Here is a 70,619-nt window from a genome sequence, read left to right on the forward strand (position 1 = left end):
CAAGGTGGACGATAGCAGGCGCATCAAGTCAGAGGTTGGGCTGGTTTTATCCACCAGCCCGACCGCGTAGCTGAAGCAAAGCGATGAGCAAATGTGGCAAGGCTGATCCTTGCGATCGGCCCCAAAATTTATGAAGGAGCATTACAGAACCTTCAGTCAGCGCTTCAATGGATATGGAGGCCGATTCCAGCAATCGGCCAAAAAACTATCTTCACCATATGTTCCGCTTGTGTTCAGCATCGATCTACTGGGCAGCGGCCACATCGGCAGATGAAAGTCAGCACGAATCCTTGCGGAGCCGACGTGCAAGTGCAGTGCCCTGGTTAACTATAAAAGCCGATATCTGCAGTCACCTGGCAGATTCGGCTCGGGGGGCATATAGTCAGATGAACATGTGCAGCAAACATGTGTACAATGAAACATTGGGGGCCGATGGGAAAAATCGGCCAGTAAAAAAAAAATTCATAACAGACAGCCGATGCAAGGGCATCAACTTTAGAATTGAGAAGCAGCCGATGCGCAGCCATCGACTCTAGTACAGTTACACAAGACCAAGACCCACTGGCTATATGCTCAAAGTTCACATCAACATTGACGGTCAGTGGAATAAAACTGATCAACGATCTGTGCATCCTCGCCGGCATTCTCGCCTTGATTAAGGCTCGGGGGGCAGCTAACTTGGTAGATGTTCTGTTTCGGGAGCCGATTGGAGTCGCATCGATTGACCCTGCATCGTGATCTTCTCTGAAAGCAGTTCAGGTGTTGCAAAAGAAAACTGCTAAAGCTACGGAGAGGAACCGGAAAAGGAGGCCGTCGGCTTTACAGGTTTTGGACCGTCCTGTCGCTGCAAGAAAAGGAAAGGGACTGGATTCTCAAAATAGCCGATGAGTAGTCATCGGCTAAGGGATTGCGAAAAATTATGGTCGGATATCAAATCGCAGCCTGAATTTGAGAAGTGCTTGACTGATGGGCTGATCGACATGTGAGTCCGGCTTCACGGGCGTCCAAACGAAAAGGAATCCGATACGTTGCTATCGGTCTTGGCATGACAGGCGGAAGGAATGGAATTGGATTAATTGAAAGATGAATTGAAAGAACAATTTTCATTAATTCAAAGGAGCGGCTTTATAGGAAAGAGCCGATGGCTCTCAAAAGAGGGATCTGGTGCCTAGTGCACTGCTACTACTAGTCCTATTCTAACTAGTCGTCGCTCTCCTCGTCATCACCGCCGTCGATGTCGTCGGCGCTGCTCCCAGGAAGCTCCTCGTCGCTGCTGCCCCAGCCCTTGGCCGGAGCCTCGTCTTCCTCGTCATCATCATCATCCTCGCTGTCCGCCCAGGAGCGGAAGCGCTTGGTCGGCAGATACCCGATGGAGGAGGAGGATTCATCCTCCTCATCTTCCTCCTCGTCATCATCATCGTCTTCGCTGTCCGCCCAAGCGCGGAATCGCTTGGCCGGCAGAAGCTTAGTGGGGGAAGAGGGGCCGCCCTCCTCTTTTTCTTCTTCTTCCTCTACTTCTTTCCCCTTCCCGTCGGGGGAGGTGGGGTTCGCCCAGGGATGGAGGTCGTCTTCACTTTCGCTTATCAGCTCCCTATCGATGAGGAACTTGAGGTCCTCTTCCCCATCGGTCAGAGGCATGTTGCCCTCTGGCGCGTGATCAGAGTTCCACTCCGGCTCGCTCGAAGAGAAGGATTGGAGGGAGAGGCCGGAGGAGACAGAGGAAGAGGAAGACATCGCTACAGGGGAAGAAGGGTTTTGGGGTGCCGATAGCTGGAACAGAGGAAGGGGATGAAGGGGGCTAATCAATCGGCACGGCTAAATAATGAGAAGCCTGGTGGAAATTTAATGCCATTGCAGTTTCCGAGGAAGTGATGCCAAAGCTATCGAATTTTGCAGAGAAGCTGAAAAGACAAGGCATCATGGTGAAGAATACTGCGACAGGTCTGCTCTGCCACGACATGACCCTCCGAAGGAAAAATAGAGTGGTTTTGAAATTATCATTGCCAAAACCAGGGGGGCATGTGTTATCACCAGATTTTGGCCAAATCAGGAAGTGGGCCGTAAGAGAGATGGGCTTGGAAGATCACACGTGGAAGATCTCTGAAGCGGCCTTGCGCGAAGAGTTTGGGCTAGACTGCCCATGTATCTTTAATTATAGTAGATTGTGGTCTTAGATTAGAAAATAGAGTTTTACCCGTGCACGGTTAGGTGCACGCCTGAATTAGAAAGTCCCCTGGACTATAAATATGTATCTAGGGTTTATGGAATAAACAACCAACGTTCAACCAACCAAATCAATCTCGGCGCATCGCCAACTCCTTCATCTCGAGGGTTTCTATCGGTAAGCAACATGCTGCCTAGATCGCATCTCGCGATCTAGGCAGCACAAGCTCCACGTTGTTCATGCGTTGCTCGTACTGAAGCCTTTTTGATGGCGAGCAACGTAGTTATCATAGATGTGTTAGGGTTAGCATAGTTCTTCGCGTAGACATGCTATCGTAGTGCAACCCTTGCATATCTAGCCGCCCTCACACCTATCTCAGGTGTGGGGGCGGCACCCCGCTTGATCGTTATTTAGTAGATCTGATCCGTTACGATTGCTCCTTGTTCATCAAGGATTAGTTTAATATCTGCAATAGTTAGGCCTTACAAGGGGCTGGAGGATCCAGCGGCACGTAGGGTGTCATTCGTTAGTCCTAGACAGGATGTTCCGGGGATCAACCTCGTGTTGGTTTTTAGGCCTTGTCTAGGATCGACTTATGATCACCGTGCGTGGCCGCGAGGCCCAATCCTGAGTAGGATGTTCCGATTATGCGGTGAAAACCCTAAATCGTCGTAGATCTAATTAGCTTTATCTTGATCAAGCAGGACCACCATATATTCGTGCACCCCGTACGAATCATGGGTGGATCGGCTCCTTGAGCCGATTCACAGGATAACCTGAGAGCCGATCGAGGCTCGTATTTAATGTTTACGTGTATGCCATGCAGGAAACTAAGCGAGGCATCTCCATCACCTTCCTGACCAGGTATAGGTCAGGTGGCACGCCCTTGCAATCAGCATCGGACGTGTGACCAGAAGGCTTTGCGAGCCGTCGCTCGGAGGGACCTCGGCCAGCCGCAGCCCTAGGTTGTTCCCGGCTCTACGGTGTTGCCCGTCGCTGCCCGCCGGTGGGTTTCTGACGACAACAACTGCGCAAAACGGGGCCGCCGGGACATGCGGTATGGCCGTACCGGGCGCGCGCGTGCACCCGTCCGCCAACGCACGAAACGGAAAACATTTAGCACATAAAATGACGCGTCCTAGACCTAAAAACATTTTTCCCTCCATTTATTGAGCGAAGGAAAGTGTGGCCCCAGTTCAAATCCGGTCAGTTTCCAGCGGATTCGGCGGGGCACCGCAGGAAGCGGGTGGGATTCCCAGATGGCTTCCGCGCGCATATGGCATGTGATAGGTGGTGCGTAGGAGGTATCCTACCGCTGCGCGGAGGTCCCGCGCGATACTGAAATGCGCACCATGTAGCTGCTTCACAAAAAACCCTTCCCGGCACCCGAAAATGGAAAAACCGTCGCCCGTGGTTCGGATTGGAAATCCGCGACCGGGGCCTTGCTTCCCATCCTAAGGCCCACGCACGTGCCAAATATGGCCTCGTTCCGACAAACTATGTGGTGAAACGGGCCGTTTCCTACTCATTTCCCCTAAAAGCCATAGAACTCCGGACGAGATAGCCCTGTTCGTGAAGGGTTCTCCAAGATAATTGCCGTATCCCAGTTCTGTCTTTTGCAGTGGTTACTAGGACACATAAAATGACGCCACGCGGCTCCGCTCGATTTTTTGGCTCCGTTTGCTTTGCCAACTGCGCAAAACGGGGCCGCCGGGACATGCGGTATGGCCGTACCGAGCGCGCGCGTGCACCCGTCCGCCAACGCGCGAAACGGAAAACATTTAGCACATAAAATGACGCGTCCTAGACCTAAAAACATTTTTCCCTCCATTTATTGAGCGAAGGAAAGTGTGGCCCCAGTTCAAATCCGGTCAGTTTCCAGCGGATTCGGCGGGGCACCGCAGGAAGCGGGTGGGATTCCCAGATGGCTTCCGCGCGCATATGGCATGTGATAGGTGGTGTGTAGGAGGTATCCTACCGCTGCGCGGAGGTCCAGCGCGATACTGAAATGCGCACCATGTAGCTGCTTCACAAAAAAAAGCCCTTCCGGCACCCCGAAAATGGAAAAACCGTCGCCCGTGGTTCGGATTGGAAATCCGCGACCGGGGCCTTGCTTCCCATCCTAAGGCCCACGCACGTGCCAAATATGGGCTCGTTCCGACAAACTATGTGGTGAAACGGGCCGTTTCCTACTCATTTCCCTAAAAGCCATAGAACTCCGGACGAGATAGCCCTGTTCGTGAAGGGTTCTCCAAGATAATTGCCGTATCCCAGTTCCGTCTTTTGCAGTGGTTACTAGGACACATAAAATGACGCCACGCGGCTCCGCTCGATTTTTTGGCTCCGTTTGCTTTGCCAACTGCGCAAAACGGGGCCGCCGGGACATGCGGTATGGCCGTACCGGGCGCGCGCGTGCACCCGTCCGCCAACGCACGAAACGGAAAACATTTAGCACATAAAATGATGCGTCCTAGAGCTAAAAACATTTTTCCCTCCATTTATTGAGCGAAGGAAAGTGTGGCCCCAGTTCAAATCCGGTCAGTTTCCAGCGGATTCGGCGGGGCACCGCAGGAAGCGGGTGGGATTCCCAGATGGCTTCCGCGCGCATATGGCATGTGATAGGTGGTGCGTAGGAGGTATCCTACCGCTGCGCGGAGGTCCCGCGCGATACTGAAATGTGCACCATGTAGCTGCTTCACAAAAAGCCCTTCCGCACCGAAAATGGAAAAACCGTCGCCCGTGGTTCGGATTGGAAATCCGCGACCGGGGCCTTGCTTCCCATCCTAAGGCCCACGCACGTGCCAAATATGGCCTCGTTCCGACAAACTATGTGGTGAAACGGGCCGTTTCCTACTCATTTCCCCTAAAAGCCATAGAACTCCGGACGAGATAGCCCTGTTCGTGAAGGGTTCTCCAAGATAATTACCGTATCCCAGTTCCGTCTTTTGCGGTGGTTACTAGGACACATAAAATGACGCCACGCGGCTCCGCTCGATTTTTGGCTCCGTTTGCTTTGCCAACAGCGCAAAACGGGGCCACCGGACATGCGGTATGGCCGTACCGGGCGCGCGCGCGTGCACCCGTCCGCCAACGCGCGAAACGGAAAACATTTAGCACATAAAATGACGCGTCCTAGACCTAAAAACATTTTTCCCTCCATTTATTGAGCGAAGGAAAGTGTGGCGATTCAAATCCGGTCGGTTTCCGGCGGATTCGGCGGGGCACCGCAGAAGCGGGTGTGATTCCCCGATGGCTTCCGCGCGCATATGGCATGTGATAGGTGGTGCGTAGGAGGTCTCCTCCCGCTGCGCGGAGGTCCCGCGCGACATCGAAATGCGCACCATGTAGCTGCTTCACAAAAAAAGCCCTTCCGGCACCCGAAAATGGAAAAACCGTCGCCCGTGGTTCGGATTGGAAATCCGCGACCGGGGCCTTGCTTCCCATCCTAAGGCCCACGCACGTGCCAAATATGGCCTCGTTCCGACAAACTATGTGGTGAAACGGGCCGTTTCCTACTCATTTCCCCTAAAAGCCATAGAACTCCGGACGAGATAGCCCTGTTCGTGAAGGGTTCTCCAAGATAATTGCCGTATCCAGTTCTGTCTTTTGCGGTGGTTACTAGGACACATAAAATGACGCCACGCGGCTCCGCTCGATTTTTGGCTCCGTTTGCTTTGCCAACTGCGCAAAACGGGGGCCGGGACATGCGGTATGGCCGTACCGAGCGCGCGCGTGCACCCGTCCGCCAACGCGCGAAACGGAAAACATTTAGCACATAAAATGACGCGTCCTAGACCTAAAAACATTTTTCCCTCCATTTATTGAGCGAAGGAAAGTGTGGCCCCAGTTCAAATCCGGTCAGTTTCCAGCGGATTCGGCGGGGCACCGCAGGAGCGGGGTGGGATTCCCAGATGGCTTCCGCGCGCATATGGCATGTGATAGGTGGTGTGTAGGAGGTATCCTACCGCTGCGCGGAGGTCCAGCGCGATCTCGAAATGCGCACCATGTAGCTGCTTCACAAAAAAAAGCCCTTCCAAGACCCCGAAAATGGAAAAACCGTCGCCCGTGGTTCGGATTGGAAATCCGCGACCGGGGCCTTGCTTCCCATCCTAAGGCCCACGCACGTGCCAAATATGGGCTCGTTCCGACAAACTATGTGGTGAAACGGGCCGTTTCCTACTCATTTCCCCTAAAAGCCATAGAACTCCGGACGAGATAGCCCTGTTCGTGAAGGGTTCTCCAAGATAATTGCCGTATCCCAGTTCCGTCTTTTGCAGTGGTTACTAGGACACATAAAATGACGCCACGCGGCTCCGCTCGATTTTTTGGCTCCGTTTGCTTTGCCAACTGCGCAAAACGGGGCCGCCGGGACATGCGGTATGGCCGTACCGGGCGCGCGCGTGCACCCGTCCGCCAACGCGCGAAACGGAAAACATTTAGCACATAAAATGACGCGTCCTAGACCTAAAAACATTTTTCCCTCCATTTATTGAGCGAAGGAAAGTGTGGCCCCAGTTCAAATCCGGTCAGTTTCCAGCGGATTCGGCGGGGCACCGCAGGAAGCGGGTGGGATTCCCAGATGGCTTCCGCGCGCATATGGCATGTGATAGGTGGTGCGTAGGAGGTATCCTACCGCTGCGCGGAGGTCCCGCGCGATACTGAAATGCGCACCATGTAGCTGCTTCACAAAAAAAGCCCTTCCGGCACCCCGAAAATGGAAAAACCGTCGCCCGTGGTTCGGATTGGAAATCCGCGACCGGGGCCTTGCTTCCCATCCTAAGGCCCACGCACGTGCCAAATATGGCCTCGTTCCGACAAACTATGTGGTGAAACGGGCCGTTTCCTACTCATTTCCCCTAAAAGCCATAGAACTTCGGACGAGATAGCCCTGTTCGTGAAGGGTTCTCCAAGATAATTGCCGTATCCCAGTTCCGTCTTTTGCAGTGGTTACTAGGACACATAAAATGACGCCACGCGGCTCCGCTCGATTTTTGGCTCCGTTTGCTTTGCCAACGCAAAACGGGGCCGCCGGGACATGCGGTATGGCCGTACCGGGCGCGCGCGTGCACCCGTCCGCCAACGCGCGAAACGGAAAACATTTAGCACATAAAATGACGCGTCCTAGACCTAAAAACATTTTTCCCTCCATTTATTGAGCGAAGGAAAGTGTGGCCCCTGATCAAATCCGGTCAGTTTCCAGCGGATTCGGCGGGGCACCGCAGGAAGCGGGTGGGATTCCCAGATGGCTTCCGCGCGCATATGGCATGTGATAGGTGGTGCGTAGGAGGTATCCTACCGCTGCGCGGAGGTCCCGCGCGATACTGAAATGCGCACCATGTAGCTGCTTCACAAAAAAAAGCCCTTCCGGCACCCCGAAAATGGAAAAACCGTCGCCGTTGTTCGGATTGGAAAATCCGCGACCGGGGCCTTGCTTCCCATCCTAAGGCCCACGCACGTGCCAAATATGGGCTCGTTCGACAAACTATGTGGTGAAACGGGCCGTTTCCTACTCATTTCCCCTAAAAGCCATAGAACTCCGGACGAGATAGCCCTGTTCGTGAAGGGTTCTCCAAGATAATTGCCGTATCCCAGTTCCGTCTTTTGCAGTGGTTACTAGGACACATAAAATGACGCCACGCGGCTCCGCTCGATTTTTTGGCTCCGTTTGCTTTGCCAACTGCGCAAAACGGGCCGCCGGGACATGCGGTATGGCCGTACCGAGCGCGCGCGTGCACCCGTCCGCCAACGCGCGAAACGGAAAACATTTAGCACATAAAATGACGCGTCCTAGACCTAAAAACATTTTTCCCTCCATTTATTGAGCGAAGGAAAGTGTGGCCCCAGTTCAAATCCGGTCAGTTTCCAGCGGATTCGGCGGGAGCACCGCAGAAGCGGGTGGGATTCCCAGATGGCTTCCGCGCGCATATGGCATGTGATAGGTGGTGCGTAGGAGGTATCCTACCGCTGCGCGCGGAGGTCCCGCGCGATCTTGAAATGCGCACCATGTAGCTGCTTCACAAAAAAGCCCTTCCGGCACCCGAAAATGGAAAAACCGTCGCCCGTGGTTCGGATTGGAAATCCGCGACCGGGGCCTTGCTTCCCATCCTAAGGCCCACGCACGTGCCAAATATGGCCTCGTTCCGACAAACTATGTGGTGAAACGGGCCGTTTCCTACTCATTTCCCTAAAAGCCATAGAACTCGGACGAGATAGCCCTGTTCGTGAAGGGTTCTCCAAGATAATTGCCGTATCCCAGTTCCGTCTTTTGCGGTGGTTACTAGGACACATAAAATGACGCCACGCGGCTCCGCTCGATTTTTGGCTCCGTTTGCTTTGCCAAGCTGCGCAAAACGGGGCCGCCGGGACATGCGGTATGGCCGCACCGGGCGCGCGCGTGCACCCGTCCGCCAACGCGCGAAGCGGAAAAAATTTAGGCCATAAAATGACGCGTCCTAGACGTAAACACATTTTTCCCTCCATTTATTGAGGGAGGGAAGGTGTGGCCCCGGTTCAAGTCCGGTCGGTTTCCAGCGGATTCGGCGGGCACCGTAGGAAGCGGGTGGGATTCCCGGATGGCTTCCGCGCGCATATGGCATGTGATAGGTGGTGCGTAGGAGGTATCCTACCGCTGCGCGGAGGTCCCGCGCGATATCGAAATGCGCACCATGTAGCTGCTTCACAAAAAAAGCCCTTCCGGCACCCGAAAATGGAAAAACCGTCGCCGTGGTTCGGATTGGAAATCCGCGACCGGGGCCTTGCTTCCCATCCTAAGGGCCACGCACGTGCCAAATATGGCCTCGTTCGACAAACTATGTGGTGAAACGGGCCGTTTCCTACTCATTTCCCCTAAAAGCCATAGAACTCCGGATGAGATAGCCACTGTTCGTGAAGGGTTCTCCAAGATAATTGCCGTATCCCAGTTCCGTCTTTTGCGGTGGTTACTAGGACACATAAAATGATGCCACGCGGCTCCGCTCGATTTTTGGCTCCGTTTGCTTTGCCAACTGCGCAAAACGGGCCGCCGGGACATGCGGTATGGCCGCACGGGCGCGCGCGTGCACCCATCCGCCAACGCGCGAAACGGAAAACATTTAGCACATAAAATGACGCGTCCTAGACCTAAAAACATTTTTCCTCCATTTATTGAGCGAAGGAAAGTGTGGCCCCGGTTCAAATCCGGTCGGTTTCAGCGGATTCGGCGGGGCACCGCAGAAGCGGGTGGGATTCCCGAGATGGCTTCCGCGCGCATATGGCATGTGATAGGTGGTGCGTAGGAGGTATCCTACCGCTGCGCGGAGGTCCCGCGCGATCTTGAAATGCGCACCATGTAGCTGCTTCACAAAAAAAAGCCCTTCGGCACCGAAAATGGAAAAACCGTCGCCGTGGTTCGGATTGGAAATCCGCGACCGGGGCCTTGCTTCCCATCCTAAGGCCCACGCACGTGCCAAATATGGGCTCGTTCCGACAAACTATGTGGTGAAACGGGCCGTTTCCTACTCATTTCCCCTAAAAGCCATAGAACTCCGGACGAGATAGCCCTGTTCGTGAAGGGTTCTCCAAGATAATTGCCGTATCCCAGTTCCATCTTTTGCAGTGGTTACTAGGACACATAAAATGACGCCACGCGGCTCCGCTCGATTTTTTTGGCTCTGTTTGCTTTGCCAACTGCGCAAAACGGGGCCGGGGACATGCGGTATGGCCGCACCGGCGCGCGCGTGCACCCGTCCGCCAACGCGCGAAACGGAAAACATTTAGCACATAAAATGACGCGTCCTAGACCTAAAAACATTTTTCCCTCCATTTATTGAGCAAAGGAAAGTGTGGCCCCGGTTCAAATCCGGTCGGTTTCCGGCGGATTCGGCGGGCACCGCAGAAGCGGGTGGGATTCCCAGAGATGGCTACCGCGCGCATATGGCATGTGATAGGTGGTGCGTAGGAGGTATCCTACCGCTGCGCGGAGGTCCCGCGCGATACTGAAATGCGCACCATGTAGCTGCTTCACAAAAAAAAGCCCTTCCGGCACCCCGAAAATGGAAAAACCGTCGCCCGTGGTTCGGATTGGAAATCCGCGACCGGGGCCTTGCTTCCCATCCTAAGGCCCACGCACGTGCCAAATATGGCCTCGTTCCGACAAACTATGTGGTGAAACGGGCCGTTTCCTACTCATTTCCCCTAAAAGCCATAGAACTCCGGACGAGATAGCCCTGTTCGTGAAGGGTTCTCCAAGATAATTGCCGTATCCCAGTTCCGTCTTTTGCAGTGGTTACTAGGACACATAAAATGACGCCACGCGGCTCCGCTCGATTTTTTTGGCTCCGTTTGCTTTGCCAACTGCGCAAAACGGGGCCGCCGGGACATGCGGTATGGCCGTACCGGGCGCGCGCGTGCACCCGTCCGCCAACGCGCGAAACGGAAAACATTTAGCACATAAAATGACGCGTCCTAGACCTAAAAACATTTTTCCCTCCATTTATTGAGCGAAGGAAAGTGTGGCCCCAGTTCAAATCCGGTCAGTTTCCAGCGGATTCGGCGGGGCACCGCAGGAAGCGGGTGGGATTCCCAGATGGCTTCCGCGCGCATATGGCATGTGATAGGTGGTGCGTAGGAGGTATCCTACCGCTGCGCGGAGGTCCCGCGCGATACTGAAATGCGCACCATGTAGCTGCTTCACAAAAAAAGCCCTTCCGGCACCCCGAAAATGGAAAAACCGTCGCCCGTGGTTCGGATTGGAAATCCGCGACCGGGGCCTTGCTTCCCATCCTAAGGGCCACGCACGTGCCAAATATGGCCTCGTTCCGACAAACTATGTGGTGAAACGGGCCGTTTCCTACTCATTTCCCCTAAAAGCCATAGAACTCCGGATGAGATAGCCCTGTTCGTGAAGGGTTCTCCAAGATAATTGCCGTATCCCAGTTCCGTCTTTTGCAGTGGTTACTAGGACACATAAAATGATGCCACGCGGCTCCGCTCGATTTTTTGGCTCCGTTTGCTTTGCCAACTGCGCAAAACGGGGCCGCCGGGACATGCGGTATGGCCGTACCGGGCGCGCGCGTGCACCCGTCCGCCAACGCGCGAAACGGAAAACATTTAGCACATAAAATGACGCGTCCTAGACCTAAAAACATTTTTCCCTCCATTTATTGAGCGAAGGAAAGTGTGGCCCCAGTTCAAATCCGGTCAGTTTCCAGCGGATTCGGCGGGGCACCGCAGGAAGCGGGTGGGATTCCCAGATGGCTTCCGCGCGCATATGGCATGTGATAGGTGGTGCGTAGGAGGTATCCTACCGCTGCGCGGAGGTCCCGCGCGATACTGAAATGCGCACCATGTAGCTGCTTCACAAAAAAAAGCCCTTCCGGCACCCCGAAAATGGAAAAACCGTCGCCCGTGGTTCGGATTGGAAATCCGCGACCGGGGCCTTGCTTCCCATCCTAAGGCCCACGCACGTGCCAAATATGGGCTCGTTCCGACAAACTATGTGGTGAAACGGGCCGTTTCCTACTCATTTCCCCTAAAAGCCATAGAACTCCGGACGAGATAGCCCTGTTCGTGAAGGGTTCTCCAAGATAATTGCCGTATCCCAGTTCCGTCTTTTGCAGTGGTTACTAGGACACATAAAATGATGCCACGCGGCTCCGCTCGATTTTTTGGCTCCGTTTGCTTTGCCAACTGCGCAAAACGGGGCCGCCGGGACATGCGGTATGGCCGTACCGGGCGCGCGCGTGCACCCGTCCGCCAACGCATGAAACGGAAAACAATTAGCACATAAAATGACGCGTCCTAGACCTAAAAACATTTTTCCCTCCATTTATTGAGCGAAGGAAAGTGTGGCCCCAGTTCAAATCCGGTCAGTTTCCAGCGGATTCGGCGGGGCACCGCAGGAAGCGGGTGGGATTCCCAGATGGCTTCCGCGCGCATATGGCATGTGATAGGTGGTGCGTAGGAGGTATCCTACCGCTGCGCGGAGGTCCCGCGCGATACTGAAATGCGCACCATGTAGCTGCTTCACAAAAAAAGCCCTTCCGGCACCCGAAAATGGAAAAACCGTCGCCGTGGTTCGGATTGGAAATCCGCGACCGGGGCCTTGCTTCCCATCCTAAGGCCCACGCACGTGCCAAATATGGCCTCGTTAGATAAACTATGTGGTGAAACGGGCCGTTTCCTACTCATTTCCCCTAAAAGCCATAGAACTCCGGACGAGATAGCCCTGTTCGTGAAGGGTTCTCCAAGATAATTGCCGTATCCAGTTTCGTCATTTGTAGTGGTTACTAGGACACATAAAATGACGCCACGCGGCTCCGCTCGATTTTTTTGGCTCCGTTTGCTTTGCCAACTGCGCAAAACGGGGCCGCCGGGACATGCGGTATGGCCGTACCGGGCGCGCGCGTGCACCCGTCCGCCAACGCGCGAAACGGAAAATATTTAGCACATAAAATGACGCGTCCTAGACCTAAAAACATTTTTCCCTCCATTTATTGAGCGAAGGAAAGTGTGGCCCCAGTTCAAATCCGGTCAGTTTCCAGCGGATTCGGCGGGGCACCGCAGAAGCGGGTGGGATTCCCAGATGGCTTCCGCGCGCATATGGCATGTGATAGGTGGTGCGTAGGAGGTATCCTACCGCTGCGCGGAGGTCCCGCGATACTGAAATGCGCACCATGTAGCTGCTTCACAAAAAAAGCCCTTAGGCACCCGAAAATGGAAAAACCGTCGCCCGTGGTTCGGATTGGAAATCCGCGACCGGGGCCTTGCTTCCCATCCTAAGGCCCACGCACGTGCCAAATATGGGCCCGTTCCGACAAACTATGTGGTGAAACGGGCCGTTTCCTACTCATTTCCCCTAAAAGCCATAGAACTCCGGACGAGATAGCCCTGTTCGTGAAGGGTTCTCCAAGATAATTGCCGTATCCCAGTTCCGTCTTTTGCAGTGGTTACTAGGACACATAAAATGACGCCACGCGGCTCCGCTCGATTTTTTGGCTCCGTTTGCTTTGCCAACTGCGCAAAACGGGGCCGCCGGGACATGCGGTATGGCCGTACCGGGCGCGCGCGTGCACCCGTCCGCCAACGCGCGAAACGGAAAACATTTAGCACATAAAATGACGCGTCCTAGACCTAAAAACATTTTTCCCTCCATTTATTGAGCGAAGGAAAGTGTGGCCCCAGTTCAAATCCGGTCAGTTTCCAGCGGATTCGGCGGGGCACCGCAGGAAGCGGGTGGGATTCCCAGATGGCTTCCGCGCGCATATGGCATGTGATAGGTGGTGCGTAGGAGGTATCCTACCGCTGCGCGGAGGTCCCGCGCGATACTGAAATGCGCACCATGTAGCTGCTTCACAAAAAAAGCCCTTCCGGCACCCCGAAAATGGAAAAACCGTCGCCCGTGGTTCGGATTGGAAATCCGCGACCGGGGCCTTGCTTCCCATCCTAAGGCCCACGCACGTGCCAAATATGGCCTCGTTCCGACAAACTATGTGGTGAAACGGGCGTTTCCTACTCATTTCCCCTAAAAGCCATAGAACTCCGGACGAGATAGCCCTGTTCGTGAAGGGTTCTCCAAGATAATTGCCGTATCCCAGTTCCGTCTTTTGCAGTGGTTACTAGGACACATAAAATGACGCCACGCGGCTCCGCTCGATTTTTTGGCTCCGTTTGCTTTGCCAACTGCGCAAAACGGGGCCGCCGGGACATGCGGTATGGCCGTACCGGGCGCGCGCGTGCACCCGTCCGCCAACACGCGAAACGGAAAATATTTAGCACATAAAATGACGCGTCACACTTGTACATATATGTTAGGGGCAGATGCAAGTTTTCCAACAATTCTGACGCTCCGGTGATCTGTATCTTGGGAAACCCTAGGGCGGGGACCCCGTAGATCTACCCTCCGTGCGAGAGTTTACCAATGTAATTTTTTACTTGTTTTGGTTTATTTAGGACATATGTACATGGAAACCATAGGTTGGGCATACTTCACCATAAAATAGGCTCCATTTGAGCCGTGGCGAGAGTTTCCACGTACAGATCCTGGATTTTACCAAGTGTTAGCCCATGTATGCGGAAATCGTCAACAACGGGTACATCCAAGATTAGCCAAACCTTACATCACACTTGTACACATATGTTATGGGCATATGCAAGTTTTTCAGCGATTCCGACGATCCGATGGTCTGTATCTTGAAAAAACCCTAGGGCGGGGACCCCGCAGATCTACCCCTATAGCTTTCTCCGTGTGAGGGTTTACCAATGGACTTTTTTACTTGCTTTGGTTTGTTTAGGACATATGTATATGGAAACCATAGGTTGGGCATACTTTACCATAAAATAGGCTCTGTTTGAGCCGTGGCGGGAGTTTCCACATACAGATCCTGCATTTCACCAAGTGCTAGCCCATGTATGCGGAAATCGTCAACGTCGGGTACATGCAAGGTTAGACAAACCTTACATCACACTTGTACACATACGTTAGGGACAAATGCAAGTTTTCAAGCGATTCCGACGCTCCGGTGATCTGTATCTTGGGAAACCCTAGGGCGGGGACCCTGCAGATCTACCCCTATAGCTTTCTCCGTGCGAGGGTTTACCAATGGATTTTTTTATTTGCTTTGCTTTGTTTAGGACATATGCACATGGAAACCATAGGTTTGGAATGAAATAGGCCCCGGATGAGCCGTAGCAGGAGTTTCCACATACAAATCCTGGATTTTACCAAGTGTGGGCCCATGTATGCGGAAATCGTCAACGCCGGGTACATGCAAGGTTAGACAAACCTTACATCACACTTGTACACATATGTTAGGGACAAATGCAAGTTTTCAAGCGATTCCGACGCTCCGGTGATCATGTATCTTGGGAAACCCTAGGGCGGGGACCTGCAGATCTACCCCTATAGCTTTCTCCGTGCGAGGGTTTACCAATGGATTTTTTTATTTGCTTTGCTTTGTTTAGGACATATGCACATGGAAACCATAGGTTTGGAATGAAATAGGCCCCGGATGAGCCGTAGCAGGAGTTTCCACATACAAATCATGGATTTTACCAAGTGTCGGCCCATGTATGCGGAAATCGTCAACGCGGGGTACATGCAAGGTTAGACAAACCTTACATCACACTTGTACACATATGTTAGGGACAAATGCAAGTTTTCAAGCGATTCCGACGCTCCGGTGATCTGTATCTTGGGAAACCCTAGGCCGGGGACCTTGCAGATCTACCCCTATAGCTTTTTTCGTGCGAGGGTTCACCAATGGATTTTTTTAATTTCTTTGCTTTGTTTAGGACATATGCACATGGAAACCATAGGTTTGGAATGAAGTAGGCCCCGGATGAGCCGTAGCAGGAGTTTCCAGCGATTCGGACGCTCCGGTGGTTTGTATCTAGGGAAACCCTAGGGGGCGGGGACCCCGCAAATCTACCCCTAGGGTTAGGGTTAGGGTTAGAGTTAGGGTTAGCAATGGACTTTTTTCCTTTGTTTTAGGACATATGTACATCGATAGCACATGTTGGGCCTACTGGATCCCGTCGACCCGTCTACGAAGAGCGTCACTCGTGGGATCTACATAAGCCATCTACCATTTTTTTCTTTAAAAAAGTAATTATTTTTACATAATTCATACTAGTACATAAATAAAACAAACATAATATAAAGTTAATGACCGAGAAGAAAAAAAGAAAAAAAAAGTGTATGCCGAGGGTGGCCGTCGGCATAGGTGGGTGATGCCCTATGCCGAGGGTGGCCCTCGGCGCCTCGCTGACGCCGTGACCGGGTCGTCACGGCCGAAGCGGGACCGGAGCACATGCTAGTGCTACGCCGACGGCCTTTAGTACGCCGAGGGTGGCCGTCGGCGTATCCGTCTCTACGCCGAGGGTATGTCTACGCCGAGGGGCTAGATGGGCCGCTGCCATGGACCGGACGTACGCCGACGGCCCCGACATTTGGCCGTCGGTACGCCACGGCCGTCGGCGCAGCGAGCCATTCCTGTAGTGATTTTAGTTTTGGAAATCTATCAGCGAGTCCACCTCTCGATGGACATGTCAAACAAAAAAACACCTCGATGTATCGTGCTACGACCACGGCTAAACTTACGTGCACAGCAAACAAACTTATCTCCGTGCATGGACTTATTATTTTCTAATGTCCGGACAACTAAGTAAAATTTTGGGTTAAAATTCTGACCGTGCTGTTTTATGCATGCTTCCTGCAATTCTGTTTAAAAAAACAGAGTTAAAAACTTTGCCTCATTCATGAGTCGGTTGGTTCCCTCGAGGTCACAATATTAATATCGGACATACATTTAAGTTAAATTTAGTCATCTTTATATGAATCTAGATCACAATATTCCATCCATTCCAATGAATTAGACGTCCTTATTTTGCGTGTTTTTATCGTTAACTAGGAATCACTCAAAATATATAATTATTGCTCATATAAAATTAGCATTATTAAGAACTATTTTTAATACAAATCCAACGATACTAATAACATACAATATAATCACGATCACTAGTAGAAAAAGAGGCTTCCGTCCACCCCCATTAGTCCCGGAAATATTCGAACCGCGACTAAAAGGGGCTTTAGTCGCGGTTCGGGAGGCGACCCGCGAATAATGCTCCATCCGAGACGAAAGGGTACCCTTTTAGTCGCGGTTGGTAATACCAACCGGGACTAAAGGGCTATGGAGGGATGCGGCCTGCGGAAAAACCTTTAGTCCCGGTTGGGAACACCAACCGCGACTAAAGGGTACCCCTTTAGTCCCGGTTGGTGTCCCCAACCGCGTCTAAAGGTTTTTCCGAGTTTTTTTACTCCCACGCACCCTGCACCCCCCCTGGATCGCTTTTTTTGGTTTGTAAAATACAAAAGAAAATGATAGAAAATTCAAAAAAAAAATTGTTTTCAAATTCTTGAATGTTATGCAACCTACTATTCGGAGAAATTAAGAAATTCGAATTTTCACTTTATTTGCAAAAAAAGTTCAAAAAATGGTAAAACCGCAATAACTTTTGCATACGACGTCGGAAAAAAACGTATAATATATCAAAAAAATCCTGGGAAAAAGTTACATCCGAATTCACCGGGATTTACCCGGTTAGCCAATTTTTAGATTCTCAAAATTCCAAATGAAAATACGAAAGCAGGAAGATTTTAGTTTTTGCTATAAATTATGGATTTTATATTTTTTAAATTTTTCAAAAAAATAAAATTAATAATTGCATCCAGCATAAAGATTACTATTACTTTTACCCAATTTTTAGATTTTCATATTTCTAGGTTTTAGGTTTGGCAAAAAAATATAAAAAAAATTAAAAATAATAAAAATTTAAAAGTTAATGTTTATTTATTTATTCACGATTATTATTACATCATTATTGTTGTTTATGAAAAAAATTATTTGAAATTCAAACAATAAAAAAATGTGACATCGACCAACATGTTAATAGGATTGATATGATACTACTATCAACAACATGCGCGCGAAGCACTTGGAAGAGGGATGAGAAAGTAACTCGGAAGTTAAGCGTGCTAGAGGTGGAGTAGTGGGAGGATGGGTGACCGAGCGGGAAGTTTGACCACGAGTAAGTAATTTGACTAGAGATAAGTGTAGTTAGAGATAGAGACTAAGCTATGCAAATAACCGAAATAATAGAAATTCTGAAAAAAATAGAAAAAAAAAACGGAGTGAAAAAAAATTAGAAACCCAATTGAATTAAAAAAATTTAACGAAATAGCCTTTAGTCCCGGTTGGCAACCGCGACTAAAGGTCCTTCGCACAGGCGCACGCTAGCCGCCCACGTGGACGGGCCTTTAGTCGCGGTTCGTAAGCAACCGCGACTAGAGGGGGGGCCTTTAGTCGCGTTTAATTGGTCGCGGTTGCGCAACCGCGACTAATGGCAGTTACGAACCGCGACTAAAGGCCATTTTTCTACCAGTGGATTTGGTTGCTCAAATTTTTAGTCAAAGTTTGTCTTAATTTTATTAATACACATACGGCTTATTCGTTGAAACGGAGGTAGTATAAGATATTTGAAAGTGAGAGATCGATATCAATTGGTAACCGATATCTTGGTTCATCACAAAATTTGATAGGTGGCCCATATTTAGGCACGCTACTTAGGGTACATGACCAAACACACTCATACTTAGCTGTTGTCAACTTGAGGTGTAACAAGATATTCAGTCGGGCGATGGATGTCTATTCCGCGCACGGCTAAGCCAAAAATAATAGAGAATCATGTCGGAAACCAAAAAAAATAAAGAAAGTAAGAGGCTTAGATCCAAATAAACAGAGACATGCAGCGAGTGCCTGATGGGAAAGCTTAAACATCAGCAAATGAAATCCATGTCTTTTCTGTGTATCAAAGGTGGGTATTTGAGTGCCCGACGTAGCAAGGCGGCGACCTAGTTTCAGTCGTCTACACATCCATCCAAAAAATTGTTGACGAGTAATTAATATGATCGCCACCGACGCGGACAGCGACCCAGTCCTAACAAACGGCCATTTCCAACACTCACCCAGTCTACGGATTGCTCTTAATTTTGCTAAGCAGTGGTTTAGTTACGGTTATGCAACACTTTTGTTTTGGGTTGGATTGAGGTGGCCATATGACCTAGCTAAGCTAATTAAGGCCTGAAGCTTGCAGTTCGCCCATCTAGAAGTAGGCTCAGTCGTTCGCTTGCAGATGTAGACATGACATAGCTAGCTTTCACTGGTAGAAAAAAGGGGCTTTATTCCCGGTTCGCAACTGTCATTAGTCGCGGTTGCGCAACCGGGACCAATTAAGCGCGACTAAAGGACCTCCTTTATTCGCGGTTGCTTACGAACTGCGACTAAAAGCCCGACCACGTGGGTGTTAGACGTCCGTCGGGGCGGAGGACCCCCCCAAAATCTGGTTTCTTTTTAATTTGTATTATTTTATTTCTTTTATATTTTATTTTGTGTTTTATTTTAATTTTGAAGAAATTTCAGTACCAAATGGCTAAGTGAAGTGTGCTGAGCTGCATTTATAGGGATGGGCCTTTAGTCCCGGTTGGCCTGGCCAACCGCGGCTAAAGGCCTTCGGGCTAGGCCTGAGGACCTTTAGTCGCCAGGGCACGGGTCGCCTCCCGAACTGCAACTAAAGATTCCTTTGTCGTGGTTCGAATATTTTGGAAACTAATAGGGGTGGACGGAAGTCTCTTTTTCTACTAGTGTCTGCTGAAGGATCTAATCGTCAACAGGTCAACAGCGTAGAAAATTCGGAGTATATGCGTGCCGACGTGGGAAATTTGACTGATCGCCAACACCACGTACTACCCAAACAATAATAATTCATGGACTAGTCTGCACGATATAGAGATGAAAGGAATCACATGATAAGTGCTGCCACAGACACAGTCTCCACCCATTAAAACACAAGAGACTTGCATGCATCTCGTCAATTCTGGCTGCGCAATTTGGCAACTAGCTATTAGCATGCATGGACCAAGAACCCATCTATCACCCATGTATCACTCGTCGCCACACTCTCTATAAGAATCTCACCCATGCATGCAACCAAAGTAGTACCAGCTAGCTAGCCACGCATCAGAGCCCACAATGGCGTCCTCCTCGTCTCCGGCGCTGCTTCTCATGCTGCTGCTGCCGCTCCTGCTTGCCAATGCCGCGCGGCCGTGCGCCGGCGCCGACCCGATCTCCACAGTCTGCGCCAAGAACGGCACCAGCGCGCAGACGCAGGCCAGCATCGACCAGGTCCTCTCGTCGCTCGTCCCGCGCGCGTCCGCCTCCTACTACGCCACGGCCACCGCCGGCCGCTCCCCGTCCACCATCTACGGCCTCGCGCAGTGCCGGGGCGACGTCACGCGGCAGGACTGCGCGCTCTGCATCGCCGCCGCGGCGCGGGAGGTCGCGTCCACCTGCCGCGGCAGCGCCGACGGGCGGGTCTTCTACGACTACTGCCTGCTCCGCTACTCGGACGCCAACTTCATCGGCCTCCCGGACACCGGGTACACGCTCATCCTCCTCAACACCCAGAACGCCACCGGCGTCGACCTGGCGGCGTTCGACCGGGCGCAGGCCAAGCTCATGTCCCGCGTCGCCGCCGAGGCCGGCCAGGCCGCCAGAAAGGGGCTGGCGAGGAACACGGCTCGGCTCGGCGGCGGCGGGGGCGCCGCCAAGACGACAATCTACGGGCTCGGGTGGTGCACCTTGGACATCACGGCGGCAGACTGCGGGCTGTGCGTGGCGCAGGCGGTGGCGGAGCTCCCCAACTACTGCCGGTACCGGCGCGGGTGCCGCGTCATGTACAGCAGCTGCATCGCGCGCTACGAAACCTACCCGTTCTTCTTCCCGCTCGACGGCGCTGGCGAGCCAGCCGACCAGGCCGGGCATCTCGAGAAGATCGTCGTCAATCAGTGATGAGTGAAACTGGAGTGCATGCATGTGCTTTGCTACTTAATTAAGCTGCCTTCTTGTTGTACGTACGTGGTGGTGATGAATCCATTTGTTAGTGCGTGGCTAGCTCAAGCTAGCTGAGAATGTATGCGGGGTCCAAATAATTTCAGCAGCCACGTGTTCATGCATATTCGGATAAGTTTGCAAGAATAAACACAAAACCAGCCCTTTTCATTGTTCCTTAAATGTTTTTGAGAGACAAACAATCCAGCTTGCTAGAAATACTCCCCCATCTCCTCCAACCCAAAAGTCCAAAACCACACCTCGGAAGCTCCAAGTGCTGGCCTGAAATTCCGATTCAGAGCATCTCCACCGACGCACCCAAATAGTCGCCAGCAGAGGCGCCGGCACTTCCATATGGGGGACGCTAGCACTGCATCTTCTTTATTTGGGGGAGCTGTTCCCACACTGACGCCCCCGAACCGGCGGCCCCGATATATGTTTTTTTACATAAACTACATATTTATACTTGTAATTTCATTTTAATGTCATTCGGGATCGAGGAATGAATAATATTTTCGGGCAAATCCGAGTAAAACATTATTCACTCATCGATCCCGGATGACATGTGAAACCTGCTTCATCTCTATCCTACTACCTCCTGGCCACCCTGCTTCATTGCCCGCTGCTCTCTCCGGTGCTCTCTCCCCTGCTCTCTCCGCTGCTCCTCCGTCGTTGATCCCCCGCTGCTCTCTCCGCCACGAACATCAAGTACGTGGCTCTATCCGTGGCCACCGCCTCCTGACGCAGCTGCTACTCCAGCTCCTCCCGCCGCCGACGGTGATCCAACTCCTGCCTCTGTAGTCGGAGCTGCATCTCCGCCAAACGCCGCCGCACGTAGACTTCATCCTGACGTTGTGTCTCCTCCCGCTGCAACCGCCGTAGCGTAAGCTCCTCCCACCCCTTCTGCTGGTGCGCCTCCCACCGGCGCTGGCTCAACACCTCCCACCGCCGCCACGCCACTAGGAACTCTAGCCGCTCCGCCTCCTCGCGCTCCAGCTGATCCGCCTCCTCCCGCTGCCGCTGCTCCGCCTCCTGGCCCTGCCGCTCCACCTCCCGCCGCGTCTCCTTCCGCCGCCGCGCCTCCTCGCGCTCCCGCCGCTCCGCCTCCTAGCCCTGCCACTCGTCCGCGACATAGGAATCTACGTTCGCCGCCTCCACGACTTCTACGACCGCCTCTAGCGCCGCCTCATCCCACGAATCGAACATTGTGCTATTTTTCTAGGGTTTTTGCACCAATGAGGCGGGGGAGGAGGGATAATATAGACCGCCGGCGAGGCGAGAAACCTCCCGCGCGGTGTCGCGGTGGGAGAATTTCCCACGTGGCATCGTGGCGGGGGAGTTTCCGGCCCGGCGTCGTGGTGATAAAATATCCGAGCTGCGCCCTGGCATCACTGACAGGCGGCTCTCATGCCCAAAAATTTCCGCCTCGCGATGCGCCAGCGCGCCCAATTCGTGCCCTTGGCCAAGGGGCCGGATGGTTGCCGATGCTTCTATTGGGCTCGGGAAAGCGCCGGCGCCGTTTGGGGCGCGCCGGTGTGAGCCCATTTTCGCTCCCGGCCCCCAAATCGGTATCGGAGCCGCTATGGGTGCCGTCGGTGGAGATGATGTCATCCCCCATCGTCTATTCTACTCCCCCTTTCCCACCGGACGTATCCTGATGCCGCCCTGCACCTCAACCAACTCTCAAATGGCGCTATTCGGCGGAAGAGGGCCGCCATGCTGGATCTATCGCTGCTGCCATTAGAGGGGGGCGGAGCTCCACTGGACCTCCCTGCCGGCTATGCAACCTCCCTGGAATGGCCATGCGATGTCCGTTGCCCCATTGTTGTCCTTTTCTTCATTCCCTCTGTGTTGAGGCCGGCATCGTCCACGACCGCCTGCGTTCCCCTCTATGTCGGTGTCGGACTTGAGCACGCCGATGTCTACGAACGCTTCTATTCCTGTAGACAGTGTTGGGCCTCCAAGAGCAGAGGTTTGTAGAATAGCAGCAAGTTTCCCTTAAGTGAATCACCCAAGGTTTATCGGACTCAGGGAGGTAGAGGTCAAAGATATCCCTCTCAAGCAACCCTGCAATTACGATACAAGAAGTCTCTTGTGTCCCCAACACACATAATACACTTGTCAGATGTATAGGTGCACTAGTTCGGCGAAGAGATAGTGAAATACAAGTGATATGGATGAATATGAGTGGTAATAACAATCTGAATAAAATATGGCAGCGAGTAAACATGCAACAGAACAGTAAGTAAACGGAGTTTCGATGCTTGAAAACAAGGCCTAGGGATCATACTTTCACTAGTGGACACTCTCAACATTGATCACATAACTGAATAAACAAATACTACTTTCTCTACACTCTCTTGTTGGATGACAAACACCATTCATTGTGTAGGGCTACAAGAGCTCCCTCAAGCCGGAGTTAACAAGCTCCACAATATTCGGTGTTCATATTTAAGTAACCTTAGAGTGCATGATAGACCATTGCAATTATACCGAGTACTAACATAGCATGCACACTGTCACCGTCAGGCTATGAAAGGGGGAACAGATCGCATTAATACTATCATAGTAATAGTTAACTTCATAATCTACAAGAGATCACAATCATAGCTTATACCAAGTACTACATGATGCACACACTGTCAACATTACATCATGGAGGAGGAATAGACTACTTTAATAACATCACTAGAGTAGCACATAGATGATATTCAACTAGATCACAAAGCTCATGATCACATAAAGATCACATGGGAGAGAGACACTACTAGGAAAAGGCCTAGCCGTAAGATGGGTGTTAGTGGCGCACCAGGAGGGCAGTGCGCCACTACTACTTAGCAGTGGCGCACCGGAAAGTGGTGGGCCACTATAAAAAATGTAGTAGTGGCGCACCTCTTTTGTGGTGCGCCACCACTAAGTTTGACCATGGGTTTGACCCAGCCTTATACATAGCAATGGCGCACCATGTAGAGGTGCGCCACAGCTATTTTATGTAGCAGTGGCGCACCTCTACATGGTGCGTCATTGCTATGTAAAGGGGATGATAGAAATTTCAAAAAATAAAATCCTTCGAGATGCCCATGTAATATGTCATCTAGGTTTAGTGGAAATTTTAAAAAATGAAATTTGATATATTATGCAAAATGGCGTCATCTTTCGGTAAAACGGGATTTCTGGTTGCATACGACGTCCGATGAAAAACTTTTTTATATCAAAATCTATCTACGCGAAATTTCCTATTCGAATTCAGAAACAGGAAAACAGAAACAGGACTTTTTTCAGGTTTTAGATTTTGATGAAAAAAATTCAAAAAATAGAAAAAAATTAGCGGTGGCGCACCCATGCCTTGGTGCGCCACAGCTAAGCTTCCCGCCCACGAATTTCAAAATGGCCGAGATTCAAAGTGGGAGGAGCCAGCCACTTACCCCTCCTCCCTCCTCCCTCCTCCTCCACACATTCTCCTGTTCTCATTCTCCTCTCCTCCTTCTCTCCTCTTCTCTCCTCCTCTCTTTTCATCCTTTTCCTCTACTTCTCCTTTCACTCCGGCGACCTCCTCACTATGTCGACCTCCGGTGACCTTACTTTCCGGCGAGCTCCTCCGCTATGGTGACCTCCGGTGACCTTACTCTCCGACGACCCTACGACGATCCTCCGGCGACCCTCCGGCGACCCCCGGCGACCCTCTGGCCTCCATTACCTCTAGCCTTCGTCCTCTTGTTCATCCTCTCCTACATCCTCCATCTCTTCTCACCTCTCTTCAGCTCTCCTACCTCTCTCATCCATCCTCACCGGAGGCTAGGCTAAGAAAAGTGAGAATGAACATTGCACAAATAATTCTAGCAACAAAAACGAGAAAAAATAACGAGCCAAAAAAATTCGAAACAAAATATGCCAGATCCAGATCCAGATCCAGATCTAGAAATTTCAAATTTTAGTAGTGGCGCACCTTGTTTCTTTCCAGTGGCGCACCTCATACATTTAGGAGTGGCGCACCATGAAGCTAGTAGTGGCGCACTACCTGGTGCGCCACTGCTAAGCCAAATAGAACTGGCGCACCACTAGTGCGCCACTACTAGGAGTTAGAAGTGGCGTGATAACAGTGGCGCACCACTAGTGCGCCACTGATGGCTATTTGTGGTGCGCCACTGATTGCCTTTTTCCTAGTAGTGTACGGCGAAGCTGATGGCGAAGAAATGGGGTCCGGGGAAGGCGTGGCTCGTCGGGGTTGCCCGTGGCCAGAGCTCGCCGTGGCATGCACGCTGTGCGACGCGAGCGGCATGCTCGGCAGATTTGGGCGCGCGGATTCCGGCGAATGTCGTCGTCCTCCTCGACAAGGGCTGGTCTAGGATGCAGTAGAGAGGTGAGGTGGAGGTTTTAGGCACCATGGCCAGGGTCAGGGAGGAAGAAGAAGAGAGGGAAGTGTGCCAAGTGTGGCATGGCGGGCATGGCCATGGCCATGATGGTGTTGGCCCCCCTCTTAGGGTTACTATGCATGGGCTAGGGTGAGAGATGTCAAGGGAGCAATGTGGAGGGATTAGGGGCAGGTTAGGGTAGTGTAGATCACTATTTGACATAGTGTCAAATAGTGCCATAATTGGGAATTTGCAAATTTGTCCAAATTTAAGTGAGTTCAAAATGGTTGCAAGACTTGAATTGTGTGTGTTTGGTTAAGTCCTAAATGACCAGAGAAGATGAGAGGTGGTGGTGGAAATTTCCAATTCAAAATATTGCAAAAATTGCTAAGTGTGAGATTGTTGAATATGATAAAATGTTCCAACTTTGGATGAGCATAGCATTTGATCTAAAAAGAATTTGGCGAGCTTGAGACTATCTTTACTACTCATCCATGAGGGGTGCTAATCTTGCTTGGCTAGCTTGAGACTATCTTTACTACTCTAGTAACCTTCTTTCACTTTGACCAAAGTTAACTATAAAAGCAACTCTTTGAATAAACAAGTAAAAACTTGTAAGGTAGAAACTTGGGATAGGCTTATGGTAAGAAAGGTAAGAATCATGGTGCCTTGCCCCAAAGGGCTTTGCACTTTGCAAGAATATTAGCTTGCAACATTATAACTTGCAGTAGTCTAGCTTGCATCGGTGTTAGCTTGCCTTGGTTGTTGAGGTGGTCAAAGTGCTCTTCTTCTTCTGGGTAGAATCCTTCCTCTTCCTGGTATTCTCCGGCACTAGCGTCTATACACGAATACGAGGATACAATCACCAAACAATACTTAAGTAACCTTAATTAGCCTTAATGGCTCACTCCAAATGATCTAGCATCATTACTTAGCATTGCTACTTAAAATTAATCTAGGGGTTCTTACTTAGTGTTATAGAAATAATTTCCTTTTATTTAATATGTAAATGATAGTTTCCATAGGGTTCTTGAGAGATAATTTCCTCTCATTGAAATCTTCTTAAGATTTAATTTCTCAAACAATCATGTATGAATTTATATTGACCTAAGTCAAACATTCATTATCATCATTTGAGAAAAATGATTTAAATGAGGTAGACCACCTCATACCATTTAATAATTCTACAAATGATTTAAATCTCCAAGTAATTCATATAAGAGAGTTTGACCAGGGGTCCAAACATCACATGAATTCATTTGGGACAAGATTTAAATGAAGTGAAGCCCTTCATATAGTTTGCATAATAGTTTTGGATAATATCAACTAAATAAACTAGCCATATTGTCCATTAATTAAACTAAGGCATGATCATGCAAAGTGACCACACCATTTTCTTGCAGAAACAATTAGTGTAAGTCAAATGTGAGTTATTGGAGTTGGAATTAACTTAATATCTATTTTGGTTGATTTTTAATAATTATTTGAATAGGAAAAAGTCCCTGCCTTCTTCTTTTTATAAGATTAATTCTACAACTAATCTTGAGATGGGACCAGTGGCATAAGGTCGAACTTTTTCATAGCTTTCCAACAGTATCAAATTCATCAAATTTGGTTGGGTAGATTTGAAACTACTCAATTTCTAAAACAGGTTCAGTATTTAAATTTATACCCAATTTATTTAACAGGATTTGAAAAATGGGCCGGCGGGAAACTGAGTGGGCCGAAAGATTTAAATCTCTGGGTGGCCAGCCCAACTAACGCTGCGGGCCTGCTGACAGCAGGACCCACTCGTCAGCGGGCCATTCTTACCGAAACGGTACAGATGAACGTGGGCGGTTGGATTAGATGCAGATCGTGCGGTCGAGGCGCGTCGTCTCCGTCGAGGAGAAGGGCTTGCTGCCGCGGCGGAGGTAGAGGGTCGGCGGCGAGCTGGAGCTCCGGCGAGGGTCAGCGACGGTGCAGGACGGCGTTGTCGACGATGAGGAGTGCGCTCGGGGAGGCGTCAATCGACGACGGCTTCTGCGTCGGGTTCCGGCGATCGACGGAGCAATTGGCGAGCTCCGGTGAGAATTGGAGAGGGGAAATGGGTCGAGGAGATCGAGGAGAAGGAGGCGAGCAGGTTTGGTGTGGAGATGAAGGCGCGGGGATGGCTCTATTTATAATGGCGAGGTGGCCGTGGGGTGTGCGGCGAGGGTGACAGTGGCACGGCAACTCCGGCGAAGGAAGTGGGTCGGCGACGTCAGCGCGAGCTAGGCGGCGTCCAGGCGGTGCTAGGGAGCTAGAGAATGAGGTGGGGGACGGTCTGGCGAGCGCGTGAGAGGGAGAGGTGCTGGCGGCAAGATCACGGGGATCCGGCGAGCTGGTCGTCGGCGACAAGCAGCGCGAGAGCACGGGCGCATGTCACACGGGTTGGCGCTGCTACGGCGAAGCTGATGGCGAAGAAATGGGGTCCGGGGAAGGCGTGGCTCGTCGGGGTTGCACGTGGCCAGAGCTCGTCGTGGCGTGCACGCTGTGCGACGCGAGCGGCATGCTCGGCAGATTTGGGCGCGCGGATTCCGGCGAATGTCGTCGTCCTCCTCAACAAGGGCTGGTCTAGGATGCAGTAGAGAGGTGAGGTGGAGGTTTTAGGCACCATGGCCAGGGTCAGGGAGGATGAAGAAGAGAGGGGAGTGTGCCAAGTGTGGCATGGCCGGCATGGCCATGGCCATGATGGTTTTGGCCCCCCTCTTAGGGTTACTAGGCATGGGCTAGGGTGAGAGAAGTCAAGGGAGCAATGTGGAGGGATTTGGGGCAGGTTAGGGTAGTGTAGATCACTATTTGACATAGTGTCAAATAGTGCCATAATTGGGAATTTGCAAATTTTTCCAAATTTAAGTGAGTTCAAAATGGTTGCAAGACTTGAATTGCGTGTGTTTGGTTAAGTCCTAAATGACCAGAGAAGATGAGAGGTGGTGGTGGAAATTTGCAATTCAAAATATTGCAAAAATTGCTAAGTGTGAGATTGTTGAATATGATAAAATGTTCCAACTTTGGATGAGCATAGCATTTGATCTAAAAAGAATTTGGCATGGTGGTATTTACAAAAAGTGTTCACCTTGATGGTTGTCTTGGATGAGGTGCAAAGAGTTAGCAAAGTTTAGTTTGAAAATTTTGAATTGCAGGGGCTCAAAGTAGTGATCAGACTATAATTGGCAGATTTGACCATTATCACATGTGATCAAAATTTGAGTTTGAAATTGATTTGAATTGTGTTTCTTTGATTCCAAAAGTTGTAATAAGTGTGTGGTATCATATTACAACTAATGGTGAAGACCAAAATGGTCTAGGTCAAAGATTTAGAAAAATGGGATAAACCATATGTGAGGGTTTTGTGAATTTCCAACTTTTATCCTTTTATTTTCCTTTGCTTCATTTTGACAAGAGTGAGGTTTATTTGGTGTTAGATTGAGTTAGGTGAAAGGTTCAAACCATTTGGAGGCAATGGTAGTGGCTAGGTCAAGATTTGATAATTTGGCTAAGTGCCACATATGCCTCTATGCATATATTTGATTTCTCACTTGAATTGGTTGGTAAGTGCTTTGTTGAGTGTGTTGAGGTATTTCAATTCATCCCCTCAAGGTAGACAAAGCAAACCTCATCATTTTCAAAAAGTAGCCATAGGCTTGCATATGCCTTTTTCTTAATTAAGATCTTTTCTTTTTATTTTGTTTTTCAAAGATTGATGACAAGAGGGATGAGGTTTAGGGTTTAGTAAGTTTTGCAATGGTTCACCACCATTTATCAAAGTAAGAAAGGTAGAGTTTAAAATTTTACCCATTAGGGCTACATGCCCACATATGTCTTTTTCTTTATTTTAGGTTTCTCAAAATAGATCCAAATGGTTTTTGAGAAGGTTAGGGTTTAGGGTTTTTCTTATTTGATTTATTTCTCTTTTATTTTATTTGGTTTGTGATCTTCACTTGATCACTTTAGGGTTTTAGGTTTTATCACATAAGCATAAAAACACTCATCATGGCAAAAACACAAGTAAAAGGTATGAGCACTATACATAGCACTCTATGTAAGAAAAGTTTTTGTTGGTTCACATTTTTGGAAAAAGGAAATTCATTTTCTCTTTGTTTTGAAATTTGGGGTGTTACAAACCCTTCCCCCTTAAACAAATCTCGTCCCGAGATTTTAAGAAAAGTTAGGTAACTAAGAGAGATTGGGCGATATGATTTAACAGGGAAACATACTTGGCATGGCCTGAGGTGCTTCTTGGGCTTCTGTGGTGGTCATGTTGTAGAAGAGGCCGTTGTTGTTCTGGTTCTTTCTTGCGGCAAAGCGGCGTTGGTTCTGGGCGGGTGCAGCGGTGTTGGCGGCAATCTTGGCGAGCCTCTTGGGGCACTCATTGGAGTAATGCCCAACCCCTCCACACTCATAACAGGTGATGGTGGCCTTGTCCTTGTTGGCGACGGGGATGGCGTTGCTTCCAGTCCTAGGGCCAGTGTTGTTGTTGTTGTTGTTGTTGTTCCCGTTGTTGTTTTTGTTGTTGGGGTTGTTGTTGCCGGTGTGATTGTTGTTGTTGTTGCCTCCGAGCTTCGGGGGTCCTCCGTGGTTGTTGGTGTAGGTTGGGCGGTAATTCTGAGCAGGGGGCTTGCTGTATTTTGGAGTATATCCTCCAGATGAGTTGTTGCGGTACTTCTGGGTATTGCTGGACCCATGCTGGTTCATCATCCGGCGCTTGCGGTTCTCGTTGGCTTGGTGAAGCTTCCCTTCCATCTGGCTGGCGGAGTCCACCAGGGCTTCTAAGTCAGCAAAGGGAATGTTGACCAGTACCGTCTGCATCTCGTCGTGGAGTCCGTTCAAAAATCTTTCCTTCCTCTTCTCATTGGTGTCGGTTTCGTCCGGGGCGTACCTTGACAGAGTAAGGAATCTGTCGCGGTATTCTACCACGGACATTCTGCCTTGCTTGAGTTCGCGGAACTCGTCTCTCATCTTCTTAATCAGTCCTTGGGGCACATGGTATTTGCTAAACTTCAGCTTGAAGTCTTCCCAGGTCATCATCTATCCAGCATTCATTGCGCGGGCGCTTGTCCACCAGGCTCGTGTAGGTCCTGACAGGTAGTGGGTGGCGAATAGCACTTTCTCGGTGGCTTCCACTTGCGCAACTTCGAGGATGTTCTCCATTGTCTGGAGCCAGTCATCTGCGTCGAGGGGCTCTTCGGTCTTGCTGAAAATGGGTGGGTTGGTGTTCTGAAAGTTCTTCAGTTTTGACCCAGGGTAGTCATGGTTTCCATGGCCGTTGTTGTCCTGAGCGATCTGCTGCAGTGCAGCGATGTTGATTTGGCGTTCAGCTCTCTCGGCTTCTCGGTCGGCCATCATCATCTCTAGCATCTGCATCATGGCGTCTTGGGTGGCGCTGCGGGTTGGTGGGGCCATCTGAGTATCTGAGTAGATGATAAGATAAGAGGGAAATTTCTACGGTTTGTTTGAATTAAAGTTCACAAGTTCAAAACTTGAAAATTGAGTAGTGTTGAGGGGGTAGAAACCAACAACACTTTTTCATTCATACCAAACATCACACATTACAATTCTAACACACCGTTGGTTTGAAGAACCATTCATTCGCTCTACGATACAAGGGGATCCTGATACAACTCACACCTACTTAAGTGCTGGGGTGATACTACTCTTCCGGGTGGATTCTTCGTCTTCACGGGTGATGTGCTTGGCGAGAGGCGAGGGCGTTGTCCAAATCCCTGCGGGTTTTGTACCGCCTGAAGTCCTGGTGTGCTACATAGTGGTTCATCTCCGTGTGTGGTGGCAGGGTCATCGGTCTTCCCATGGAGTCATGTCTTGGGTAGTAGATGAAGCGAGTGTTCTTGATCTTGTTCTCATTTTTTCCACACAGACGGGAAATTGCTTCTTGCATAGCTCTGACTAGTCCTTCCTTCCAAGTGTTTCCCGTTACAGAAAACCAGATGGTTTCCCATACCGGGGCTCCAAGCTTTCTTCGTAGATCAGTAGAAACTTCCCACCGAGGGGGTTCTCCGGAGTGGTTGTTGAGAGGTATTCCGAAGAACTCGGGATACGGGTGTCCTAGATATTCCACTAGTTGCTTCAAATCCTTTTCGAACCTTAGGTCGCCTCCGGGACCAAGCTGATAGAACTCCCATTGGTACTCCATCTGTGAGAAATTAGGATAAGTAAGTTAAAGAAGTAGTCAAGTGTGCAAAATTTTATGTAGGCTTGCAAAGAAAGTAGAGTATGGATTTCTCATTTTTTGAAAAAGATCTCAAGGATAAGAGTAAGAACAAGTTTTCACAAATATTCACTTCATTGGTTTTTGAAACTAAGTTTTTCAGACGTCCATTCTAACTAAGGTCTCCTAAGGTGAAATAATGGCTCTGATACCAACTTGTCAACACCCGGATTTTTAAGTCCAGATGCCTATTATGTCATTCATCACAATCCCAGGAATATTGTTGTTGCGAGGCGTAATAGCTGAATATCATAGTCATCATTTATTACATATCATAGTCGTCTTACAAATAGATCACCTGATCCAATATTACAATAATAGTTGAACTATTGTTTCAACACACATCACAAATACATAGCGGAAGCGTAGTAGTAGTAGTGGACTATCTAATCCATAGGCCAACGTCTGACGTCAGAAGATTCCGTAGTTGTCGTAGACATCTTGGTTGCCGTCATCTTGATAGTTCTGCTCCTCTTCATAGTCTGGCCATTTGAATAGCCAGGGACACAGCCATGAGTACTTTAAAGTACTCGCAAACTAATACTAATGTAAGTACTAACAATTCTATTAAGGGGGTACTAAGCTCTAGTTTATTTGCATAAAGCCAATTTTAGTTCACAAGTATTTGAGAAAAGACTTATTCAAGTGCTAGACTAACTCAAGTGGGAACATTAGTGTCATTCCCACAACATTGTTGTGATTCAAAGTCAAGTCACAAATTCACCATTCATTTCACCATCATTTTCAAAAATCTGACACCGGAAACTGTATGGCCTTTCCAACCGTCCGTAACCGTGGACGCGGCTATTCGAATAGATTTACACTCTGCAGAGGTTGCACACTTGTGCCACAACATTTGATTTCATCCGTCGGGATAACCCCGAATCATCGTAACACAGTACGCGGATCATCAACCAGAACCTTTCACTTACAAGTCCTAGTATGAGCACCTCTCCCCATGAGTTTGGCCTCCCAGTGAAGACCAACTGTCAACCTGGGAACTGCACAGGGCTTGGCCGTACAATTCACCTCAATTCACATCATTTCTCAACAACGGAGGCAGCCTCGGCATAACCCCTATGATGTGTGTTCAGAGGGAACCCATACTAAGATGCATAAACTTCCAGTTAATCCCTACCCATAATCAGGTATTGTGGGGGTACTCAATATTGGAAAGGTATCGCATTCAAACCAATATCAATTTTATATCAAAAATCACCATCTTCTCTTGGTCATATTCACCTTCAAAAATCATTCAATGAAATGACTTCATCATTCCAAGGTTTCAAACTTGTTTCAGAGTCACATGTTCCCATCTAGAGTAGTCAAGTTTTAATATTTAGCACTAGCACTAATCATGAGGGGTGCTAATCTTGCTTGGCTAGCTTGAGACTATCTTTACTACTCTAGTAACCTTCTTTCACTTTGACCAAAGTTAACTATAAAAGCAACTCTTTGAATAAACAAGTAAAAACTTGTAAGGTAGAAACTTGGGATAGGCTTATGGTAAGAAAGGTAAGAATCATGGTGCCTTGCCCCAAAGGGCTTTGCACTTTGCAAGAATATTAGCTTGCAACATTATAACTTGCAGTAGTCTAGCTTGCATCGGTGTTAGCTTGCCTTGGTTGTTGAGGTGGTCAAAGTGCTCTTCTTCTTCTGGGTAGAATCCTTCCTCTTCCTGGTATTCTCCGGCACTAGCGTCTATACACGAATTCGAGGATACAATCACCAAACAATACTTAAGTAACCTTAATTAGCCTTAATGGCTCACTCCAAATGATCTAGCATCATTACTTAGCATTGCTACTTAAAATTAATCTAGGGTTTCTTACTTAGTGTTATAGAAATAATTTCCTTTTATTTAATATTTAAAAAATCCATAGGGTTCTTGAGAGATAATTTCCTCTCATTGAAATCTTCTTAAGATTTAATTTCTCAAACAATCATGTATGAATTTATATTGACCTAAGTCAAACATTCATTATCATCATTTGAGAAAAATGATTTAAATGAGGTAGACCACCTCATACCATTTAATAATTCTACAAATGATTTAAATCTCCAAGTAATTCATATAAGAGAGTTTGACCAGGGGTCCAAACATCACATGAATTCATTTGGGACAAGATTTAAATGAAGTGAAGCCCTTCATATAGTTTGCATAATAGTTTTGGATAATATCAACTAAATAAACTAGCCATATTGTCCATTAATTAAAATAAGGCATGATCATGCAAAGTGACCACACCATTTTCTTGCAGAAACAATTAGTGTAAGTCAAATGTGAGTTATTGGAGTTGGAATTAACTTAATATCTATTTTGGTTGATTTTTAATAATTATTTGAATAGGAAAAAGTCCCTACCTTCTTCTTTTTATAAGATTAATTCTACAACTAATCTTGAGATGGGACCAGTGGCATAAGGTCGAACTTTTTCATAGCTTTCCAACAGTATCAAATTCATCAAATTTGGTTGGGTAGATTTGAAACTACTCAATTTCTAAAACAGGTTCAGTATTTAAATTTATACCCAATTTATTTAACAGGATTTGAAAAATGGGCCGGCGGGAAACTGAGTGGGCCGAAAGATTTAAATCTCTGGGTGGCCATCCCAATTAACGCTGCGGGCCTGCTGACAGCAGGACCCACTCATCAGCGGGCCATTCTTACCAAAATGGTACAGATGAACGTGGGCGGTTGGATTAGATGCAGATCGTGCGGTCGAAGCGCGTCGTCTCCGTCGAGGAGAAGGGCTTGCTGCCGCGGCGGAGGTAGGGGGTCGGCGGCGAGCTGGAGCTCTGGCGAGGGTCAGCGACGGTGCAGGACGGCGTTGTCGATGATGAGGAGTGCGCTGGTACCCGTGGCGTCGCTCGGGGAGGCGTCAATCGACGGTGGCTTCTGCGTCGGGTTCCGGCGATCGAAGGAGCAATTGGCGAGCTCCGGTGAGAATTGGAGAGGGGAAATGGGTCGAGGAGATCGAGGAGAAGGAGGCGAGCAGGTTTGGTGTGGAGATGAAGGCGCGGGGATGGCTCTATTTATAATGGCGAGGTGGCCGTGGGGTGTGCGGCGAGGGTGACAGTGGCACGGCAACTCCGGCGAAGGAAGTGGGTCGGCGACGTCAGCGCGAGCTAGGCGGCGTCCAGGCGGTGCTAGGGAGCTAGAGAATGAGGTGGGGGACGGTCTGGCGAGCGCGTGAGAGGGCGAGGTGCTGGCGGCAAGATCACGGGGATCCGGCGAGCTGGTCGTCGGCGACAAGCACCGCGAGAGCACGGGCGCGTGTCACACGGGTTGGCGCTGCTACAGCGAAGCTGATGGCGAAGAAATGGGGTCCGGGGAAGGCGTGGCTCGTCGGGGTTGCACGTGGCCAGAGCTCGCCGTGGCGTGCACGCTGTGCGACGCGAGCGGCATGCTCGGCAGATTTGGGCGCGCGGATTCCGGCGAATGTCGTCGTCCTCCTCGACAAGGGCTGGTCTAGGATGCAGTAGAGAGGTGAGGTGGAGGTTTTAGGCACCATGGCCAGGGTCAGGGAGGAAGAAGAAGAGAGGGGAGTGTGCCAAGTGTGGCATGGCAGGCATGGCCATGGCCATGATGGTTTTGGCCCCCCTCTTAGGGTTACTATGCATGGGCTAGGGTGAGAGAAGTCAAGGGAGCAATGTGGAGGGATTTGGGGCAGGTTAGGGTAGTGTAGATCACTATTTGACATAGTGTCAAATAGTGCCATAATTGGGAATTTGCAAATTTGTCCAAATTTAAGTGAGTTCAAAATGGTTGCAAGACTTGAATTGTGTGTGTTTGGTTAAGTCCTAAATGACCAGAGAAGATGAGAGGTGGTGGTGGAAATTTCCAATTCAAAATATTGCAAAAATTGCTAAGTGTGAGATTGTTGAATATGATAAAATGTTCCAACTTTGGATAAGCATAGCATTTGATCTAAAAAGAATTTGGCATGGTGGTCTTTACAAAAAAGTGTTCACCTTGATGGTTTTCTTGGATGAGGTGCAAAGAGTTAGCAAAGTTTAGTTTGAAAATTTTGAATTGCAGGGGCTCAAAGTAGTGATCAGACTATTATTGGCAGATTTGACCATTATCACATGTGATCAAAATTTGAGTTTGAAATTGATTTGAATTGTGTTTCTTTGATTCCAAAAGTTGTAATAAGTGTGTGGTATCATATTACAACTAATGGTGAAGACCAAAATGGTCTAGGTCAAAGATTTAGAAAAATGCATAAACCATATGTGAGGGTTTTGTGAATTTCCAACTTTTATCCTTTTATTTTCCTTTGCTTCATTTTGACAAGAGTGAGGTTTATTTGGTGTTAGATTGAGTTATGTGAAAGGTTCAAACCATTTGGAGGCAATGGTAGTGGCTAGGTCAAGATTTGATAATTTGGCTAAGTGCCACATATGCCTCTATGCATATATTTGATTTCTCACTTGAATTGGTTGGTAAGTGCTTTGTTGAGTGTGTTGAGGTATTTCAATTCATCCCCTCAAGGTAGACAAAGCAAAGCTCATCATTTTCAAAAAGTAGCCATAGGCTTGCATATGCCTTTTTCTTAATTAAGATCTTTTCTTTTTATTTTGTTTTTCAAAGATTGATGACAAGAGGGATGAGGTTTAGGGTTTAGTAAGTTTTGCAATGGTTCACCACCATTTATCAAAGTAAGAAAGGTAGAGTTTAAAATTTTACCCATTAGGGCTACATGCCCACATATGTCTTTTTCTTTATTTTAGGTTTCTCAAAATAGATCCAAATGGTTTTTGAGAAGGTTAGGGTTTAGGGTTTTTCTTATTTGATTTCTTTCTCTTTTATTTTATTTGGTTTGTGATCTTCACTTGATCACTTTAGGGTTTTAGGTTTTATCATATAAGCATAAAAACACTCATCATGGCAAAAACACAAGTAAAAGGTATGAGCACTATACATAGCACTCTATGTAAGAAATTTTTTTGTTGGTTCACATTTTTGGAAAAAGGAAATTCATTTTCTCTTTGTTTTGAAATTTGGGGTGTTACAGCCAGCCAACCAAATAAAAAGCCGACATTTATTTGTTGCAAAAAATTTCCAAGTCGGAGTTGCAAAAGGAACCAAAGGCAGGTGGTGAAAAGTAAACATGTAAGCCGATTTAGTAGTTAAAGCTTTGCCATTGAGACGCCCAACCCTGATGTCTGGAACAACCGTGTCAAGACCTACCGAAACAAGCAAGGATTGCAGTGATCTAAGCTCAATGGAGGCTGCGGTCAATAGCCTTGGGTGCAGCGCAAGTTCAAGGGTAGGGGACGAACAAGCAAAAGCAACACTACAGTTAGGCCTAGAGGAGTGCGAGAAAAGAGCCGGGAACCTATCCGCTAAGGTGTTCCCTTCGAACCAAAGATCAAGCCAGAAGGAGGTAGAAGACCCAGAGCCAACTTGCACAGAGGTTACAGATCTAAAGAGGGGGAAGCAGGCAACCAGATCTTTCCAAACAATAGAGTCTAGATGGTGACAATCCCCAAGGTCGTGGTTTCCGTGCCAGCCATAGCAAGAACTAAACCAAGATTCCCAAGGGGCCAAGCCAGGAGAGTGCACTTTAGCAAGAAGCTTCAAAAGCAAGCATTTGTTCCTAGTCTTAAGAGAAGCAAAACCCTTGTCAAAGGGCTTGCAGACCTCGTCCCATGCCACCTTGCATTGGCCACCGGAAACGTCACTAGTAGGAAAACCCTTATAGGCGGAGCTTAGTTCTGTGGCGCACCCCTAAGAAGGCGCCACAGAATGTTATTTTGTGGCGCACCAGGAACGGTGCGCCACAGAAATAGCTTAATTTTGTGGTGCACCATGGAACCATGCGCCACAAAAACTTGGTGGGGCCCACACCCTGTCACGCCCAATCATTGGTTTTACTTTTTCTATGGCGCACTGCACTTAGTGCGCCACAGAAATAACGTATTCTGTGGCGCACTGGCCTCGGTGCGCAACAGAAATAACGTGTTCTGTGGCGCACTGTCGCAGGTGCGCCACAGATATAACTTCTCCTATATCATGTCGTACCCCTCCCTCGCCCGTATACCACTCTCTCCCCTCTCCCTACGGCCCCGCGCCACCGCCTTCCATGGCGAGCGCTGCCGTCGTCGTCGTCGCCGCCGCCGCCTTCCTCCGCGAGGGCCGCATGCCGCCACGCTCCACCCATCCCCGCCACTAGCAGTACAAGCCGCTGCGGCGTGGAGGAGCCGCCGCCGCGTCAAGGTGGAGGAGCCGCCGCAACCTCCACCCCTGCCGTCGTCGTCGGTGAGCTCCTCCACAACTGCCGTCGTCGTCGGTGAGCTTTCTCCCCTCCCCTCCCTCTTCCTCTCCCGCGCGAGCACAACGTGCTCGACGAAATGTCGTCGTCGTCGGTGATGCCCTGGTTCGATCCCCTCTTTGAATTTGATGCCCTGCAGGTTTAGGGTTCATAGGAATTTGATGCCCTAGTTTAGGGTTCATTTGATGCTACTGGTTCATTTAAATGCATGAAATGCTACTGGTTCATTTGTTGTGCTCAGTGAGGTTAACTGTTAATCTTGATGGCTTATTACTACTGGTTCATTTGTTGTGCTCAGTGAGGTTAACTGTTAACAATTTTCTTGATGGGTTCATAGGAATTTGATGCTACTGGTTCATTTAAATGCTTGTTGTGCTCGATCAGTGAGGTTAACTGGTTCATAGGAATTTAAATGCATGAAATGCTACTGGTGGGCTTGTATACATACATATTTATAGTTGCTCTTGGTTGGCCTGGGATTAGTTTTCTGGACCCCAAGTAATTCTCTGTTGGGATTAGTTATCTGGACCCCAAGTTTTCTGGACCCCTGATGATTTACTTGATGGATTGTTGTGAGCTTATGGTATGCTACTATGCTTATAATGCTCTGATTAGTGGGGATGCTTACTGGATCATGTGCATATAGTTAATATAGTTCCCTAAAAAGAAAGAATGCTCCCTGGCCAGATGCTTTATGTCTTGGCTCAGCCAATGATGCAAAGGCTGAGGCAAAAACTTGGATAAGAACAGATACTAAAATGTGTGATTTAAATGGAATGCTTATGATGGTATACTAAATAGAGATATTCACATTAGGGAATCATGTAAATGAATGCCACTGTGGTATCCTTTGAAGAAAATGGGAAGTTTCTGATGGTTTAAAAGACTAGGTGATGCTAGGTTATTAAGTTGGCTGTCAAGGTTGGTTTTATCTGGTTATCTTGGATAGGCTATGTGTTCTTGCTTACTTATGCATATCCATCTCTACTGGATTGACTAGCTCAGGCTTGGCCTCTCTCTTGCCAGCATCACTTGGTTACTACCAAGTGATGAATAATCCCTTATGGTACCCCAGCTTTCTTTTGAACTCAACTGAGTAATGATAAATTTCTATTTCTTATTGGCTTTGATGAAAATAGAGATATCCACAGTAGGGGATCATGTAAATGAATGCCACTGTGGTATCCTTTGAAGAAAAAGGACTGTTTCTGATGGTTTTAAAAGGCTAGGTGGTGCTAGGTGATTCAGTTGGCTACCAAGACTTGTCTCATCTGGTTAGCTCGGATATGCTATGTGTTGTTGCTTGTTTAGGCATATCTATCACTTACTGGATTTACTGGTTCTTGATTGGCCTCTCTTTTGCCAGCATCACTTGGTCTATATACCAAGTGATGAATAATCCTTTTGGAGCATCTGCTCCATGCATGCTATGTGTGTTTGAGCATCTTGACTTATGTCACCATGGTTGCTGGTTTGTTGGTGTTTTTGTACTTGCCGATGATTAGATGATTGGTCGATCACTCATACACTCGGGGGTGGAGCAAGTGAGCCTGGTGTGATGGCACAAATATCATTTTTTGTGCATCCTACCTGGCCTCACTTACTCCATCCCTGGATGTTAATATTTGTTTCGACCAACAAAGTATGAGGCATTCCATTTAGTTCATACTAGCTACTTCTTAATTGCATTGGCCTTTCTTCCATTTTAGTGTCGATGATTAAATTGTTTGGTCCCTTGTACACTCTGGGGTGGGGCCAGTGAGCCTGGTGTGATGGCACAAATATCAATCTCTTGTGCATCCTACCTGGCCTCACTGACCCCATCCCTGAATGTTAATATTTCTTTCGACCAACAAAGTATGAGGCATATGATATCTAGTTGAGATACCACTTGGCTCTTTCTTCCATTTTAGTGCCGATGATTAGAATGTTTGGTCACCTATACGCCGCAATATACTTTGTAGACGGGCCCCCTTTCCCCAGCCGCCGTTCCGTGAACGAGTCCTTGACGAGACAACAACGCCGACCTGCCTCTCCGGTGCAGAACCACGCCAATCCAGCCGCCTCCCTTGTGGCCGCGTCTCCTGCGCTTTGCGCTTTTCTCCATGGCCGGACTACGATTGGACACACCAAGGGAATAATGATAATAGCCATCACCACTATCGTCAGACTCCACAGGTGTAGAGTACTTTGCAGCAGATGCCACTTTTCTTCTCTCGCCGTCCAGTACGTGAACGAGTCCTTAATGCAAAGACGGTGCCGGCCTCCCTAGCATCATGCCGACCCCTGTTGCCGCGCTTCAAGCCGTGTATCACGCGCCCTGCACTCTTCGCATTCTTGCTCGGTGAACGAATAGACTAATCGTTGGAATAAGGAAGCCGATGACGGCCGATCGCAATCTAATCTTGCGACCGGCCGTCATCGGTTTCCTTATTCCAACGATCAGTCTATTGGTTCACCGGGCAAGTAGGCGAATAGTGCAGGGCGCGGGACACACGGCCTGAAGCGCGGCAACACGGGCCGGCACGGTCTTTGCATCAAGGACTCGTTCACTGGACGGCGAGGGAAGAAAAATGGCATCTGCTGCAAACTGCTATGCACCTGTGGTGATGGCGATTATCATTATTCACCCGGTGAGTCCAATCGTGGTCCGGCCATGGAGAAGAGCGCAGGAGACGCGGCCACAAGGGAGGCCGCTAGGACTGCCGTGGTTCTGCACCGGAGAGGCAGATCGGCGTTGTTGCGTCGTCAAGGACCCGTTCACGGAACGGCGGCCGGAGAAAGGGGGCCCTTCTGCAAAGTATACTGCGGTGTATACTGCAACTATGGTTTCTGACCATAGTATTTGTGTTGACCAACAATGCATGAGGCACTTATTCCATTTTTTCATTCCATTTGCTTTGAGATTTTCAAAATGCCGATGATTAAAAATTTTGGTCCCCGTACACTTGGGGGTGGCGTAAGTGAGCCTGGTAAGATAGCACAAATATCAATCTCTTGTGCATCGGACTTGGTCTCACTTACGCCATTCCTGAATGTTAATATTTGTGTTGACCAACAATGTATGAGGCATTTATTCCATTTCTCTTGTGCATCGGACTTGTTGGTCTCACTTTCTTCCATTTTCATCATAGTAGGAACTGGATATGAAGACCCCGATGCAAGCGAGCCTGGTGGGTAGAGATGAGGGAGCAAAGGAGGAACCGGATGAAGACTACTTTGTATCTCGAAATTATGAAATTTTATATCTCGAAATTATGAAATTTGTATGAATTAAGAGTTGTATGCAAAATATTTGACACTTGACACTATATATGTATCTCGATCGGGCTCTAAGTACTGTGATGATGATGTATAATGTTACTATGTTATATGTGTCCATATTATATCTGTCTATATTATATATGTATATAACCTGTATACTGTGTATAAAACCTGTATAATACACCAGGCAGTATAAAATCGAGTATACCTGTACAATGTTCTGTGGCGCACCAAAATGTAATTTAGTGGCGCACCTGTTTCTGTGGCGCAGGGGGAACCATGTGCGCCACAGAAACCTTAATTTTGTGGCGCACGGGCCACTGCGCCACAGAAACCTTATTTTTGTGGCGACGTTTCTGTGGCGCACCACCCGTGCGCCACAGAATCACTTTTTCGTGCGCCACTGATGAGGCTTTTCCTACTAGTGCGTGGTCTTCGCCGGCCCAGAAAAAAGCCCGACAACGTTTGTCGAAAGCCTCTAAAGTGCCAACCGGGATGAGAAGAGAACCCATAGCATAGGCCAACATGGCATGGATACAAGACTTGACCAGAATGGCACGAGCTGCAATAGAAAGGTGCTTTCCCTGCCAACCAGATAGATTTGGAGATACCCGATCAATAAGGGGAAGAAAAGCAGACAAACGCAGCTTATGGGTAGAAAGCGGAAGGCCTAGGTAGGTTTGCGGAAAAGACGCGACTGAGCACCCTAAGATGCTAGCGAGGGAAGAGGCTAGATCCTGCGCCACATGGATGGGAGAAAAGGTGCTCTTGTCGAAATAAATGTGCAGTCTGGTCGCTTCAGAGAAAGCAAGAAGGATCCCCTTAAGGTTCCTGATAGATTGATCGTCAGGCTTAACAATTTTGATGATATATTCTCCTTGGTCACTGATTTTTATAATGGTGAGGTGGAGCTGGAGAGTATCAATACATGTGGCGGAGGTGGCGGCGCGGGCCCCTGCGGCCGGCGAGGGCGTCACATTGGTTGGTGGGCGCGGCGGCGTGGCCCCATCGGCGGCGGCGCGGAGACACCAAGGTCGAGGCGCGCTCGCAGCAACGGCAACTCCCCGGAGCAGCCTTGGCGGCAGGCGGCGCGAGCTTCGCGCGCGGGAAGATTTGGGGGAGGAAGCGGGCGTCTTTCCCGTGGCGGTCCGGCGTGGGCAGAGTTGGCGTCTTTGACGGGGGTGGTGTTGCGGCCGCCAGATCTTGCCGCCGCGGTGAGCTACTGCAGCGAGGCGAGCAGCGTTCGAGCAGCGCGGCCGCGGACAGGGGTCTCCGGCCGCCTCGATCCCCTGGGCCAGGGCTGGGCCCAGGCCCTTACAAGCCCATCGCCCTCCACCTCCCGATCTGGCCTCGATCGCAGCAGGGGGCTGCACGTCGCCGGTCGGCGGCTGAGGATGTGTGGCCGGTGGACAGGGGTCTCCGGCCGCCGCGACTTCGGGTTGGGGCAAGGCCTATGGCCCTGGCATGCGATTCGTCTCCTCCCCTCCAGATCGGGCGACGCTTGATGGTATTCTGTCGCAGTTCGAGGGTTGGTTCTCACCTGACGGGTTCTGGTGGCTCTGCGGCGGTCCGTTTGCTCGAGCGCCTTCTGGCCGTTGGGCGGCGTTTCACGGTGGCTGTGCTTTGTTTTTCTCCTTCAGTCTGATGGCATGCGGGGTTTGGTTTCCGGGGCGGCGGCCCTGGATGGTGGGAGTCTTCCTGGTTGCCGGGCGAGCCAGAGGCTCTAGTGCTGGCCGGTGTTCATGGTCGCGTGGGCGGCGTGACACTGGCGAGCCGCACGGTGTGGTGGCGGTCTGTTTGTCGTTCCGGCGACGGTCAGTACCCTGTGTAGCTGGTTGGGAGCATATGCCGAGGGGAAACCCTTGCCCTCCTGGGCCACGATGGCGGCGTCCATGGACGTCGTCCCCTTCTTGAAGGCGTCGATGTGGCTGCTCCCGGCTTGTCTACATGCTCCGGGTGAAAACCTAAGGTCTTCGGATCGGGCGGTGGCGGCGCTCTTGCGTCGTGTTCTTCTGGAAGACGCCGCCTTGGAGCTCACCCTGTTCGGTTCCCTGCAGTTGGTGTGGCGGAGTGGCGGTGCCTCGGCGTTGGTCCTTCGTTCTGCTGGCTGCGGCAAAGCTTGCTCCTTGTTCTGCACCCTCGGCGCTTCTCTGCTGGCCTCTACCAGTTCGTTTGTCAGAGACAGTGTGTGGGCGATGGCGCTCGGCTCTCGGAGGCGTTGCCTGCGTAGGTTGTAGTAGTCTCGACGTTGTGCATAGCCTGTTGATGTGCCCGCGCTCTCGGGTGAGCCCCGGCCCAACGTCTTTGCCCGTCTTGCTAGTGCTCAGCGGCTTCGGCTTTGCCTAGTGGTAGCGTCCTGGTTCCCCCTCTTCTGCTGGTAGCTTTTTTGGTAGTCCTATCTTTGTGTGAGTGTGCGGTTCTTTCGTGTAAGCTGGGTTCAGCACTTTGTATCGTGTCGCCGTTAAGGGCGTTATTAATTTAACGTCGGGCCTGAGGCCTTTTATCTAAAAAAAATGTTTTTGCCAAAATCTCGTGTTGTTAAATTGACTACTAGAATTATAGCCAGCTGTTAGCTATATATACTATTGAACTGCATTTGCTCTAAAGAAAATTGAAACATACTAATTGCTTCATCCCAAATCTTGGAAAACATCTTTGATGTGGATATGTATATTGTCGCGCTGTGATCCGAGAAACTGTACCGTCTGAACTGAAATGAACCACACGACTTTAATTTCCTGAGTTAAGGTAAGGCTATGAATAAGAATCTCCTGACTCTACGATGCAAGCAAGAGGCAGGTCGATTGACGGCTCCTTCTAGCGCAAGTGATTAAGCTTTTCATGGGACTCAAATGGCGCCGTCCATTCGTGCTCCTCGCACGGCAACACCACACCCACATGCACGAGGGAAAACAACGAGCAGAGCAATGCAGGCCGCTAGCTCAGCACATCATTTTCCTCCCACGATCGAGCCCGGTCGTCGTTTTCCGTAGTTTTGGCAGCTTTCTGTAGGCCGACATGCATCTATGGGAGCATTTTCACCGCCACGTTCTAATAGCTGCCGGCAGTAATTTTGGCACCAGCTCTCTTTCATAGGAAACTTTAACAACTTGAAAAGATGCCAATGTTTATTCAAATTTACACGTAGCTCGTGGAATTTGAACTTCAAACATAAAAAAAACTTAGAAGGCGTTTAGGTCGAGGCTGCCCACGCCATTATCACAGTCGTCGTTGACTCGTTGACACCCCCACGCCTTGTTGAAGCTGGTGTTCTTGTCCTCCGGCTCAGCATTTGGCGCCGGAGCTGGCGCAGGCGCCTCCTCCATGAGGTCAACTACGTTTTCTACAACTCAGTCCTTGATTTCCATAAGCACCGGGGGAAAGTGGGGATATTAAGCAAATCAATACAATGGTGTTTAAGGGCTAACAAGTTTATAGTAATTTGAGCAACATTTTTTTTTGATTTTGAGTGAAAGTATCAGCTCAAATAAACCAAGGGTCGAAAAACCAAACACCTCTAGCGAAAGGAAATTTGAAAAAAAAGATGATCATCATCCTCAGGAATCCCGCACCTGCAACAATCGATATTACTCGCTCCAGTCGTCCAGTGGCCCGACACATTTCAGACACCAAAAGTGACACTGCACGTCTGTTTGTGTCGGGCCGCGGACGCGAATCAATTGTTGTCTGTTTGCGTTCGGGGGTGCCTTCAGAGACCCGACGCATTTTGTTTTTCCAAAAAAAATTGCATTGATAAAACAATTTACATAGTGCAAAAAACATGAAAAATAAGAAAGAACATGGCCTGCTAAAACCATAACCATAGCCTATGCCTTGTCGTTGGGCACTTGGGTTAGGCCGACGAACACCGGGGTCCCCCATGGCCAGTTGGGAACCGGCGGAGCAAATGGTGTGGCCGGCAGCCAGGGCCGCCCACGGGTACGACCGCAGAAGGCCGTGGCACGCGCAGGCGCATAAGCGAATAGGCAGCCATGCGGCCTTGCGCCCGCTGCCAGGCATGCCCATGACAACAAGGCGAGGTTCACGCCGTGACCACGCAGACGCATTCGCAGCGTAAATTTGGGCGTGTTTGCCTCCCTACGGATATGTCAGTCAGTTTGCGTCGGGCCGCTAGAATATGATGCATACCCAGTTTGTAGACGCACGGATGCAAACGAATGTTTTGCATCCGTTTGTGCCGGCCAGGATGCCCTAAGGCAGTATAACTTTTTCCAGTTTTTTGTCAAAAAAAGAAGGCACATGGTGATAACAAGTCGCTATCTCCCAAAAATACCCCTACCTCCTCCTCTCTCGTATCATCCCACGAGAAGGACACTCAGTGCTGGAATCACGCGAGGGGAGCCATGAGGGCACGGAAGACCTAGGTGGCGCGGCCCCACCTGTAGGCCGTGCCACCAGGTGATTCCGTCACCTCAGTTATTGTCTCGTCCTTTCCTTTATATGAGAGCCTCCGTTTCGTCAAAAAAAGGGACGCCATATTTTTTCCACGATTTATTGAGGCGGCGACGGAGATCAAAGTCCTCTCCTACTTCGGGAGAGGGCAGATCCTGTTGCTCTGACGCCGCTGGAGAAGGGGAAATCGAATCCATCGTCATCACCACTCCTTATTAGCGTAGGTGGAGGCATCTCCATCAAAATCTACATCAACACCATCATCATCACCATCTCCATCTCCGAGATCCACATCATCCCCCTCATAGTTTGCGGTAGATTGACCCTTGGATATTGTTTAAGTGTTATTCACATGTTTGTGATTGACAACTTGTCTCTATTTGGTGGTGAAGTTATATACTCATATTGTGTTGTAATCCATATGCCACATATCTATATCATGTTTCACGGTTGTGAGTAGATCCCCATGTTCTTGAGGGCATAGGATGAATTGGCTATGATTTCTATATAATATGCAATAAGTATTTGGTCAAGTTTGTATCTTTTTATGTGGTTCTATGATGGTAATGTGTGAATATCGACTGCACGTTACTTCACCTTTATGGGCTCATAGAGTTGCACCTTAGAGTGATGAGAGGGGAAGTGGTGGATTGACATAAACCGTTTTCCAATTCTTTGAGTTGCAATAGGGGGATTTATATCGAGGACCTTTGAACTTACTGCTATGGCTGGATATTTATGTCTCAATGATTCATGTGTTCTCATTAATTTGGCCGTGGGACCAATCGCGAGGGGTGTATTCGCTTATACATATGGCTGCAACTAATTTAGGCTCTATCTAATTAGATTTAAGCTTGACAAAATATTTACCATGCTATTTAGAAATCTAAATGCTAAGTAAATCCATGCCGCACTCGGGAACGCTTCTTTTATATCACTACACACACTTGAGCTTGTCCTCTCACTGAGAAGAGGATTGGGCTTTCTTTGAAAAGAGCATTTAATTTATTGCAATTTACTTTTCCTGCAAATTGTACACCCAAAATACAAAACCTTTGCAGCTCTTATTTTTTACCTGTCAGATTTACTAACCAATACTTTCAGCTCCTCGTGGGTTCGACAACCTTTTCTTACTGAAAGGTACTACAATTACAATTGATTTCCTGCACTTGGGGACATCAGGTGCTCCAGCTTAGACTAGCGACCCATTGCGGGAGGTGGCATCAGCACAGCCTCCACCCTGCCAGGCACCTCCTGCTTCAGCGCTCTCGTCCAGCGGTTCTGGACGATGTGCTCCTGGTAGCCAGGTGGAGGGAAGAACCCCTTGCCAACTGTGTCGCTCTCCAGCTATACCACCTAACCGGAAAAAGCAAATGGGTGTTACAGTAACGATGATGGCATTGTAATTGCCAACACACTGTCATGATGATGCATTGCCATTGGCAACACACTGGTATGATCAAGACATTGCCATTTGCAAGATAGTGGTATGATCATGGCATTGGCATTGGCAAGACAGTAGCATGATCAAAAGCATATACACAGTCTTGCTAATTCATGGTACCGCAATAGTTTTCCAATTTGGGGAGGGCAATCATTTGACGGACCGACATTTGCACTCCCCAAATCGAGAAATCTACAATCTACATGTACCAGTTCGAGAACCTAACCTACAAGCGCATGCATTCCATCCCTGACGACCTCTAGCCGTTAGCCGGAGAAAGCTAAATCAATAGCGGTTGACGCCGGTACCAAACCCTAACCGCTACCGAAATCTAGGAGATTGGGGACTTACGGTGGAGAAATCGGACGCTCCTGTCGGCAGAGGACACTCCGAGAGCTGGACCGAGCCGCCGGAGTCCGGGAAGAAGAGGCGCGGGCGTTGGAGGTGGTTGCTAGAGGGGGTGAAAAACCCCCTTCCAAATCTGCGAGGGTAGGACCTGTGGACGCAGGTGCCTTGCCTGTCGCGAGACTATGGGGACCGGCTGTTATAAACATGGTCCTATGCAGAATTTCCATACGGTACTAAATAGAGAAAAAGTTTTAGTTAGCAACCGAACTCAGCCTGCAAGCGACAGAAAGCAACGCCCCCGCCGCCTCCGCACCACGCACCAGGGATCAGGGGATCTCGGCGGCCGGGACCGATGCCGATGGCGGGGAGATCCTCCGCGGCGGCGGCGGGAGGAGGAGGGCGGATGGTGCTGGGCGGCGGCGGCGGCGCTGGGCCCGGGGCGGAGGACGCGGTGGTGATGGAGCTGGCGGCGGGGGACGGCGAGGACAGCGTCGTCACCGTCAACTGCCCCGACCAGGCCGGCCTCGGTTGCGACCTCTGCCGCACCATCCTCGAGTTCGGCCTCCGCATCACCCGCGGCGGTAAGCCCCTCTCTCCTCGTCCCGAATTTACTCACCCCCGTCCCCAAATTGTTCGTCTCGGCGTCTCGATTTGCTCCCTACAGTCTCTTCTCGCGAGAACCGGATTGCTTGGCTGAATTGCGAGAGAATATTACTAGTAGTACATACTCATGCCTCGATTTCTGTGTTTTTTGTTTTCGGGATTGGAGTGGTGCTGTAAGCTGCTTCATCATCTATTATGCCATTCGTTCGCCCACTTCCCTACTCTGTGTTCACCGTGGTTGGTGAGGGCGGATGGCTTTCCTCTAATCCGACAGGTTTTGCTTCGTGTTCGTCCATTTCCCGGAATTGTTCCTACAGCTCCCACTCACGTGTGGTTTGTTCTGATTCCATCATGATCACTTGTTTCTAGTTTCTGGAAAAGCTAGGCTTTCTTTTTTCAGCCCAACTTGCCAACTCGTATGACTTTCCTGTCGGTGTTACTGTCTGCTCAGTGCTCACTGTCAATCGTGTTACTGTGCTCGATGTTAATCATAGGCGATGGCACCTGAATTTCCATGTTCATGATACTGTGCCCGCACAGTTAACCATCAGCGCCTCAATCATAACCATACGTGGCAACCTGTTCAGCTCTACAGCATCCTGTCTTTCACTCTGTGCATAGCTTCATAATTTTTGTAATCCATGTCTTTTAGCCTTCATCATGCATCCTTGTCTTTTCTAATTTAGCAGACGTGTCCACGGATGGGCAATGGTGCTACGTGATCTTCTGGGTGGTGCCGCGCTCGCAGTCCATCAACGTCCGGTGGTCGAGCCTCAAGAACAGGCTCATGTCCATGTGCCCTTCGTCGTACAGCATACCGTTCTACCACGACATCAACCCGCCGGGGCCCCCGCAGTTCTACCTCCTCAAGCTCTTCTCGGACGACCGCAAGGGGCTGTTGCACGGTGAGGAACATCGACTGTTGCCCTGCCTTTGTGTTCGTTCCAAATTGTATGCGCATCATGATTTTTACACCGCGCGTGCTGGTTTCAGACGTGACGCATATCCTGTCGGACCTAGAGCTTCTAATCCAGAGAGTCAAAGTGTCGACCACGCCTGACGGGAGAGTTGTGAACCTCTTCTTCATCACTGACGGCATGTAAGTCGCTGTCTTCAAGTTCAGCTGTTCTATGCATGTTGATGAAGCATTAACTTCGCCTTTGACTTGTTCTTGCTGCTGGTGCTGCTTAATATTTAACAGTTAATGTTTCTATCTGAAGGGAACTGTTGCATACCAAGGAAAGGCAAGAAGAGACCTGCTCGATGCTGATCGATACCTTAGGTCCTTCCGTAAGTTGTGAAATCCTATCGGCAGAAGGGTTCCAGCAAGGATTCTCTTCTCTTCCGCCGACAATCTCTGAAGAACTGTTCAGGCTCGAACTAGATGACTGCGAGAGCAGTTCAGGATCTCTTTCTGCAGAGATGAAGAAGGTGCAGAAGGCCAGCATCAAATTTGACAATTCCCTCAGTCCTGCGCACACGCTGCTCCAGATTATTTGTGTAGATCAGAAGGGGCTCATTTATGACATGTTGAGAACACTCAAGGACTGCAACATTAAGGTACTTGAAGATATAGATATATGCAATGTTTCTCCATAGCTAATGATTTACTAAGACTTATTAATTCCCTATAATGCACCCATGCAAACTTCAGGTTGTGTAAAGAGTAAGTAACGGGATGACTATACACATTCTGAATATCTGAAAATACTGAAAATCATATATAGTTAAATAGGTTTAATATTTAGGAGCAAGGCCTTTTAGATGAAATCTGTTACCTTATCCTTGTTTGCTTTGACAACCATAATTTTTTTCTCCTCTCTTTTACTCCTAATGTGTGGCTAGCTGTTGCATAGTCCTCAAAGACTGCAACATCGACAGTTTACAAGAAAAGTAGTTATAGATTTGCATCACCGTGCTTTTTCATTATCTCTATATAGTTCTAATTATTGTGTGTCTTATTATCGTGATTTTGTACTCTATTTTAGGTAACTTATGGGCGATTCTGGTCGGACAAGAAAGGTTTTCGAGAGGTTGATCTTTTTATCAAGCAAGCAGATGGCAAGAAGGTTATTGATTCTGAGAAACAGGATGCTCTGCAATCACGCATGAGGTCCGAGATGCTCCATCCTCTCAGGGTGATGATCGTCAACCGTGGACCTGACACAGAACTCCTTGTGGCCAACCCTGTTGAACTATCCGGGAAGGGGCGGCCACGTGTATTCTATGATGCTACTTTGGCTCTGAAAGCACTTGGAATCTGCATTTTCTCCGTAAGCGTTACAACTTAATTAAGGTGTAAAAATAACTTCGCAAGAGTGCTAGTGTTTACTCTTTCCCTTCCTCATTTTAGGCCGAAATCGGGAGACAGACAGCATCGGAGCGCCAATGGGAGGTCTACCGGTTCCTGCTGGATGACAGCAAAGAATTCCCCTTATCAAACAGCCTAACTAATAGGAACCGTGTTGTTGATAGGGTAAGGAAAACACTGATGGGCTGCTTCAACTGAAGACTCGATTTCTCTCTCCATGAATCAAAAGCTTAAGAAAGCATCCAATGTACCCGGTTAATCACCTACTGAAAGCTAAAGCTTGAAAGTGATTGCTGCAGTAGGTCAATGTATCCAGTTAATTACCTACCGAAAGCCCAAATTACGGCTACTCCAGGGTGTCCCAGTCTCATTGCTTAACTGTCTGGCCAAACTGGTCTTCATGGTGCCCAGTATCTTGCAATTACCAGCTTCTGCTTCGTGTCATTGTGCAATGATCAGGGTGTGTGACCAATTTCTCAGGATCAGTGGTGACGGAAAACTGTAAAGGGCTTTGCGATGTTGCAGCCTTGCAGGATTTCGAAGATGGCAATCTATGGTCAACAGATGAACACCGGACACTTGGCAGAAGGCTTCAGTTTGATGCTCCCCAAAACATTGATGCTCATTGGAGCTGCATCCACTGAGCAGTGTAGTTGATAATCAGTGGGAAACATGAAATGAATGGCAGCCTCCTGCATTATCCTATTGTCAGGAAGGAAAGCAAGACAAAAGGAACATGTTTGGTGGGAGGTGCAATCATTATGCTTTGTTCCGGTCAAGGGATTACTGGATGCTGACACAGATACTGCTTCAGTTGGCTGTAGATTAATGCAGAATGTTGTGCTATCTGCCTCACCTGCCTGCCCCCTTCCTGCCTTCTTGTATGATTGCCGCTTTTGTCAATAGAATAGGCGTGTCCCTGATTCAGGGTTTGGAAGTTGCACTTCATTTATGCAAATTATATGTACAAAGCTGGGAATTATCGAAGGAATGTTGTTGTACTTATTACAACTTTGTATTGATTGCTGCTTTGCCAATAGGTTAGACCGGTCTCCTGATGTAGTGTTTAGTACTTTGTTGGCACCATGCATGCTATTCTATTCTGTAATCAACATCAGAATGGTGTACTTCTTGCTACCTTGTATGTGGGCTGCAGTCTTCCCAACTGGCTTGATAGCGTTTAGTTCAAAACATTTGCTATCAGGAATGATCAAGATGGTAGCAAAATGTATGGCAGATTAGATACGAACTCACTGGTGGATATCTATCAGGTTCTGGCATGGTGGAGATGAGAGAGTGACTTGTGCGGCCGATGGTTTCCAGATGGTGATGTCTGAACCTTAAGCTGTGCATTATTGTTGTTTGTGCAGTGCAGTGCAACTTGCTCAACTTGGGGTCTGATGATGATGGTTTTGTTTAAGAGTTAAGACGTCCCCTTTTTGGGGGATAGGGCGCCGGCCCCTTTTTGGGGGAGTATATGATTAGTGTGCGATAAAACGTCTTAATTTATGTGACTCGTACCATCAGTTGTTCCTAGAAACAAGTTAGTGAATTGACCAAGTGGTCAAGTGACACCAAAGTGGCTCGTACTGATTTTCTATATTTTTGTCAGCCGGCCTTGTGACATTTCTGTTAATGATTAGGCCTGCTATTTAATTACTCCATCGGGTTCACAGTATAGTCATGCTCACGCACCTAGCAGACAAGGTTGAGTGATACTCGATACAATTGAACCGTTCTTGCTTCCTTTGATTCAAATGATTGACTGAAGAGAAAATTTCAGGAGATTACTTGCATGCCAATGAACATGGTTTTGCAATGCAGGCCAGGGCTGCTAGTAGTACTGGGGCTACATATGGAGCGTTCCTATATGCTCCATATTGAAGGACAGGTACTTGATGTAATTTTGAAATTACAGAATCATCAAATATCCTTCAAACCATCACTTAAAATTCTCAAAAGAAATGAATTTACATACAGGACTTGATACAAAATTTTAGATAAGATGTTATCAACAATTGGAACTATTTCTATTCCCACTTATTTCAAGCAAGTGGCTTCACATGCAACTTGTTATCCATTCATGTTAAATAGCTACATTTTGCTCTATTTTTCTGCATTTGGGAGTATTACTTTCCCACTTCTTATTTGAATGACTACTTTTGCAGTGATGTAATATTGCAGACGACCTTTGCACATTGCTCCATGTTCAGAGAGGGTACACAAACCAGCTTGGGGTTTCCACTGAATTGTGCAGTAAGAGATAGAGAACGATATAATAGAATAACTTGTAGCCTGATGTTTATTTTCATTCAAAATTAGAAGGACAGGAAAGCCTCCTGGAAATACATTTTTAAGTCAGCTATTTATCTATACATGTACTACTACTGCAACATATATTCAAAACATCAATCTGGCCGACTAAACAATATTGTCCTGCATACGTTCATACTTATACTAGTACTAGAACATGAAAGCACACGTTGTTGCGCCCGTCCATGTCGAGGAAAAAAAATAGAAATATTCTAGTATGCTAAAAGACATTTCCGTGTGTTTAACATAATCTAAATAGAAAAAAACTATCTTAAGCCTATCAATTAGGCATGATTTAAAACTTCAAACAACATGAAAATGAATGCTTGATGACACTTGATGGGTTAAATTTTAAAACTCTTGCCCCTAAAAAGAATTCAAACTCAGGTAGGAATCCTAATATTGCATACAAAGATGGATCTTTTAAAGGAAAGTCTGCATTCTACTCAACCCAAGAATAGTTCATCCGATCCAACACGCCTTTTGTTAATTCTTACAAATTGGCAAATATCATTTGTATAAACTTATAACATGTAGGCATATTTTTTACTTCAGCTCAACATCGCCAGTTACATTAAGCTAGGAGTGGTGTTGCAATATATATGTTAACATCTGGGTAAGTATTTCTATCGAAAGCCCTGTTATTCCTTCCCATCATACATATATATCCAAATTTATGACATGTAACTATGCTTTTGTAACAAGTAGATAAGATGAGATGTTTTCAAAAGAGTGACAAAACTACTGTCTACGACGATGAACTTCAAAATATCACGGATCCCAACTTCTCGATCTGTAACATCGAATGATTTTCTCAACAATATAACCCTATAATAACTGCCAAAATAGGTAAATCTATTAGAAATACCGCCTCATCACGAATAACCTGCAATTCATGAAACTTGCGTGACAAGATCTAGGAAATAGCACAAAATGATGGAGAACATAACGCTGCATTGGCCTTTCTGATCAAAGGGAAACCAGTTTCTCATTACTAACATGTTATGAAGGTTTCCTTTTTTTTTAGGTCATCTATAATCCTCCGCTGTTAGCTTCTAAGCTGAAAATAGTGAACCTCCCAAGATTTCGGTAAATTTCCATGCTGAAATTTAGTGTGCATAAATATCAAGAGACAGCTTCCATTGGCAAAACCGCACATATTCTGACCACTCTGAAAGAAAACCATATTACATCAACTAACAATGGTTGCCACAGTTAACCTAAAAATTGGATGAACACACAGTTGTAACTAATATCTTAACCTAACTCTAAACAACAGACACGTTACTAAACATCATTTCAACACAACAAGATTAATTGTTAAACTAAGATATTATCAATATTATTGCTACCTAGATCACAAACTCTAACAGGTAAAAATTGTCATTTTATTTGCTATTTAATATCATAAAGATAGACAAACAGGATTGTATGATTAACAGCACTGTTGATTTCCTTGCTATGACAAACTCTAGTAGTAAAATATTTATTGTTATTCATTTAGGAAACAAATAAAAATTTATGAATGTGAAGCACACATTTTCAATGGAAAGAAAAAAATGATAACCCCTGATAGAAAATAAAGTGAAGTGACTCAGAATAAAGTGAAACAGGGAGATCGATCAACCTTGTCGGAATCCATCTAGTAATGATGCTATGCCCAAATGTTATTTGAATCGAGGTATTCCATGTCAAAAAAAATAACACAAATGTCACCTCGAAATTCCTTTTTGAGTCACTCACTCAATCAAAACGATCTAGCTAGGTACATAACAAAAGACCAATTAATCTTGTGTGAAACAATCACTATTTATTTACCTTGGGACATGAATTCTTGTTGAAATATCAAAGGCTCTAATTTTACAGAACTTCCAGCATCAATGAATGTTTTCCTGAAAGAAATGCTGAGAACTTGGAGATACATAAAGATGATTTTGGAAGTGTAGCTTCAAGTAGGACAAATTGAAAGGATAACTATTTTCTTCTTTTTTTCAGGTCAGACCAACCATAGTATGAAATTGACTCTTTTGGCTGCATTTTGGCCCAGGAGGTGCAGGTTAGGTATTTGAGGAGGCGATTAGGTTATTTTTTTTTTTTGAAACGGAGGCAAAAGCTTTGTCTCATCCATTAATTAAGAAGAGGGTGCCCGGTTTTTAGGAGAAAACCGGGCAAAACCTACAACAACCGGGCCAAGCCCACACAAACAACACACGCACCTAGACCACAAAGCGACTTCAACAATCAATCAACACGACACCCCAACGCCGCGCCGAAAAAACGACACTAGAACAACTCAACATCGACACTAGAACAACTCAACATCGACACTAGAACAACTCAACGAAACCCTCAAAGGACATGAACGAAAGAATAAAGAGCATCCCTCATGCTGCCACGAGCGCCTTTCCTATGGCGCTACTCTTCTTATCTTTGCACCTAAGCGACTTCTTCTTAGAGAAATCACTCACCTTCTTGCCTTTGTCCTTGATAGTCGTTCTGGTTAGGAGGCAAGCGATCGCCCTTCCACATCCAGGGATAGAATTCTCCACTTTGCTGAGCAAGTCACAAAGCTCTTTCGCAAATTGAACATCCGGATTATGTGTCGACGGTGGTAGAATAGGCACATGAGACACAGCCGATTGCTCAAGCTGCTTCACTGACAAAGGTGAATCTGAATTTGGTCGCACACACGAGGTCAGCGGCAAGTCCACCTTCATGTGCTCCGCTGAAATAGGCAAAGTAGGGCTCGCACATAGCTCTTCAAGGTCTGGCATAATCTGCAACACCGGAGACGCAACCATGGCGATGGTTTCTTCCTCGACGATACAGGGACCACGAGGCAAGGAGGACAACGACGACAAAGAACTATCGCCAACACGAGGAGAGAAACAGCCGTATAGCTCTTCTCCCTGGTCTTCCATAAGGCCAACATCAAGCTTACCAGGAGGACACGAGGAAGGACCGGTCTTCATCAAAGGCGGCACAAGAGAGAGCTTGCACAAAGCAGCCTCCGCGCGCTCCACTAAGCTCTCAAAGCGCGTCAGGAAGCCTTGCAGCACCTCCTTCTGAGCTGGTAGAGAGGACTGCAATACCACATCAGAGCCAGCGGGAGCAGAGACAACTGACGCCCAGGACCGACAACAAACATTGCTATGTTCAAAGGCTTGTAATTTCTTCCATCCATTTTGTCTTTTCGCTCCACCCAACGAGCTGGGCGGAAGAGAACGCGACCTACTACTCTTCAGCGTGATGACCGGAGGGTGTGACCGAGAATGAGAGGAGGATGTTTTTCGTTTGCGACAATTTGGAGGGGTGTCTCTACCTTATGGTGAGTTCCATTTACCCTAATTTTTCTCTCTTACATTTGACGGTAATGCTGGATGTTGCGGTGAATTTACCCCTTGTGTATTGCGTCGTGTGATGTATAATGCATTCCCTTGTTTGCTTTTGAAAAACATATGTTTTGTTGTTATTATCACCCAAATGCCCAATTTTCGAAGATAATAAGTGTCGGATCAAATCATCCACTAAATTTCTGGGCAATTTTCTGAAGAACCTAACTGATAGTAAAGAAGTTTGTGATGTAGTAGGGGATGTGAAGGGAAAGAAACCGAATTTTGAACTAAAGGTTCCGCAGGCGAAGAAACAACACAGAGGAAAACCAGCTGACTGGAAACCTCCTGACATAGGTTGGCAATGCCGGCCTTAGCGTCGATGCTAGCTATATGTAGAAAGCTTCCTGGGGTGCTGTGGTCCGAGATGAACATGGATAGGTAATATCAACCGCCTAGGCTTTGATTTAAAATTATGCAAGTTCAGAAATCGCTGAAGCTGTCAAGCATGCTCTATCCGTGAGAAATTACAAGCAGGTAGTGGAGTGTGACTGCGCTAATCTAGTTGAAAAACTAGGCAAGTGTGATACTGATCGTTTTCATGTTACAAACCTCATATCTGACATTCAACGTCTTTGCTCCTTGTTTGAAGATATCAAATTTAGGAAGATCAGAAGAGAGAACAACCGAGCGGGCTCATGAGTTAGCGAGATAACGATGTGTTGAAAGGTGTGATGGTGTGTTGTTAGGATCTTCTCCTTCGTGCGCGTTGGACCTACTTGTAATTCTAGAAGATTGTAATATGTACTCTGCTCCAAATTTATATAATGACCGATTTTTCAAAATAAAAAATCTGCCAATTCACCCAAATTTGAAAACATAGATTCAGGTAGACATTGAACACTAATAGAGAGGACTAATTAGTACGAAACTGATCGACCGAGGTTTCATATATCTTTAGTCAGGTGGCCATGTGTGTGTGTGTGTGTTAGGCCCGTTCGGGGTATGCTATTTGGTCCTTTGTATGGATTTTCTTTCGAACCTTTGCGGGTATGCTAGGTGTGTGGTGTTGTATCGGAGACCTTGTTTGTTGTTGCCATGTGAAGCTTTATATATAAAGCCGGGCCGGAGGACCTTCTCTTTAAAATTAGTATGAAATCCAAAGGTCCTGATCTAATCTAAGGGTATCTCTAACGGGGTGACGTAAACGGACGCGGGCCAACCGTTTACGACCGTGCGGTCAAAAAATGCGTCTAGAACCAGGCCCAACGCATAGTGACCGGCTGTTCGCGGAGGCACAAACGCAGTCTAAATAAGCGCCTCGGATGCATCTCCTCAGATGTACTCTGTTCCAAATTTATATAATGACCCATTTTCAAAATAAAATCCCCAATTCATCCCAAATTTTAAAAGTGCCAAACTTGAATCCGTTTTTTTATTAATAGCATTATTTATTAATAGAGAGGCGCCCATTACACTTCTCGAGGGTGGAAATGAAGTACTTGTACAGCCGCTATGCCCTTCAAAACACTCGAGTAGGACTGATCTGACAGCCGAAGAGGTGGTCGTGATGCATCCAGGAGGAGGAGGCGAGCAAGGCTGCACGGATCAGGGACACCAGCGGGCGACCAACGACGGCGGCGCTCCGCCCCATTCGCTGCCGCCACCGCCGTTCCCTACCGAGGTAGGGTTTGCGTTTTATTTTTTCCCCGTAACTTCCTTTCTCCGATTCGTTGATCCAAGAAAGGGAAATGAATGAACCATCTCTGCCATCTCTAGATGCATAAGCTTGAGCCCGCGGCGAGCCTTCCGGTCACGGCGCGGGGCCACTCGCCGCCGACCGGCAACGGAGGCTGCGACGAGGACGCGCCGCCATTCCCCTCCACCGAGCTAGCCTTCGAGGTATCGTATCTTCCCCTCCGCTGCCCTCTCCCTACATTCAGTCCAGTACAGGACATTGAACCAAAACAATCTGCATCTACTACTCGCAGAAGAACCAAGGAGCCTCCCCGTCAACGTCCTCGCCGGAATCCTGTCGTGGGTGCCCTACAGGTCACTCTGCCTCAATTCTCTTTATTATAAATGGTTTCACATAGTGGAGTAACCTCTCTGCGTTTCTGCATAGACAGAGAGGGTAAAGAAATATGGGTGGTGTTCAAATGTTGGTATATCAGTCTATGCATAACAGGGTTAGGTAACTTGTCATATCTTCCTCTTCTTTTATAAATGGGAAACGAATACTTTACTACAAATGGTACATAACAAAAAAAAAGAACCATTCAAATGATATGCTTGTAGGTAAGCTGGGATAATACCACACAAGGTAGCCGTTCATTACTACTACTAATCTTGCAGCTTCACTGTTCGTTTTGTTTATTAAGCTGCCTTGACCAGTACCTTTGTTTAAGCTGCCCATGGCCAATTTCTGCTCCCTCCAATCCATAAGAACTGTCTGGGTTTAAGCTCAAATTTGAACTAAACCCTGACAATTATTATGGATCGGATGGAGTACTTGCTTTTTGAGATTTTAGGTTGTAGTCCAACTAAATCTATTTGCTTGAAGCATCTTATAATTTCGTTGACCAAATTGTCACTTAAAGAATCTTCTTGTTGATTATCTTAGCATAGTAGCATTCCAAGGCTGCATTGAATTCCTGATTTGCAGATTGAGCTCTTTTATTTTTACTTAGTGATTGTTTTCTAGAGGGTAAAGAAATATGAGTGGTGGTCAATTGTTGGTATCAGTCTATGCATAACAGGGTTAGAGAACTTAGGGATCATTTCTTTCTCTTCTTTTGTAAATGGGAAATGACTTTTACTATACTATAAAAGGTAGAGAACAAAAAAAACAGTCAAATGTTATGCTTGTAAGTAATACCACACAAGGTTGCCGCTCATTTCTAGTTGTAATAATCGTGCAGCTCCATTGTTCCTTTTGTTTATTAAGCTGCCATGGCCAGTACCTTTGTTTAAGCTGTCCATTGCCAATATTTGCTACTCCCTCCGATCCAACTGTTGGGGTTTTAGCTTAAATTTGAACTAAGCTCCTACACTTGTTATTGATCGGAGGGAGTACTTGATGTCTCACTAGTTCTTTTTAAAATCTAAGTTGTAGTTCAACTAAATCTATTTTCTTCAAGCATCTTACAGTTTCGTTGACAAAATTGTCACTTACAGAATCTTCTTGTTCATTATCTTAGCATAGTAGCATTCCAAGGCTGCATTCAGGTTCCTAATTTGCAGATTGATTTTTTTTTTTCCTTTTTTTCCTTAGTGATTGCTTTCTAGAGGGTAAAGAAATATGAGTGGTGTTCAATTGTTAGTATCAGTCTATGCATAACATGTTTAGACAACTTGTCATTTCTTTCCTTTCTTTTATGAATGGGAAATATATTTTACTTTACTATAAACGGTGGAGAACAAAAAAAAAAGCCAAATGATATGCTTGTAGGTAAGCTGGGGTAATACCAGACAAGGTAGCTCGTTCATTACTACTACCAATCATGCAGCTCGACTATTCCTTTTGTTCATTAAGCTGCCATATAGTACTACTGATCATGCTTTTGTTCAATAAGCTGCCATGGCCAGTACCTTTGTTCAATAAGTTTTTTTGAGATTCTAAGTTGTAGTCCAACTAAATCTATTTGCTTGAAGGATCTTATAATTTTTTTTGACCAGACTGTCACTTACAAAATCTTCTTTGTCCATTATTTTAGCATATTAGCATTTCAAGGCTGCATTGAGATCCTAATTTGCAGATTGAGTTTTTTTTGTTCCTTATGGATTTTACTTTATTAAAGAGTAGAGAACAAGTTAGGCAAGTTTTGTTGACTGCTTTAAATCGGATGGCCGAATGCGCCTAGACATACTACATTTGGTATGCTCACTGTGGTCAGAGAATTGGGATGATACAATTATCCTCACGGCTGCTTCTGTTCTAAGTACTTTTTTTAACTTATGGATTTTTGTCTATTATTCTAGGAAGATTTTGCTGGTCGGAAATGAATTGAAATCTATGAAGGTTCATCTTACAGTAGAGAAAGTGGGTCGGAGCAAGGTTTGTGGATTATTTTATCAGATCTGTATATATTTCAATTTTACTTGGTCCATGAGTTTGGTAGTGGTTTTTTTTTTCTTTCAGATACTTATTTCTCTTTGTACTGTTAATCACTTTTCGCATATGAGAAAGAAGAAGTATCTCATTGACTCCGTACCAGGGTTATATAAAGATGAGACACTTATGGTGTTAGGTAGGCTGGAGGCACATTTGCCCGCTGATCACAACTTTGACATCTCGGAATATGAAGTCGGCATCCAGAAGTTCTACCTCACGATAACAGCAGTGATTGCAGATTTCACGTGGTACTTTATATCAAGTGCTTCGAGCTAATGGATATACATGGCATCACCATGGTAAAAATTGAGCTTTGTGTTTTTTTTTTCTATTCAAATTCTAGAACAATGACTTATGCCTAAAAAATGCATGATAAGGTGTACAATTTCCGTAATTTCAAGGTACCTCTGTTATCATTAAATCAACCAAATAAACATAGTCAATGAAGTTGCAATTGACCCTAATGGAGAGGAGGCTATGGAGATTATCAATTCAACAGCCAAATGAATAAACTACCTTTCCTCTTTGATGATTTGCGAGATCTTGTTAACTTGTTCAGGAGACCATGATCTATCATGTTCCAAATTAATGACAGAAGTCCTACGCGTCTTAGTCATATTACACCTCCTTTTGCCAAGCATTTTCTTCTCGCGTCTTTGCTGCTGTATGAGGTGTTTCACTGGGGCGAGAGTTAGCATCCTCCTTAGTCCTTCCGTTGCCCCTCTTGTTCTTCTGTGGTATGGGAGTTCAGAGAAGGATCGTCATTGTTGTCAACACCCAGGTTATCTTCCTCACTGGATGAAGTGTCATTCTCTGAGTCTGCAGGAGTGTGATCCCGACCCATAATTTCCCCTTCGGCGGAGTTGGCTGTTGGATTGATAATTTCCACAGCCTCCTCTCCATTAGGGTCAACTGCAACTTCATTGACTATGTTTCTTTGGTTGCTTTCATGATAATAGAGGTACCTTGAAATCTCCTTACAGAAATTGTACACCATATCCTGCATTTTTGAGACATAAGTCATTGTTCTAGAATTTGAATAGAAAAAAAATTGAAAAGCACAAGGCTCAATCTTTACCGTGGTGATGCCATTTATATCAATCAGCTCGAAGCCTTTGATATAAAGCAGCACATGAAATCCGCAATCACAGCTGTTATCTTGAGGTAGAACTTTTGGACTATTGACTTCATATTCTGAGATGTCAAAGCTGTGTTCAGCAAACAAATGTGCCTCCAGCCTACTAACACCATAAGTGCCTCATCTTTATGTAACCCTGGTACGGAGTCAATGAGATACTTCTTTTTCCTCGTATACGAAACGGCAACTAACGAAAAGTGATTAGCAGTAGCAAGAGGAATAAGTATCTGAAAAAACCCACTGTCAAACACATGGACCAAGTAAAATTGAAATATATACAGATCTGATAAAATAATCCACAGACCTTGCTCCGGCCCACTTTCTCTGTTGTGAGATCAACCTTCACAGATTTCAATTCTTTTCCGACCAGCAATTTTTCCTGGAATAATAGACAACAATCATAGTGAGCATAGCAAATGTACAAGAACGCAAAAAAATCCATAAGTTAAAAAAGTACTTACAATAGAAGCTGCCGTGAGGATAATTGTATCATCCCAATTCTTTGACCATAGTGAGCATACCAAATGTAGTATGTCTGAGCACATTCGGCCATCCGGTTTGAAGCAGTCAACAAAACTTGCCTGATCTATCTTATCCGGACCAAACTTCAAAACAATTTGGTCTCGGGTTCTCTGTAGAATATATACTACTAATGATCTAACAAGTCACGCCCCGCTGCAAATGCGCTGTAGCAGCTCTAATGCCAGTCAATCAATCAACTGGAAAGATAATTTGTAAATTTGAGTCATAAATATAAGAAACACTCAACACAAACACTGCTAGTAAATCGTCTAAGAAAGCTTATTCACACATTGGAAGCTTTTACACACCAAATCTAAATTAAATATACACATCGCAGTGCTCTGCATTCTCTGCATTCTCTCCTATTTTAGAAAGCAAAAGCTCTTATACAAAGTCTTATCTGACATGGAATTCGACCAAATTCCTCGTTAAAAATATTACGACTGCACATTAAGTTGAAAAGATTAATTAGAGATGCTTTGAACTTACATCCAAACTCTATCGGCTTCGGTCTCATCGGCTGAAAAGGATATTTAAAAAATAAGAACTTGTATCAAGAATTTGGTGCAATCATAGTTATAATGGGATAAGAACTTGTCATAATTATAATGACATTAAAAAATAAGAACTTGTTTCTTATCCCAGTCCTTTTTGCTTCCTTATCTTCGAACAGTTCCTTGAACATGTTATCATTATAAAGGAATATTCTACCTGGTCCTTGCTCTCTTGCCAAAGGATTCCCCTTAGTACAGTCCGCCAAAACCACTTGTGAACCAATGATTATAATGTTAGATACTTTCCTAGCGAAAATGAGGAACCTTATTGCTTGCAAAAGCAACTTACCAAACACAGTCCCACAGCAAGTCATAGTTTGTTTCTCCCCGCAATTTTTCTTTATCGCCTCAAAGACTAGATGTGGCCAGTCAAGGCTACCCATTTTTTCGAGATTATGTACAATAGCACATGAGATCCTGGATAAAAAATGTTGCGATTATGGCAATAGCATTCATTCTACCACCATCTCAAGGTACAACCTGACAAGCATGTTGTTTTAGCAAGTGGAATGACGTCTTGTTCATCACAATGATCAAATAAAAGACAAATGTTGGCAGGCTTGAACAATTGTCTTGCAATAGCATATGCCGGTATGGGATCTTCAGCACTGGGCGCTCCTTTGCATTTGTGTTTTATCATTACAAACTTGATTGCCTTGTACATTGTGTCATACTGTTCTAGTGATTCTACACTCATAGTTGGGCACTCCTTCTCAGCAAATATTTATCCCAGTTGCTAAATCCTCAACAATTACGATTTGTATTCTTGGCTCCCTGGTGACATCGACCATCGGCTCTCCGGCGTCGTCGATCACACTGTTCGGTTGTTTTTCCTTGGCATATTGGTGTTGATACTTTTGTCGATGGTGATTGACTATTTCAATATCTATGTGCGTGCACACAACCTAGCATTGTGACTTAAATAACTACTATATTATTTGGGAACTGACATCGTTTTTGTAAGAGTTTTGAATTTTTTTGGAGGTTAACCTGAAGCTGACACGTGTATAACTTTGTGATTTGTGTGCACTTTCAATGTCCTCTAGGAATTTTCTTGGTCCTTTTGCGTTGGTTTGAGGTGGGCTTCCTTTTAACCTAGGTGCACCTAGCGTTTTTTAGGGAACCGCTTTGACCAATATTTGGTTTGCCCCACCGCCTCCTCGATTTCCTCCCCGGGCTCCCTCTCTCCCCATTATCTCCACCGCATCCTTGCCCAGGGCTGCCGCCCTCCTCCCTGTCACTGGCCACGTCCGACGGCGTCGACTCATCCTCTTCCGTTTTCACACTACCGAGGTGCTCGGCCGGACCCCTAGGCGCGCGCCCGCGGCACCCTAGCCTTATGAGGAGGATGAGCCTCTTCGCGCGATGAGGCCCGTCATTAGAGGTTCCGCCAGCTAAATCCGACAAGGGCCAGCCACACCGCCTCCTCCTCTCCCCGCTCCGCTCCGGATCTTCCCATCCATTCCGGCGAGCCCTCGCCGCGTAGCTTCCACGCGACCCTTCCTTCTCCCCGATATGTCCAACCTCCCGGCCGACGTTCCTGCAAAACCCCCCAATACTACTATCCGATTATTTCCTCCCCCAACCGCGCCGTCTCCCGAGCCCAACAAACCCTAGGCGCCGCCCATGAACTTCGGTAACAGGCGCGTTCACAACCGGCTGGGTCCGGTGCCAGGCGCCGCCTCTTCCTCTTCTTCTTATGGGAAGGTCTGCCACCATTGGCGCGCTGGGCGATGCAATCGCTTCCCCTGCCCCTTCCTCCACAGCGATCTACCCGAGGCCACCGCCAACTCCAGTCGCCCGAACCAAACGGATGACCCCGGCGCCGGCGGGCACGTCTGGCGCACCCCCAACTCTGGAGGAGGAGGAGGCGGGCGCGGTGGCAGTGGCTCTAATAGGTGGGGGAGAGGTCCCGGCGGCGCAGACGTGGCCGCGAGGAACAGGGTGCAGGACCGGCCCTGCAAGTACTTCCTCGCCGGAGAACACTGCAGCTACGGCGAGAGGTGCCGCTACCCGCACAAATACTGCATGAGCAATAGCATCGCGCTGCTAACCCCGCTCCAGGGCCACGAGCAGGTACTACTCCCTTCATGTACAGATTAGGTTGTCCTGTGAAAAATTCTGAAGAGTTGCTGATCATAGTGTTCTGCGTCCTTTCAGGTCGTAACAGGGATCACACTGCCTAATGGATCAGATAAGCTGTATTCTTGGAGTAGGGATGGAACTGTGTGCCTTTGGGATTGCAAAACTGGGCAGGTAGCTGAGGCATCATTGAATTGCATCCTTCCAAGGACTCCGTCTTCTCTATGACTATTTTCAGTACCTTTATTTTTCTATGTGCCAGACGATAAGTTTTGAGAGATAGGAAATTTGTGGCGACGGCCACCCATCGCTCAGGCTGCTCAAGCATGCCCTGTTTTTTATGGCCGTGGCCCTAACATCTGTACAAATTCTACGCTATGATCAGTATACCTCACTTTGAAATACAATGCGCACATTTTTTGGTCTTATGTTGAACTGTCAATTTTGCAGATACAGGTTGTGTTATACATATGTTATTTCAGAGTTTTATTTGACAGGTTTTGAGATCTTGCCTCATCTTTTTGTAAGCATGAAGGGCTAAAGTATTTTAGAGCTTTATGTGCTCTACCTTCTTGCATTTCGTGTCAATATCACTATTTCAAGTCATCATTCCTTTATGATCATAAGAAAGTTCTCCAGCTCAGTTAATCTAGCTCTCTTTGTCAACACCTACCAATCCCCCTTTCAGGCTCTCTTTCCCTACAATTTTCTGTGTCGACAACCATGTTCTCCTCTTCTCCGATTAAAGGGATACTTTCAGCCTAGACTCGCCTACAAATCAGGTAAATTTTCTGGCCTCTTCACCTTTAAAATTTACTTTCTTTTCTTTCTTACTCCATTGGTTGTTCAGATTTGAATCTAAATGGGACTTCGTGCTATGGATCCTTCTACCGCTTATAAATTTTTCCTCATATTACCTTTTTGAGTTGAGTGGTTATCTTTCAGATGGTAAGTCATGCTAAGGATAGCAAGAGCTTGGATCCAATAACTCTTAGCCTTTTTTGGTCTATACTTACTGCTCTGGGTATTGGACTAATATTTAAGAAATCTTCTGATATGTTGAATTAATAGTTATCCACTTTCTTCTGAAATAAGACAATATTTCTTTCAAACCATCTGCTTTGTCTTATACTTCCTTAATTTGGCAAGAAAGTGTATTTTCATCTCAAATTCCGCAGCCAGGAATTTTTTTATTTCAGATCATCGGCTTTGTCTTAACTTTCCTTAATGTCAGGAAAGTGAATATATACTTGTTTCAGAACTTTTCACTGATTTGACTATTCAACCTTGGACATTTTGTGTCACTCCAAAAGAAGATTCCCATATGCCTGTACACCACTAAATGTTTGGCATATATAATTCAATGTACACATTTTACAATTTGCACTACAATGAAATGCGTGTTTCTTATACGTAGAATCGGATAGATGAATTGTTAGGACATTTGGTTGTTTGATGCTCCCAAAAATTGATTTATTCTCTTAACATGTAGTAGCATAGTACTCTTCAGAAAATATAACCGCAGATACTCTTTTATTCGATCAACCATGGAGGTTGAAAGCACATATTTTCATGTGTAAGCATGGACATTCAGTGCATTATCGTTGCTAGGTTGGTCAAACTTTCAGTATCCAACGAACATACTTTTTCGAGTAGACTGGCAATGGGTCCTTAGTATGTATGCTCACATGAATGTTTTGCTCTTTTCTTTTTTTTATCTATTATACGTAGTGCATACAATATTTAACTGTATGTAAAAAAGGATTTGAGTGCGTACCTTCTAAATTTCTTTGAAAGTGGTCGCTGCTTTAAAGAGTTATTTGGTACTTTTGGGTTCCTACCTTGATGTCTTCCTATTTTATCATCTTTGTTCAATACTTAAGGCCTAGGTCTGTACTTTTGGTTGCAGTTAAGGTTGGATAATTAAATATGCAATAGACATGTTAGACATTTCATATATTGTCCATTTCTTGTGTCCCTGCACCCCCATCCTACATGCTTCTGTGGTTTACATTTTTCTTTTTCCCTTCACACTTGCTTGCTTTGTCGTGCTTTGTCGCACACAGCCACTGGAGGCTCTCGAAGATGTGGTGTTCTATCAATCAAGGGCCAACCGAGTTGAGGACGTTACTTGATAGGCTCTAAATCCAGAGCTTTTTTCAGTCATTTAAGCATAAGTCTTAGAATGACTTGAGTATCTCGATGCAAAATTCAATCTACATTTCCCTGTTGGTTGACCTATTCAATATAGTTTGATAAAATTATGCATACTAAGTATCTCATGTAGTCATTTAGAAGTATCTTAGCCAATGCATTCAACATACTCCCTCCGTCCATAAATAGATGCCAAAGATTTGTTTAAATTCGGATGTATCTATACACTAAATCATGGCTAGATACATTCAAATTTAGACAAACTTTTGGCATCTATACACTAAATCATGGCTAAATCATGGCTAAATCATGGCTAGATATATTTTTTCCCATGTAACATGCTACCATTTCTAAGCCAATTGTTACCTCAGATGTTTACTTCCTTTTTTTAAGCATGTGCCCTTATAATGGTTTACTGAATACTCTTTTCTTGAGGATACAGGGCAAGTTGCATGCTTCTAAAACGTGCAAGACATCTGAATTTTAGCATAGGAAGTTGTCTTTTTTGTTACTTACCAAAGGATGTATTATTGATTTCTTACAATTCAATATTTGTAAGTTCTATATTTTTTCATCTATAAATATATGCATCTTTATGACCTCTAAAGTGGTTTCAAAAAACACATTCTTACTAAGTCTGGGTTGCCTCCTTGCTTAGAATAGAGGAGTTCAGGTCGAAGATCAAAGAAAATGCACATATCAGGTGTGCCACCGAGGAGTCATTTTAATCGGAACTCAACATCGAAACCATTCGAGCCATCTATGCTAGCCTAGGCATGGAAATCATCCTCCTTTCCCGTGACAAAGAAGATGTGACTTTGGTAAATTCCGATTGCTCTCCAAGTAGAAATAATCAAGAAGGTTGTCCAAGAATGATGTTCTATGTTTTTAGGCCCCGGTACCAAGTGTGTTGTGAATAGTATGAAATACAGCGATTGCACAGTCTGCTTTATCTTCGATGGTGTAATGATTTGCGACAAGATTCCATACATATACCACATACATGTACATGGTTACTCTACATGGTTGCTTGATAGATGATGTATCTGACAATTAGGACCAAATAATGTTGAAAGCAATGAACTATCATTCAATCAAAAATATCCAACTACTTTAAAAATGCCACTTATTATTCTCCAACTCACATTCACATTTTTGGGTGCGGTGTGCCGCCGCGCCAGACCTTTGCTATGTTATAATGGCCAACCCGTTAGATATGACAGTGTCCTATTTTCCTGGAATTTGGTCTCCTATAAATCAGGGGCTTATACATAATAATAAGAGTTATATCATAGTATAAGGAAGACAATTCTGGTGTTAATTCTACTTGAATTATGTGAAACTTCGTAATATCCAGGTATTTGCACTGTGGGAGGTACTTAAGTGGTTAATTGTTTTGATGAAGGGGCACATCCCTTATCCTGATAGTAAGTTGACAAGCATCCTCCAGTCTGTACTTGGAGGCAACGCGAAGACATCATTCATATGCACTGCTGCACCTAAAGAGGTGTGCTCATATTTACATGTGCTACATTGAAGTAAAACGTATAGTATCAAGCTTTTCTGCACTTACCCAACGCTCACTGGTATTGCATCTTCTAAAATGTTAATACAGATTCATATGGAGGAAACTAGAGGAACTGTTCAGTCTACAAGTAGAACAAGATGTGTCAGCGATCGTACCCAAGTATCAAAACTTCTATGTTGTAATATGAGTTTGAACTTCTTATAAGTATGTCTTCCACAGTTAGTTTTCACCACGTTAATTTTGATAGCAGCAATACGGTAATATACATCTGTACTTTTGTGTATTTAACTTGTTCTATTGTTTTCATTTGTTATTATTTCTTACATGTGAAATGTATTTGGTAGAAATTGCTAATATACGGCAATGGTCTGGTTCTCATCAAAACACTTGCATCTTCAGCATAAGAATCAATTATTGAGTCAGTTTATCAGCATGGTTTATAAGTAGTTATATTCTGAGAACCTAACAATGGGTGTTGGTATATCAGATTCGAACAATGGCTGTTCATATGTCAGATTCAACATAAGAACTAATTATTGAGTCAGTTTATCAGCATGGTGTATAAGTAGTGATATTCCGAGAATCTAACAATGGGTGTTGGTATATCAGATTCTAACAGATGCTGGTATGTTGAAGAGGCATAAACTGGAAATAGAAAAACTTCGTCAAAAGCTGCAGGTTCGTCAAATTTGTTTGAGCATATGTTGTGTATGTTACTGTTACTTGAAGGTTTTTTCTTATAAATTTCAAGGTCCTCATTCTTAGGTCTTTAAGCAGCTTATCCTAAAGCAGCGCAATGGCATATGCATAGCGTGTGTAAAGTCTTAAGTAGAACATGATCATCTTTTCTAGATGCTTGCATGTTTACTTACATTGATTCTATTCTTAATAGAAACTGATTTCTGATTTCATGGAAAATTTGAGAGAAATAGTGGCTTTATTATGAAACAACCTGTTAAATAGAAAGGGCATGGCAAAGCGGAGCTTAGGGAAAAACATAGGTACTATGGCTGCTTTTACTATCTATGCCGAGAAATATATCTCTTTAGGTCTTCTCACAAGTTTTATGCGTTTTCCAGTCTTTGGTACATGCAGTTTCTTCATGTTGCGATCTGACATTGTTGTTGTGTATGCAAATTCGAATTAAATTGCTCTTAGAAATTATGATACTGAAAGTAATGCTTCTATGTCAAATTCCTTTTTTCTATGAGCTTCTGCTGACCATAAAATCCATAAAGATGATATTAGATACAATATTGCAGGTTTAACATTTTCTTGTTGGCTTAGCTAATCTCTTTGCCACAATAAACATGCTGTATCAGTGAGAGAGTATCATGCCTATACGTACTAACTACATTAGGTAGAGAGAACTACATGTTAATAGACTCTAGAGCTAGAATGATCATTTGAAGATATAGCTAGCACTTAACTTTAGTAACTTACATTTAATTTTATACAAAAAATTGTATAGAAAGGTCAAATGAGGTGTCATTACCATGTTATCTAAATAATGGAAAAGAGTTGATCCAGTAATATTTATTCTATGCTCAACGCTGCGTCCTTTTTCACTCATATTGGAGTACTTACTCTGTTTTCTTCATACAATGTGGTATTGCTGAAGTGCTCACTTCATGCATGTTTAGGTGATGCACTCATCCAGTTCAAAGTGAGCCAAAAGAATTGCCATGTATCAATCTTGGAGCCAAGGAATTCGGGGCTCCAATTGAAAGAATTTTTGGGGCTGCGGCCTCTAAATAGGTCGGATATTCTCTATTATTTTCATGATTACTTAAATTCCTCTTTTCTATGTGAAGATCAACCTACCAATTTTTTTTATCCTTCTGTTCTGAAGTTACACTTTCTCATCTTGCTAGGTATTAATATGTCCTGAACTAATAGTATTTCTACTCAGATTTTTTCAGTCATGGGTAAATACTGTTTACATTTGAATGCAGTAAAAGAGTTATAAATTTAGCATCCTGCCTGAACTAATAAAAATGCTGCAAAATTTGTGTTATTTGCTAAAGAGGGTGCAAAAAAAGGAGGCCTAGCAAATCACCAGGTCTAAGCTACAAGATTACAGAAGAAGAACCAAGGAAGAAGAGGATCACGCTACGATCAGCCTGAGCCAATTGGGTGAAAACCAAGAAGGCCACCGCGCCGAAGAATGCCATCTTCATTGTTGGCGTGCATCCGACAAATGAGACATCAGTCCTTCCAGATCCCGACACCTCAGTCAAGGAAGGATTTCACCGGCTTTTTATCCAATGATGAAGACTACTAGGAACACTGGGGCTGACGATTATCGGGGCACAAGAGAAGTATTAGGACAACTGTCCTAGCGTGTTAACCTGCTTTACACTTCTATGCTTTAGTAATAGATGTCTGTTCTGTTCCAGGTTTGAGTAAATCCATGGCTTGCAGTAAACTGATGTCTCCCTATACTATTGTGGTGAACCAATCAGATCTGAATATGTATTTGTACTGCTACTTATGCATCTGTCTATTTGGTGTCTGTGTTCTCTTTGATAAACACTCATCCCTAATCCCTGGTAGCGCCGAGGCATTGCTATGGTTTGGCACCTCAGCTCTTTGGTTTGGGACCTGAGCTTAGCTAAATTTGTTTCGATGCAACGCCTGATGAGCCAAGCAAGGCGCGGCGTGCCGCCGCGCCAGCTATTTTGCTAGTTAAAATTACGAGGGAACTTTTGTTGGTATTTTTAAGTTGTTTGGTATCTATCTTTGGCTACCTACAGCAATATACAAGATGCTGTCAAGAAAGAATAAAAACATTGAAGACCTTAAAGATTTATTGGTTTCTTTCAGACTTTATTTTGTAATAGTTGAATTTGCTCCCATATCTTTACCATGTACTATTTATTGTTATAAATATATGGATATTGATTGTTAAAAAAGTTAACTTAAAGCTAAATACCAATTTGTTGCTACATAAATAAATTAACAAGTTATTTTGACAGAAAAATAGATGCACGAAAATGTTTGAAGAATTCAGTTTGTAAGGTACGCACTGGTG

The 70,619-nt window shown here is 46.6% G+C and overlaps 4 protein-coding genes across 10 annotated transcripts; all 4 read left to right on the forward strand.

The window, feature by feature from the left end:
* The first annotated feature begins 19,570 nt into the window (after window positions 1-19,570).
* On the forward strand, window positions 19,571-20,763 carry LOC127326000 (cysteine-rich repeat secretory protein 55-like). The gene has a single exon (XM_051352842.2). It carries the CDS (start codon window positions 19,729-19,731, stop codon window positions 20,545-20,547), a length of 819 nt encoding a protein of 272 aa, XP_051208802.1. The 5' UTR covers window positions 19,571-19,728; the 3' UTR covers window positions 20,548-20,763.
* Window positions 20,764-47,163: 26,400 nt separating this feature from the next.
* On the forward strand, window positions 47,164-50,853 carry LOC127326025 (ACT domain-containing protein ACR9). The gene is made up of 6 exons (XM_051352857.2): window positions 47,164-47,515; window positions 48,227-48,442; window positions 48,531-48,636; window positions 48,758-49,097; window positions 49,526-49,810; window positions 49,891-50,853. The coding sequence occupies exons 1-6, from the start codon at window positions 47,287-47,289 to the stop codon at window positions 50,044-50,046; spliced, it is 1,332 nt and encodes a 443-aa protein (XP_051208817.1). The 5' UTR covers window positions 47,164-47,286; the 3' UTR covers window positions 50,047-50,853.
* Window positions 50,854-56,993: 6,140 nt separating this feature from the next.
* Window positions 56,994-64,140, forward strand: LOC139836025 (zinc finger CCCH domain-containing protein 17-like). The gene is made up of 4 exons (XM_071826124.1): window positions 56,994-57,177; window positions 57,273-57,395; window positions 57,485-63,897; window positions 63,982-64,140. Exons 3-4 carry the CDS (start codon window positions 63,448-63,450, stop codon window positions 64,129-64,131), a joined length of 600 nt encoding a protein of 199 aa, XP_071682225.1. The 5' UTR covers window positions 56,994-57,177; window positions 57,273-57,395; window positions 57,485-63,447; the 3' UTR covers window positions 64,132-64,140.
* Window positions 64,141-66,754: 2,614 nt separating this feature from the next.
* On the forward strand, window positions 66,755-70,118 carry LOC127326051 (kinesin-like protein KIN-7L). 7 transcript variants are annotated; one of them, XM_051352885.2, is made up of 7 exons: window positions 66,770-66,878; window positions 67,415-67,564; window positions 67,673-67,744; window positions 68,195-68,263; window positions 69,207-69,343; window positions 69,460-69,513; window positions 69,613-70,118. In XM_051352885.2, the coding sequence occupies exons 1-6, from the start codon at window positions 66,834-66,836 to the stop codon at window positions 69,464-69,466; spliced, it is 480 nt and encodes a 159-aa protein (XP_051208845.1). In that variant the 5' UTR covers window positions 66,770-66,833; the 3' UTR covers window positions 69,467-69,513; window positions 69,613-70,118. The 7 variants fall into 7 exon arrangements, 5 of the variants coding, with proteins under 5 accessions (XP_051208841.1, XP_051208845.1, XP_051208844.1 ...); XM_051352881.2 differs by lacking the exon at window positions 69,460-69,513 and having other exon boundaries at window positions 66,755-66,878; window positions 67,463-67,564; window positions 69,613-70,079; XR_007867551.2 differs by having other exon boundaries at window positions 69,229-69,343; window positions 69,460-70,079.
* The last annotated feature ends 501 nt before the right edge of the window (window positions 70,119-70,619 follow it).

Source organism: Lolium perenne, chromosome 1, assembly GCF_019359855.2.
Source record: "Lolium perenne isolate Kyuss_39 chromosome 1, Kyuss_2.0, whole genome shotgun sequence".
In the NCBI taxonomy this organism is placed as follows: Eukaryota; Viridiplantae; Streptophyta; class Magnoliopsida; order Poales; family Poaceae; genus Lolium; species Lolium perenne.

Excerpts from the sequence above, each read along its gene's own strand:
- LOC127326000 (XM_051352842.2), top strand. The coding sequence starts at position 19,729 with ATGGCGTCCTCCTCGTCTCCGGCGCTGCTTCTCATGCTGCTGCTGCCG.
- LOC127326025 (XM_051352857.2), top strand. The coding sequence starts at position 47,287 with ATGCCGATGGCGGGGAGATCCTCCGCGGCGGCGGCGGGAGGAGGAGGG. Across the intron at positions 48,443-48,530 it reads CCGCAAGGGGCTGTTGCACG|ACGTGACGCATATCCTGTCG; the intron begins GTGAGGAACATC and ends TGCTGGTTTCAG. Across the intron at positions 49,811-49,890 it reads TTGGAATCTGCATTTTCTCC|GCCGAAATCGGGAGACAGAC; the intron begins GTAAGCGTTACA and ends TCCTCATTTTAG.
- LOC139836025 (XM_071826124.1), top strand. The coding sequence starts at position 63,448 with ATGAACTTCGGTAACAGGCGCGTTCACAACCGGCTGGGTCCGGTGCCA. Across the intron at positions 63,898-63,981 it reads CGCTCCAGGGCCACGAGCAG|GTCGTAACAGGGATCACACT; the intron begins GTACTACTCCCT and ends GCGTCCTTTCAG.
- LOC127326051 (XM_051352880.2), top strand. The coding sequence starts at position 66,834 with ATGGAAATCATCCTCCTTTCCCGTGACAAAGAAGATGTGACTTTG. Across the intron at positions 67,745-68,194 it reads GTGTCAGCGATCGTACCCAA|ATTCTAACAGATGCTGGTAT; the intron begins GTATCAAAACTT and ends TTGGTATATCAG. Across the intron at positions 68,264-69,206 it reads AACTTCGTCAAAAGCTGCAG|TGCTCACTTCATGCATGTTT; the intron begins GTTCGTCAAATT and ends GTATTGCTGAAG.